At 39.5% G+C, this 72,089-nt stretch overlaps 1 protein-coding gene and 1 pseudogene across 1 annotated transcript; both read right to left on the bottom strand.

The window, feature by feature from the left end:
* Positions 1-16,888: 16,888 nt before the first annotated feature.
* On the bottom strand, positions 16,889-17,596 carry LOC149172964 (uncharacterized). Its single transcript, XM_089426520.1, has one exon. The coding sequence runs from the start codon at positions 17,594-17,596 to the stop codon at positions 16,889-16,891; it is 708 nt and encodes a 235-aa protein (XP_089282646.1).
* A 137-nt stretch (positions 17,597-17,733) lies between these two features.
* LOC149172963 (putative disease resistance protein RGA3) lies at positions 17,734-48,548 on the bottom strand (annotated as a pseudogene).
* Positions 48,549-72,089: the final 23,541 nt, after the last annotated feature.

The following is a 72,089-nucleotide window of genomic DNA, read 5'->3' as shown; positions in this document are numbered from 1 at the left end:
AGCAGATTCCCAAGAGAAGTCTACTAGGGAGTTAGAGCACTCAGAGAAATAGTCACAGAATGGGGGTAGTAAAGGTAAGGATTCAGAAAAGGATACGATCGGATCTACATAGAAAGAAGTTGAGCAAACCTCAGCTAAAAAACAGGCTGAAATTCACTCCACCTCCACCTAGTCAACAAAACCCCCGGTGATTGATTTAGAGAAAGAATGGGAGAATTTTAATAAAAAGCTCCATACAGAGGGACAAGCACCTGAGCTACAGACTCCACAAAAAAAAAGCAACTTAATAAATTACAATAGAGAAAACTGTAAGTACTCAAGAGGTAGAGAACATTCTTGCCACTCCTACCTCTGAAATTGTTTTGAGAATTGAGGAGATTCCTCCTTTAGATGTGTTCTATAGCCCAACCCACAAAGCTATCGTCAAAAGGAAAAGAAAGAAGAGGAAGTTGAATGCTGCAGTTTCTACTACTCCCAATAATGAATCGATGGATATTTTCTGGAAAGATTCACCCATCAACCCATCTGAGAACCTTACTAGATTGTCACAGTTTGCAGGAGCCTATGCTACAACAACTATTGATAAAGCAACAAAGGTAAAAATGTTGCTCGGAGAAAAGGAAAATAATTTTTTTTGTTGGAACAAGAGTTAGAGCAAGAAAAATCTAACCAACAAGCAGAATTGCAAAGAGCCAAGATCCAACAAGAATTCAAGCAGATGCAAATAGCACATCAAGCCATCTTAGCAGAAAAGGAAGCGCAAATACAATCAATAATAGATAAGTATATGTTATGCTCTTAACCTGCGAGAAGATACAAAAATACCAAATATGCGAAGAAATATACCCATAACATAGAACAATGAGAAATAACATCATGTATTTTATTATTCAGAAAGGAAAGCAATGTTCACTTGCCTCTTCGAGGTGGAAACCTCCAATAGAGCTGGGCTCGATTACAAAATAAGACACGTTGCTCCTCAAGGGGAGTCTCTATCCTTTATATAGGATTCATACATGCAATACCATGGGTTAGTACTATGGTTCTTATTAATACCATCTATCTAATACCATGGCCCATTTGCAACTAACTGTGGTCCCTTCTTTAAATTCGGGTCAACCACTTACAATTATTAATATGGACTTTATTGACTCTTTAACTAACTATAACTATGAATCGACCCTATTACATAAATAAGCGGGTTAGGGTTGGACCCTAACATGCCCTCCCCCATAAAAATAGCAGTGTCCCCAAGGTTGAAGCTACGGAAACTGCTGAAGAAAAGTGGTTGGTTCCCAGGTCACATCTTTTGAAGAGGTGTCTTCCCACTTGACGAGGACTTCCTTGATTGTGCGGCCACGTAGGTGCCATTCTCGTGTGTCAAAAACCTGTTCAGGTTGGAACTAGATTGAACCTTCTTCATCCAATTCCAGTAGACTGGTTTGAATTCTACAATGGTTCCCAACCACTTTCTTGAGGCATGATACATGGAAGACGGGATAGATTTTTGCAGTGGGTGGCAAGGCTAGCTTGTAGGCTACTTCTCTGATGCGCTGAAGTATTTGATACGCTCTGTAGAATTTTGGAGATAATTTCTAACAACCCTTGTCTTTGAGTGATGTTTGATTATATGGTTGCAGCCTCAAGAATACCTAATCCCCTTCTTGAAGTTTGCGCTCTGAACAATGTTGGTCTGCCTGTTGCTTCATGTGATTTTGAGCTTGATGGAGATTCTCTTTGAGGTAGGCCAACATGGTGACACGGTTCTGTAGGAGTTGATCCACTGCTTGTACCTTTGAGCATCCCTGGATATAAGAAGTAGGTGAAGGAGGGAGTTGACCATAAACGGCTTCATATGGAGTCATTTTGGTGGTGGCATGATAGTTAGTATTATACCACCATTTGGATAGAGGTAACCACTGTACCCATAGATGTTGCTTTTCTGAAGTGAAACACCTGAGGTAGGTCTCCAGACATTTGTTGACTGCTTCAGTTTGACCATCAGTTTGGGGATGATAGGAAGTACTGAGTTGTAGTTGGGTACCTTGTAGCCTGAAGATTTCCTGCCAAAAGTTACTAGTGAAGATCGGGTCATGATCAGACACAATGGAAGTGGGCATGCCATGCAATTTGAAGATTTGGTCCATGAAAGATTGAGCCACCAAAGCTAGTGTAAAAGGGTGGGGTAGGGCACAAAAATGAGCATACTTAGAAAGTCTGTCCAAAACCACCATGATGACTGACTTGTTGCCTGACTTCAGAAGACCAGTAATGAAATCCATAGAAACCTCCATCTAGATTGAGGCAGGGATGGGAAATGGCTGTAATGTGCCTGGGGATTTGGCTGTTTCTCCTTTGTGGTGCTGACACACATCACACTCAACTACAAAAGTAAGAATTCCCTTTTTCATGCTTGTCCAAAAGAATGAATGTCAAGTACGAGCATAAGTCTTCTGAAAGCGTGAATGGCCTGCAGTGGGAGATGAGTGCGACTCTACTAAGAGTAGCCCATTGTGGAATTTGGATCTGCCTGGAATTTATTAATGAGTTGGGAGAGCGAAGGATGTGAAAGCCATTCCTTGAGAGCCTCTTCAATCCACTCTGGAATGGGAAGAGAGATTGCTAGCAGGGTGCTTTCCTCCTCAAATTGGCATGATAAAGCATCCGCTATGACATTTTCGTGCCCTTTCTTGTAAATTATCTCATAATCATATCCCAACATTTTGGCTAGCCATTTATTTTGTTGTGGAAAGGATAGGCATTGCTCCAAAAAATATTTAAGGCTTTGATGGTCTGTGTGGATTTGGAAACGCCGCCCCAATAAGTATGGTCACTAGGTATCCATTGCATGTAAGATGGCCATCATCTCCTTCTCATAGGTAGATTGTCCCAAATTTGTCCCACTTAGTTGTTGGCTAGTGAAGGCCAAGGGTCAACCTTCTTGCATTAAGATAGCCCCAATACCCATACCTGAAGCATCACATTCAATCACAAAAGGTTTGGTGAAGTCGAGTAGTGCCAATACGGGAGTGGAACACATGGCATGTTTGAGAGCTATAAATGCCTGTTGCACTTCATCATTCCATAGGAATGAATTTTTCTTGAGAAGGTGAGTGAGGGGTCTATCAATGCGACCATAATTGCGGACAAATTTGCGATAGTAGCTGTTGAGACCCAAAAATCCTCTCAAACTCTTCAAGGTCTTTGGTTGAGGCCAATCCTGTATTGCCTAGATATTCTTTGGATCCACCCTGACACCTTCACGCCCCACAATGTGGCCCAAATACTCAACTTCTTCCATGCCAAAAGAGCACTTGGACAATTTTGAAAAATAATTTATGCTTCCGGAGCAGTTGCAAGAGTAGACCTACATGCTGAAGATGTTTTTCCCAGGTGAGGATGTAGATGAGGATGTCATCAAAGAAAGCAAGGACAACTTTTTGGAGATATGGTTTGAGCAGGTGATTCATGAGGCTCCGAAAAGTGGATGGGAAATTACAGAGCCCAAATGGCATGACCAAGAATTCATAATGGCCTTCATGAGTTCAGAAAGCAGTATTTGGAATGTATACTCTTTCATGCGAATTTGGTGATAGCCTGAGTGAAGGTCGAGCTTAGTAAATAATTGAGCCCCATTTAGTTCATCCAGCAAATCATCAACAACCGGGATGGGAAATTTATCTTTGACCGTCAGCTTGTTGAGGGCCCTGAAGTTTGGACACATATACCATTCCCCATCTTTCTTGAGCACCATGACCACAGGCGATGAATAAGGACTAATGCTAGGACGAATGACACCGACTTCCAGGAGTTCCTTGATGATTTTTTCAATTTCATTCTTTTGGGCGAAAGGATATCTATATGGGTGCACATTTGGTGGTTGTGCCCCTGGGACCAAAGTAATGCTATGATCATGTTCCCCTCTTGAGGGTGGAAGCTCATGAGGCTTGTCAAAGACCTACAAATGGTTGTTTAAGACTTGTTGCGTCTCCGGATGAATATGAAGAGAATTGGGTTCAAAGGCCTGGATGGCATTAAATTGGGCTATAACTCCATGGTGGCCCTTTTTTAACAATTTTTCCATCCTATGCGAGCTGATGATAGGAGCACCTACCTAGAGTCCGCGGAGGGTATGTGTGTGGTTATTCTGCTTAAAGCTCATATATAACTCCTGGAAATCCATTGTGATTGGGTCAAGTGTGCAGAGCCATTCAACACCCAAGACAATGTCACACCCACCCATGTTGATGGCAAACATGTGGGTCTTTAGGTGATAATCCCCCATTTGAAGTTTGACATTTTCACAGCGGCCTTCACATTTCATTGTCCCCCCATCAGCAATCTAGACTTGGAAATAAACTGATTGAGCGACTCTTTGATGGATAAAGTTACGCGTATTGCCACTATCAATCAAGACTACTACAGGGTGATGCTTAATAAAACCTCTGATTTTGAGAGTTTGGGGAGAAGAAATTCCTGCCAAAGCATGAAGCAAGATAACTGGTTCTTCAGGTGTAGCTAGGAGCTCATTGTCTGGCTGGTTGTCCTCATCTTCCTCCTCTAGTCCCTCAAATGGTGGGGCTTCCTCAGATGAACTGTGATTAGTAGCATCAATTTGAAAGAATTTGGGTTCCTTGCATTTATGCCCCGGGGAGTATTTCTCATCACAGTAGTAACACAATCCTTGCTTTCTTCTTTCCGCCATTTCTACTGGTGACACCTTTTGAACCTTAAGTGTTTGGGTAGTGCTCGGAGCCTGGGTGGGGCGTCACTTGGCTATGAAATTTGGATGAGTCGACTGGGCCGCTAACGCACGTTCTAGTTCACGAGTTGCCTTGCAAGATTCCAGCCATGAGACTGGGTGTTGCAGTCGGACGTGGGCTTGTATGGTGTCTTTGAGACCACTAATAAAACATTCAAAGTGGAATTCATCTGCTAGACCTCCTGTGTGGAATAATGCTTCAAAGGCTTTAATATATTCTTGCATTGTGCCTGTCTGTCGAAGCTTAGTAAGACGACCCAAAAAGTTAGATTCATAGTCAAAGAGATCATAAAGGGCTTTTGAGAATATCTGCCAAGTCATTGGCCTTGCATAGCAGCGTTGATGCCATTGCCAAGATTGCCATCTTTCTTGGTCCAAGTACACGCTTCCCACACTTAGCTTAGTCACATCATTTCTGATGTGATTCAATGTGAAATATTGCTCCATTTGTGCTAGCCATATGACCGATGAGAGCCATAAAATTTATACATGTCCAGCATGGGTGGTCAAGGCTGGGACTGTTGGTGGTTTCCATAGAAGTGAAGAGAATGGTTAGACTCGCCCTCAAGGTTTTCATTAAAATAATATGCCTCCAATTGTTCCCTCGACTTGCCCTTTGTGATTGTGTCATTTAAGGTCTGGATCTTCTTCGTTAATGCCTCCAACTTTTGTTCAAGGGTGTCTATCTTCTAATTGGCCATAGCTTGAGCTCTGGTTTGTACCATGCATAGATCTGGTGCACTTTTTGTTACTGTGGAATTTTTTTTTGAGACCACCGAAAATTTTGATGCTGACAAGTGAATGGTACCACCTTGCTCAGCTTGTCGACCTGATTCTTATGGGCTAAGTCTCTTATAAGCATCCCAGGAGGGTCTTAGAATTTTTTATTTTTCTTTTTCTTTTTTTACTCCGAAAGGAGTTTTACTCCTCACTTAGGAATACTGCAGTAGTCGATTCCCAGAAAAGTTAATTCTGCCCAATGTCCTACGAGAATCACGCCCAGGTATAGGAGCCACACAAATAGTCAGATCTATCGACGAAACCCTCAATTGCAGAGTATGAGTAGGAATGTGGTAGTGATCGAACCCCTGTTGCTAGATCTAAATGGCGGATCTAATTGTTGTGACTGCTACAGAACCTAACTGCTAGATCTCAATGGCGGATCTGATAGATCTGAATGGTGGAACTGATTGTTGTGGCTGCGATAGAACCCAACCTGCTAGATCTGATCTAACAAAGATGATGCGTGATCTAGAGAGAGACAAGGGAACTATGGTCTTAAGGAGTGTCAAGTGCTACAGATCGCATTATACATAAGGGTCCGACAATAGTACTCAACCCAATCTTTTAGGGCACTAACCAAGGAGGATCAACTGTACCCTTAGCCGTAAAACCTAACTACTCTATCGTACGCGCGAGTAATCTCCCTGAGTGCTATTCTCGGTGTACTGTAGCAAGATGGCCAACGATTTATCTATGGCAAGGTTTCAAGAGAGCCTAGGGGGCTTCCGATATACCCAGAGGGTACTTGGAAGAAATTCCATGCACGGTTCTGTCTAATGTGCAACTACTCGAAGGGGTACCCACAGGGGTTACAAGGGAGTCCAACAAGTGTGACCACCTCTTGTATTTCCTGCGTGCATGCCTCCCCAAATCCGCAAGTTTATGTGCTCAATGACAGATCCCGTGGTTTAAAGATGCCGGAACACGTCTCTAGCCAAAAAAAAAACTGTTAAAAATGGAGATTCCACCGGCCCTAGAAAGTGCTCTGATACCACTTGTTATGCTCTTGACCTGCGAGAAGATACCAGAATACCAAATATGCGAACAAATATACCCAGAACATAGAACAATGAGAAATAATAGCATGTATTTTATTATTCAGAAAGGAAAGCAATATTCACTTGCCTCTTTGAGGGGGCAACCTCCAATAGAGCTGGGCTCGATTACAAAATAAGACACGATGCTCCTCAAGGGGAGTCTCTATCCTTTATATAGGATTCATACATGCAATACCATGGGTTAGTACCATGGTTCTTATTAATACCATCTATCTAATACCATGGCCCATTTGCAACTAACTGTGGTCCCTTCTTTAAATGCGGGTCAACCACTTACAATTATTAATATGGGCTTTATTGACTCTTTAACTAACTATAACTATGACTCGACCCTATTACATAAATAAGGGGGTTAGGGTTGGACCCTAACAGTATAAGGACGGTTCAAAAATTGTTCAGTTTATAATTGAAGCGCTCAACCTTAACTCCTAGCTAATGCACCAAAAATAACTTCTATTCCATAAGGTCTCACAGTTGAGTCCTTATTGCGAGACTAGTGATAAGTTAACGAGTCAAGTTGTTGACATGAGACTTGAATACGATGAAGTCTTGAAAAGAGTTTCCGAATTCATCACTTGGAAGAATTCAGAGGATGGGAGGAAGGCTGATTCTCCTAAACTAGAGGAGTCACATAAATTAATTCTATTTGCAGACTAGGATTCTCAGCTTAGACAAGCGGAAAAGACAATAACGGTCGCAAAAACAGCAACAAACAGTGTTTATTGAAAACATCAATGAGAATTTACCAAGCGCCAATCTAGTGGCAGAGTCTGTACCAGGTTTCATCCCAAATGTCAAACATCTCGAACAACAGTGGAGGTAGGCAACAGAGGAAAAAGAGGAAGCAATTAGGCAAATGACCAGGTTAAACTGGGAAGCATATTGGCAATATTTAGTTAAACCTTACAGCTAGTGGATGATTTTGCGATGTCTAACCACTTCCACGTAAAAAATGGTGCCAGCACTGACCGATGCCGTGTTCATTGGGCAGTTGAAATATGCAATCAACCGACAGACACAGCTCAAACTAATGACGGACATCTATGATCTCAAAGATCAAATGCAAAGGAGTTAGTCACCATATTTTATTTCTATTTTAGTTTTGTTTCGCATAATTTGAGGAAGGTTGTTTAAACCTCCTGAACTATTTTTGTAATAATCCATTCTTAGGATTTATAATTTAGTATTTAGACCCCTCTCATGCATTTAGAGAGGGTTCCAGAAATTTTATCAGAAACAATCTTCAAAACATGCACTTTTATCCCTTTGAGGAAGTTCTGGTGAAATGAATGGAACATGATTTATTTTCATTTTATCTATCATATTCTACTGAAATTGCACTTTTTTACTCCTAGATGGTGTTGGATTGATTGGAAGTAGGTTGATATTGACGAAACCCATGAGTAGAACTTATTACAAATGGTACTTTTATCTTGTGATTTTGTTTTATTTATGTATTAAGCAATAATTTTTCTTCAAATTGTTTATCTATGAAAGTTTAAATCTTGGTTAGCATTATTGCACTTTTGTATGGTGATGACCTAAATTTTATGCTGAATACATGAAAAAAATTTTATGCGATATATATTTCACAATCGTTTCAGCTAACTATTTATTTGAAACAATTATTGTTAAAACAATTTCACTTCCTATTGTAGTTGAATGATCTTGATTACCAATTGCTCTAGGACATTATTGTAGATCACATATTTCAATTTTATTCCCAGGTATAGTTATAGCTAGATAGTGTTTAAATTAGGATATATGCATGTGATTATTAGTTTAGATTAGATTACTTTTAGCTTAAACATTCCTCCGAACTATCAAATATCACCCCATCAACACTATCATAATTTATATTGGAAATTGATCCCATTATCCCCAGTTGGAGCCACTACACCAAACAGAAAAGGAACTACCAACCAAGCACCGAACTGCATGGTTTTACCACATGTTGTAAGAAACGATTTTCAAGGCTTCAACACGAGGGAATTTCAAGATGTACACAAATCATTCTTCTTTGAAATACCTGGTCATTAAGCCTGTGTTGGGGGGCAAGATCTGCGGATGGTTCCTACTATTCCAAGAGTATGACTTTGAAGTAATTGTGAAGCTAGGGAGATTAAATGCAGGGCTTGACCATTTTCGCAGATCGAAACAGGAGAGGAGCCCAATAATCTGGAGGAAGGGCTTCCCGATGTGCAGCGCTTCACGGTGCGCATAGCGGATAATCATTTTACAGATATTATTCACTTTTTGGCTACAGGGATGGCACCGGAAGGGTATACAAGTCAACAAAACAAAGAACTAGTAGTGCGCACGACAAACTTTCCAGTTATTGAGAGACATCTATATAAGATGGGTGTAGATAAAATATTGCGAAGATATGTGCCAGATTTTGAGAAAGATAGCCTTCTCGCTGAAGCTCATGGAGGGGATGCAGGAGGACATTATGCAGGAAAGGCAACTGTGCAAAATATTTTGCACGTCGGTCTATAGTGACCAATGCTGCACACGGATTCCAAAGCATATTGTAAGGCATGCGATGCATGTCAGAGAACTGGCATACCATCCTAAAGAGATGAATTTCCATGACAACCTCAAGTATCTTTGCAGCCATTTGAAAAATGGGCGATTGATATTGTTGGGCCAATTCAACCCCCAAGGAAGAAAACTAGTGCGCGCTATATCATCACTGCGACAGAATATCTAACTAGATGGGTAGAAGCACAACCGGTTAAGGATTTTATAGGAACTACAACAACAAAGTTTTTGTTTGAGTATGTCTTAGCAAGATTTGGTTTCCCAAAAGTATTGATGAGTGATTTTCTGAATGACACGATCAACGGCTTGACTGAATAATTTCAGGTCTACCATCAGAAGAGTACACCATATCACCCACAGGCTAATGGAAATTTGAAGGTTCAACAAGATTTTGGAGAACACGTTGACAAAGATTTGCAATGCGCAACAAAATGATTGGGATGTGCACATACCTGTAGTGCTATGGGCTTATTGGACTACTTTCAAGAAGCTGATGGGACAAACGTCATTCCGGTTGGTCTACAAGGTAGAAGCTGTAATGCCAATGGAGTATATCATGCCTAGACTACACATAGCAGCTCTCACAAGTATGGAAGATCGTCAAGCCCTGGAGGAACGACTCATGCAGTTGATGGATCTTAAAGAGGACCACTTCTTGGTAGGATTCCATCAGCAAGTATAGAAGGAACGTGAAAAAACATGGCACGATTGCCACATCAAGATTCGCACGTTCAAGGTAAATGATCTTGTCTTTTTATATAATAGTAAATTTACTAAGTTTCCGGGAAAATTTCAGATACATTGGTTGGGACCATATATCATCAAAGAAATTATAGATGGATGCATAATTCAGCTCGCGAAGCTGAATGGAGAACCTTTTCTGGGAAGAGTGAATGGGAGCCGATTGAAGCTATATACAGGGGATCCTGCACAATGACTATATGGTGACATGACAATCTTAGTGCTCCAGGTAGTTGCAAGGGAGTGCAGGACTGTAAACTACACTACCAGGTTTGGAGGACTACGCAGCAGACAGGCTGTGTGGAAAATGGTGAAGTTGCAACATATGACGCTGCACTATGAAGGAAGGGTCGTGAAGCACAATCGAAAAGTGACCGTTGGAGTCACTGTTCATGAATTGACAAAGGGGAGCGGGCTGACAGCATTTAAGGAAAAAATCTTTAAATATCTGTCACCAAAACAACATTAATTGTCAAAATTTGGGGTGAATTGGATTCAAATTCAAAACCCCCTATAAATTATGCATGCCAGTCCAACATAGTACACTTTGCACCCTTAGAGTTTTTGTTGAGATTTGTCGTATGTCGCTTATGAACCAATCATATTGGGAGGATGTAATCACGAGCCCTACGTTTGCTAAGTTGTTTGAGTTGAATCAAAAGTTCATTCTCGAAAAAATTCTTTGACCAAGCCCTACAGAAACCGTGAGTACTAGTGGTGATGTTGCCTATGAGGGAGCTGCCCCAGAAGTGGGGAGTATGGAAGCTCTGACTGATGTGCTTACGGTGCCCAGGGCACCTAGGTCGAAGCCTACCCTTGCAAGAGAAACCTAAGCAATTAAACTGAACAAGGATAAGCAGAAAAGTATAGTACCGGTGCGCGAATCCCCAGGAAGCATTCTGCAGCGCAGAAAGAAAAGAAGGACAAGCAGCCTGAGAAGGTAGTTGACCTAGAGGCGAAAGAAGACCAGGGTATAGAGGACATAGATGATGAGGGAGTGGAGCCCATCATGAAGCTACCCAACTATATCCCTCCGCACAAAGGGAAGGTGAAGGTCACAAAGGATCCATATTCAGAGAAGTTTTCCATTCCTATGCCCCTGCTGCCTGAGCAGGTTCCCTTTGAAGGTCCACGACCTATGCGGATCCCACTGCTAAAGATGGAGGATTAGGACCTAGTAGATCATGCTAGGTTTCCACACTTAGCAACAGACAAATACATGAAGCTCATCTACTATGCGGAGTCAGGAGTCAATGCATTAGAGACAGTGGAATGGATACCTGGTATGGAGAATTCAAGGTTACTGAATCTATTGTGGTTGCCACATTATCACCGTACCCATATCAACACAATTTGTGTGTTCCAGCTGCTCACCTTGGTGCACGATGGGTGCTTATGGATAGGAGGGCATATCCCCATCACTGACATGCTCATTCATAAGATCACGCACCTGCCATATGAAGGATTGAATCTGACCAAGGAGTTTGGTGGAAAGACGGGGAAAAGGGACCTAACAGAAAGAATGAAGAAAGAATTCGACCTTGTGAATAAAGTGCGAGGATATTTGATCCTATCAATAGTAGACCTAGCAGTACAAATGTCCATGCAAAGCTTAGGAGGGAAAGTGATGAGAAACTGCCGTGCGGATGAATTTCCGGTGCCTGTAGTATCCTTGGCTGCTCAGTGCATGAAGGAATTCCTCGCAAATTTCCGCGAGGCCCAGGATGAAACCAAGTTGTTTCATTATGCTTGGTTGCTGTTGTCTATTGTGTTGGTTGTGTGGGAATTGCCAGAGGATAGCCAGTTTCCTCCACTTGAAGAAGGATTACTAGAAACAACACAATTTGCATCTCTATGGGCTATAGAGACAAAGATCTTTTGCATCCTAATGGAATCAAGCCTCCACATGGCCATTAACTAGTGCCCAAGTTTGTACCCAACCTTGTACAAGTAGCTGTCAGCCTATGTTGCATTCAAAGTTGACTTCCACAGAGTTTACATTCAAGCGCGGAAGGATACACAACAGAAATGGCATGACTCGCCATATTTGGTGACAAAGACAGATGTGTAGGAGGTAATCGCGCGATGGTCAACAGAGTGGCACGCCCCCTCAAAATTAGATGTTGGAACAAGTAAGGGCATGGGAAGTTTGGCAATGTAGAAGAGAAAGGAAGAAGCTAAGCAGGTTGCACAAAACCTGGCCGCGTAGAGGAAGAAGGAAGTTGCAGAGAAGGCTCGAATGGAGAAAGAGCACGCTGGCAAGGAGCAGGCAGAGCAAGAGCAGCATGAGTCACAAAGAAGTGGCAAGTCACCTTCACTAGAGACGGAGGAGGAAGAACTTTCAAAGCAAGGCGATGGAGGAGATGAGGGGCAGAGCACCCCCTTCATTTTGAAAAAGCGTGGAAAGGGGCATCTGGAAGGTCCCCGGAAAAAGAAAAAAGCAGATAAGTCACAGGGTGATCAATTGGTCTTGATGGAGGGCGATCTCGATGAGATCAAGGATAAAATAAGGGACACTACAACTAAAGTGTTGCAATAGTTTGAGCAACAATATATGTAGACGTTGGGGAGCGTCCAAAAGGATCTGTGCAAGCTGCAGATCCAAGCAAGCAGGGTACAAGTGGGCACTCGTCAAGGGAGCGCAAAACGAGCGAGCCTGACACATGGGACGACTCAAGTAGCCGAGTTGGTAAGAACCCTCGACCTTAGAACTATTGCATTATCAGAAGGGTCCCTTCACGCGAAGTCAGCTGATGATCGCATCATCCTAAGCACAATCAAAAACATCAGGCTGAACATAATAGCGCTCCCCAACGAGATCCTCGACGTGTTGCATGTAAGAGCCATAGAGGAATTGAGAGCTCGGTAGTAGCGCACTCTCAATTTCAATCAGTGAATACAAAGTGAACAACGAGCATATGTTCGCTGAGAAGACGAAGGCCTTAAAAGAAAAGGAGACGTTGCAAGCACAGAGTTCCCAACTGGATTCCGCAGTCGCAGAAGCATGCAGGACAATGCTTGAGCTTCATATCCCTGAGGATGCATAGCCATAAGTGGAGATGAGAAAAATAGTCGATGGTGTGTGCGAAGCCAAGGCAAAGGTTAACCAAGTTTAATTTGAACTCAATATGAAGATCACATAGCTGCAGTTAAAGTTGCAGCCCACGACTCTGCTTGAGGTCTGAGAGTAGCCCAGAGCCGCCATAAAAGAAGGAATGGCCACCCTGGATGCCACAGTTGCTGAATATTCGACATTATTCGAGCAAGCCATAGAATTAGTGACAAACTTGTAGGAGGATCCAAACCTCCAGACACTAAATACAGATATTAGGGAGCTGCAGTGGCAGTATGATGAAGTTAGGGCAATGACGTGATCCATTACACCAACGCATCATCTAGCCAAACTATAAGAGGGGAAGCAACTCCTCGCACAGGTAGAGGCGACACAGAAGGAGGCCTTGCTAAAGTCTAGCCTACAACCATGGTTGGAAGAATATTAACAGATCACGACAACCATCAAGGATAAGCTGAAGGGCTTGCAGCCGATGCAACAAACAATGAGGCTAGTCGCAGAAGGCCCAGCTATAGAGAATTTAGTCGACGAGGTCAAGTAGGTAGCCATGGAGAGTGTTGCCGAGGTTGCAATAGTTCAGGTGGAGTTGGGGGATATTCACAACATGATCATAGTGCTAGCCGAGTGACTCAAGGGAAAGTCGCGATCTTTGTGTTGGGGGCCTGTTGGGATGGGGTCCCCTGGGTTAGTTTTGGGGTTAAAATAACCCAAGTTTTGATGTATTTTTTGTAAATGATGTAAATTCTCCATGATTTGGGGATGAAAAGTGCATAGATGATTAGGAGTCAAAGGGGTTTTAGCTCCTTGTTTATTTAAAGGTTGAGTCGGCTTTGAGATCCACCCATGGTCCGAGGACCATGGGATTGTATAAATAGGTGTGTCTTAGAGAGTCTAAGGCATGTTATAAGATAATCTTAGATATAATGGGTCAGTGAGAAGAAAGTGATAACACAAAGAAGTGGGTCAGATAGGAGAGAAAGGCTCAGCAGCTGAGTGTGCAGATGCCTAGGTAGAGTCCACAACTGAGTGTGAAGAGGCCCAGGTAGAGTCCACATCTGAGTGCGCGGACCCCTATAGCTGAGTGCACATGGTAGTTTTGAGTTTGTATTCTGAACTGTAAATCAATAAAGAGATGTTTCTGAAGAAATCTTATGTATTACTGTTTACTTTCGCTTATGACATAAGTTGTTGATGAATAATATGTTTATGGAATATTGATCTAATGATGAGCAATCCTCTTCAATAAGACTAAGTAATTGTACACAATGCATGTTAAGTACTTTCGCGAAGACTCAGATGAATTCTGTTATGTTTAATGATAACCTAAGTAGATATGCACAAACACTAATTTAGGGTTGTTTTCTAGTGAGCGTAAGTGGATAAACTGATTTTTAAGGGTCTACAAAGACCAATAATAGACCTTCGCAAAGGTCTAAAGTTTGTTTAAATAGAGTTGCAGTACCGAGCCCTAAGGGCTTATAGATCTGTATGAAGGCAGATCTAAGTTGATAAAAGACATCACACTGATCTCTGGATGCAGAAACTTGGTTTCAGCACCTCCCCATATTGCTTTGGGTGAGACTGCAGCCTGCACTTCACAGGTTGTTGCTGAAAGGGCTAGTAGTGTAAGGTTTTGTTGGTTGGCGCAACTAACTCTGAACCTGGGTCAGGACCCCCTAAGCCAACAAGGTGTCCATTTTCTCATTAACATTTTTTGTACCCCTTTATATTTTTTCATTAATTTGAGCTCCATTTTTTACACATACCAATATAAAAACTCTTTTCCTCCTATTATATGCTCAATATATTATGTCATTTTTTCCTCAATATTTATCCCCGAATATGAATGCACGTGGTATGGTATTTCTCCCCTGGTGAAGCCATTTTGTGTAGATTCCATCTTCCAAACCCTACCCATAATGAATTTAGCATCCAAATCATCCTATAAGATGAGGTGAATCCACCCCTTGGCTAAAAACTACACAAACAAGGGGTTTTAAGCACCAACCTCACCTTTAATTTCCCCGAGGTTGTGGGAAAAGTAGAGATCAACTTTCTTCATGATTCGACCCACCACTGAGGTCAAACTAAGGCCATATTCCTTTTGTAAAGCAATATTTGTGATTAGAGACCAAACCATCTATAATTCCTCATTTTGTTTCATACAATGTTCCTTTTTTCATTTTCCATGAACTTTACTCTATCCTTTTCTATCAAGGCCTCCAACAGAGGCATAAAATGAAACTTTACCTAGATTTTAAGCATTAAGACCCTCATTAAGCAACGTCTCATCATTTTCTTATATCAAAACAATGCTCATTGTTGGGATGTTCGAAGGAATGTGGGGTGGGAGAAGTGTATGATTCACCTTGGGGAAGAGAAGGACTTCATTGTAACCATGAACCTCTAATACACCAGGGAAAGTAATAGAACAACGGGGAACAAACCCCAAATCATAGGGTTCTTTGAACTGTGACTAAGAAACCAACGACATAGAATAATCAACGCTTCATGAAAGCAACAAAATCCCTTGGGAGCCCTCAACAATGACATTACCACTGAGCCCCTATCCAATTGAAAATCAACAACAGAAAATGGTAAATTACCACTAGGTGTAAGGGACATTGTGATACATGGGGCTAAGAAACCTAATGAAGTTGAGAAATCTGATTGAAACTAGCTAAGAGCCCTCCCATCCTGAGTCTCGTGACTAGAAGACACCAGTTGGGCCCAAATGACCTAAAAATATGAGGTGTCCACCACACAATCCATAGAAACCTTGTCCCCCATAGATGGGGGAAACTCCTTCCCACGTTTGAATAAATTTTGGACAATGACCTCCAACACAAACCGCTCAAAGCCCCAACAAAACCCTCGAAAACCTAGTAGGAAAAAGAAGGCCAAAAGTGCTAAAAAACAAGGCGAATAATTGTAGGTTACACATAAAAAGTTGATAAGACGCAATCATTATCCGATAGAAACTCCACATCACTCTAGGGCGTGTGCACAAACAATAAAACTAAAACTTTGAGGAAACTACCATTGTTATTGCCCTCTTGCGCCCACTCCCTCTTTCATTTGTCACATGAATGTACTCTTTTATTTTCTAAAATTATTATTTATGCTAGTAACAAAAATATTTATTTAAATTTTTCATAGATATTCATTACTTTACATTTAAGTAAATTAAATTTACTTAAACAAAAAAAGTCTAACATTTTATTTTAATAATAACAAGTTCACTTAATTTTATTCTAAGTTTTATGAAAAACTCAAATATTGAATATAGATATTCCTAAATATCAAAGCATATTTGTTTTACATTTTTTTAAAATAATAATAAAAATTTTAATCACTAATTATTATCTTGCAAACATTAAAACTTCAATTTAAATTACAATTAAAAAAAACTTATTTTCGATATTACAATTAAAATCAATATTTAAATCATTATAAAAAGTAAGAAGTATTTTTAAAAATGGTTTCACAATGTTAATTTTATAAGTTTTCCCCAAAACTATATGTCAGGAAGATAAAAAATCACAAACATGATAAAAAAAATAAATTAAATTACATTTAAAATTAAAAAATTCCACATCTCCCTTAAACGATTTTAAATGAAAGCCCTTTAAACTCACTGCAAACGCCTTTATATGACAATGATATTTCTATAAAAATGTGAAGACGTTAAATACCTTGAAATTGTAAAGGATTTAACAACGACAGGAACTTAGCAGGCATTTATATACACCCACGCTGTGTATAGAGACCCACAATAATTTATTATATGAAGTCTTCACTCTTCCTTGTCTCTTGGAAATGGAAAATGGTTTCAAAATAAAGTATGTTTAATGTTTGTCTTTGTACAATAGGCTCCTTTAAAAAAAGCAATATTTATGACTAAGTAATCTTATCTCTAACTATCATTCATATCCTCCACGTTTCACACCACTTCCACTGTGATCTTAATTCCGCGGTCCAAATCATCGACCTGCATGTGTACTCGAAGCCCTCCAAATCATCGACCTGCATCTGTACTTCTACTTCTTTAAGATTTCTCAGTTTCATTATTAAACACTGCAAGATTCTCAAACACTTCAATTTCGGCATTGCATCCTCTTGGAACGAGGGAATGCTTCTCCATAACATAAAATCTTCTATGAGCAGCTCTTCCAGTTTGGTAAATGCCCCTGCTTCCCCAAACTCATTTGGAAATTCATTGAAGTCTGGATTCCAATTCCAGTGCAAGTGTAGCTTTTTTAGATTGGCAATATTTTCTGACCCTCTAAAATCTGCACTGGAGTTATTTGCTGGCCCAGATAATGATAGCTCCATGAGATTCTGAAGCTGAAAACTCCACCTAGGAACCACGCAATCTGTAAGATGAACTATTTCAAGGCGTTGCATGACCTCCATGTCCTTTGGAAGACGAAGGGTTGTACCACTAGTAGATTGAACAGAGAGGGTCCGCATCTTTGTCATGCCCCGAAAAGTCCCCTCGTCCTCAAGTGTAACATCATCACTATTTGATGTAAAGACATTATTAAATATAAAGAATATTGATAGGTGTCTGAGATGGGTCAATCCTTTGAGATCCCTCAATTGATTGGCACGGGCACTGGCACTGCGTGACATTCGAAAAGTGAAAGTGAGATCATTCAATGTTTGTAGATAGAGGAGCTTAGATATACCCACAAGGCAATATTTAAAATTCCCCACTAAATTCAAATGTACAATATGTTTTTGCTTCTCTATCGCTTGATGCAGCTTTTCTACAAAGTATCATTAAGATCCAGAAACTGGAGCTGCAGGAGACCACTCAAGGATTTGGGCAATTTGCTAATATTTGTCCCAGATAAGTTCAGATACTTTAAAAGCTTTAAATTCCCAACAGAATTGGGCGATGCTGTGATGGAAGTTCTACTTAAATCTAACACACACAGATATCTCATATTGTCAAAAAAAACTAGGGGAGATTGATGTAAGAGGGCCATTATCATATAGCAATAGACTTTGGAGCTGTGGACACTAGATGCCCCTTTTTATTGTAGATATCTCATTTTTCATCAATGAAATTCTACGCAATCCTCGGCACTCTTCGGCTGGCATGCTTTCCAATTGTCCTCTGGGTTTTATCAAACATTTACTTTTCTCGTCAACAGCTAAATCATGCAGCAAGTTGTGCATTTTGTAACTGTTTACTCGCCCATTCCAATCAACCTCTGAAACTTCGATCAGGGATCGATCAATAAGTTCTTCCATGTAGGAGCAACCTACATCATATGCTTCTTGTAATTGTACAAAAACAAATCCCTGAGCAATCAGACTCTACTTCAGTATTCTTAGGATAAACAGAGCAGTAAAGAAAACAAGGCTTTAGATGATGAGGAAAAGCCTCGTGGCTGAACTTCAATGACGGCATAACGCGGTCACTCATGCCACGTGTTTTATTTAGATGAAGAAGGGTATCTTCCCATTTATTAGGAATATCACTTGCCAAATGTGCCATATGAGCTCCTATTGTTTTTATGGCAAGGGGCAGTCCGCCGCATTTTTTTACAATTTCGCAGGCTATCCTCTCCCCTGCCTTGGGACATTGGTGTGGATCATCTGGGAAAGCATGGACGCAGAATAAGCGCCAACTGTCTTCTTCTGATAAACTACTTTTGTGGAGAATTTTATCTTCAGCCCACAAGTACTTTGCGACATTTTCATGGTGGGTTGTCACCACAACCTTATCTTTGGTTCTAGATGGCAAATCAATGTCCTGCCAAGAATATTTGTCCCACACGTCATCAACAACAAATAAACAACTTTTTTAATCTAAAAATCTGTCAATCTTCTCTCTAAGCTCCTCCTTGCTTAGGTTTGTCAACATCTTATCATTTAGCTAGTTGGCCCCTTTCTTATAATTTTTCCGGTTGGCCAAACTTTAATCGTTTCCTTCGAAGTGCTTGGCTCTCTCATTTCGCTCAAATTGCTTCACCATATCACGGAGAAGTTCTGTAACTGAGAAACTCTAACCAAACCTGACAGTCGAAGCGTTTATGGACCACTTCGCTGTTGAAAACATGTTGGAGCAGAAGAGTTTTGCCCTGCCCTCCCGTGCCCACAACGACAATGACTCGAGGGTTGTCTTCCTTCAATATCCATTCAGTAATCACTTAAATATCGCCGTCCATGCCCACAATCTGTGATTCTTGAGGATGAGCATATGTTCTTTGCGGCATTTCTATAAAACTATTTGCATGCCTTACCTGACCATGAGCATTCACATCTAAAGCAGAAGCAAGCAATTTGTAACGAATAAAATATATAAATAATATAAATATAATATAAATGATAATAATCATAAATAATAATTAGTTAAGCAGTAATTAGGTTGAAGAGGCATGTCTAAATGAGACATGACTTTTCATGAAGGGACACTTCCCTGATATATAAGCAAGCCTCTCGTTCTTATTTGTAAATCATTCTTATTCTTATTCATATATTTTAATATAATATTTATATCCTCAATGGATAATTTCATATTCCAAGTTTTCTTGAGTAATTAATTTGTAGAAGGAACTTTGTTCGCTTCATTTGGTATCAGAGCAGTTTGGTCCTCTAGGTTGCTTAACCGGTGCACAGAGCTTGTTCTTCAATCCAAGTCCTTGGCTATCGAAATTCGTCAACCTTGCTGCCATACAATTGATGCATTTTGCTCAGAATTTGGGAGTTTCTCCTTTTCTCCGTTTTTCTATGCCTTTGGCCATAAAAAAAAAAACCAAAAAAAAGAAAAATATAAGTAAATAAAATAAAAGAAGAAGAAGAAGAAAAAAAAGTAAAAGAAAAAACAAAACGGATACAAAATCTCATACCAAGTATATTTAAAACTTTTTACGTGGAGAAGCCCGTGGTTTTAAAAACAACCCATGGTAATAGCCCATGGTATTTTAAAAGTTAAAGAAAAAACAGGGATACAAAAGCTCTTACGTGAAAGGTAAATATTACTTTTTACTTAAAAAGTATTGTGAACATCGTGACCGTGTCATATGAAAAGACGTGACCTTTATATTTATTAAGTGTGGTGACATCATAAAAGTTTATATTAAGTGTGACTTTTATATTAAGTGGGGTGACATTAAAAGTTATCAAGGGAGTAATTAAGTATATAAAAAAGGGACCAATTTATTATTTAAAAAAGGAAGTGAAACTATTATTATTATAAGATAATAAAGTTATTTTGAAAAGGGGTTTTAATATAAAGAAATACATACATATATAGGGCAACAATATAAAGGAGTATATTTTTAATAAAAGGGTATTCAAGTTTTAACAATCCACATTAAAGGAGAATATTTGAAAAATATATATAGAAGAAATAAGTGATATTTTATAATAAAAATAGCTCCAGTTGACATATTGTTTACGTAAAAACATCAAGGCAAAAATGGAGACTAGTAATGAAAGGTTTCCTGAAACCTATAGTACATGTGTTTACACACTATTTCAAATCAAAGGATCACTCGCAGGAAGAGACATCATAATCTCTATCTGTCCTGCTGAAAGAAGTAATTATGTTAGTCCTAAATGTGCTAACCAATTGGTGATTCCTGAATCAAATATAGTTGAAACAAATATTTTTGGCAAACAATATGACATAAGCAATCTACACTTAAGTATTGGAGATTACACTTTTACCTCACAATTCACTGTGAAAACCTTATATTCTAATGATAGTGACATTGTTTTGGGATCACCATGGATGGAAACTCTAGGTTCCTTTATTCTAAATACAAAAGAAATGTTTTTGACATTTTCTTACAAAAAGAAGAAAATAACGCTCCAAGATTTTACACTGGAACCAAACTTAGTAACGCCAGAAGATATCTCAAATATTTCAAGAGTGATTTCTCAAGAAGGTAAAAAAGTATTACAAAATATGCAAAACGAAATTAATAAAATCACTGTTGATAAAAATGAAGAAGTTTCCCGACTTAAAAACCATAGTGAAAAATTGCTGACACAAATTAAGAAACTTAAAAAGGATAAGAAGTCATTAGAAAACTAGGTACAACAACTTATCAAGAAGGAAACATCAAATGTAGGAATTCAAGTTGATGACAAAACAACAAATACCGATCCACTGAATATGACAACTCAAGAAGACAAGGCAGTTGAAGAAACGACACACGTAGATGTTGCAGTTCAGACAATGAACATCCCAAGTGAATGTTCCATAACCATCTCAACGACATCTTTGCCATAAGAAAATATAAAAAATGGCACATGCCCAGTAAGGAGAAATCAAACCAAAAAAGTTCCATATTGGCATCCGAATCATGAGAACAGACGAATCAACCATGCTACGTATCAATACCATTCAGACCAGAAACAACAAATTGATGTTCCATATAATAGTGATGTAACCTCAATCTAGTCTTATGCTAACAAGTCGTTACAAAATTCCAGTGACCACAATACTATATAGAAGATTAATCTGGGATGGTATGATCCCTTTCAGTGCGACAATTTTGTTTGTCACTTAGAAGATCATATCAGCTTATATTGACGAGGATGACTATTCCGAGAGAGAAAGACTTTCGAAGCAGAAAAAGAGATCAAGCCTTTTTCATCGACAAGCTTTGAGGACAAAGCTATTTGAGGAAGGACGCAATGTAACGAATAAAATATATAAATAATATAAATATAATGTAAATGATAATAATCATAAATAGTAGTTAGTTAAGTAGTAATTAGGTTGAAGAGGCATGTCTAAATGAGACATGACTCTTCATGAAGAGACACTTGCCTGATATATAAGCAAGCCTCTCGTTCTTATTTGTAAATCATTCTTATTCTTATTCATATATTTTAATATAATATTTATATCCTCAAAGGATAATTTCATATTCCAAGTCTTCTGGAGTAATTAATTTGTAGAAGGAACTTTGTTCACTTCACAATTTGAGATTTTCAGTATTGACCAAATGGATCTGCTTGAGTCGTTCTTTTAATTCCCTAATTTTGTGGCCCATATTTCGCCGTAATTTCAGTTTGGCAAAGATGTTATCAGCTGCTCCACATTCCTCTAGTAGGTACTCAGCATCAGCAACAAAATCCTCAAGACTCTTAAGCCAATTGGCCACTAAACTGGAGTTCTTTTTCTCTCCGGCATCCATCAAAAGACATTTAATGGAAAGAAGTTGCTCACTAAAAAATTCAAAATCCTTTCTGAAATTAACAATCAGTGATAAATGTTGGGAGAGTTTGTCTACGACCATAGGAATAAATTTGCCTATAAGCACGCTAACAACAACTTCTTATGCCATGCTTCCTTTGACCCTCGTAGAATAATTATTGCACGATATTAGTGTCCTCTCTGATTTTGTAGCAACTCCAAGTAAAAAAAGGAATGAAGAGATTATTAGTTGGTACAACTAGCTAGAAAAAGAGGCCAATCATTCCATCGCAACAGGAATAATATTTGGAAGGATATTCCATGTTACGCCACGCTAGCAAGAGAAGCAAGTAGAGTGAGAATGAAAGGCTATTCCCTGCCACACCACATTAGAAGAAGAGGCAAATAATTTCAAAAGCTTATTCCATGCTCCACCAATGTAGAAAATGAGGTTAATCTTTCCATCTGAGCAAAATTAAGAATGAAAAGTTTTACCATGTTCAACCACATTAACAAAAGAGAGACACATCAAGTTAGCAAAAAGGAAAATGATTCCTATAATTTATAAATTCAAATAAAATAAATTTTAATATAATTAAATATTTATCAACATAAATATTATAACTTAATGACACTAAATATTATAAAATAATATATTATAAAACTTCAAAGTGATGGCAATGAACGAATTAAAGTCTCATTTTCAAAGCATCTGAATTGATTATTGATTAAGAAAGTGAAAAAACTGTTGGAATATTAATTCCTACTTGTCTCAGTTGTGACTTTCTATGTAAAGAGTTTGTTCCTATTCTATAGGAGTGGTTTCCCTAGTTTGGTGTGTGGTTGAGATATTCTCTCAACCAACACATTGTATGTCCAAGATAGTTTTCCTATCTTGAGACAATACTCCTGTATATATGTAATTGCATATCTGATTAATGAAATATAGATTCCTTTGTAGAATTTTATCATGGTATCAAAGCCTTGAGGCCCTGGACCCTCCTGGCTAAGGGAAATAGGAAATAGGGAGTATATACCTTTGTTATTTCTTTTTGTCCATATAAGCCAAACGAACCTGGCGCAGACGAGGCCTAGTGCTAGAGGGGGCTGAGAGAAAGCATGGATCTCTGTTAGACAAGGCCAAGAGCGCTGAAACAGTGGAGGGACTGTCATGTTGTGGATTGAAGACCCGTGTGGAAGACTCATACGTATTGTTGAGTTCATGTTGAAGCGAGTGTGGTAAGGGTTGCTGATCTGCTGGTGCGTGGATAGATTAGGATTGGTTGGTGCGATTGAAGAGCAGCTGGAGCACATGAGTTGGTGGATGCGTGCTCAAATCCTGAAGAGGTAGAATTATGGCCGATCAAAACCTTTAAAATTGCACTCCAATACAAGAAGTCCTATGATCCGGACTGCTCCAAGGCGAGAATCTGCGCGCACAAGATGGACAGTAAAACTCAGATCTGCCTATGGCAGACGAGGGTTCCAAATACGGGTTTCCAAGGGGCGTTCTGATCCTTTCAGTTCCTTACAGTCATTCTGGTCCTCAATTGTAGAATTTCAGATTTCTCACCAACCCTATAGATAGGAGGTCCGTGAAAGATGCATTGAAACTTCGAGTTGCTGTGAGTCACGGTGGTATCGATTCGAATAGCAACCACGAAACAGATCGACACCGGTGCGATCAAGAAATTGACGGGAGCATGTTGTGTCGATGCAGAGCATGCTGCAATTCTTCTACCATACGATCTTTGTTCACCATATTGAGGCTCTGGGCGTGCTCGACCATATCATTGAGGATGTTGGCATTGGCCATGAGGGAGTGAATTTCGTCGACGACCTACAAATAATATCGCAAATTGGCAGTGGGAGGTGCCCAAAAGGGACATCAATTCCTTGGCGGATGAAAAGTGTTCCTCCAGGTGGGCTTGTAAGTGGCGAATCTTGAGGGAGAAGCGGGAATCAAACTTGGACAGAATGCCCAGCATGTCGTGTGTAGTGTTGAGTTTGTCCATGCTAAACACTATTTGCTTGTCCATCCATTTCTGACAGCGGCTTTCTCAGACTCTGGTCTGACACTGACATTCCATTTATTTCACCTCCGTCCAACTTAGACACTGACTTGGCATTTCACTTATGTTTTTTCTCTGTGACGGCAATCTTGCTAACATGATGGAAGAATACGAGGGATTCACGTGGCTGTGGGTTTTCCTATTCTCGACCATGGAGGGTTATGATGTCTGGGTCGTCTGTATCAAAGGAGGCAATGTTGATCAGAGGAGGATTTGATGTGAGTTCATGAATAAGGCAACAACTGCAGGATTAGGAGAGCATTCATTTTTTTTCAAAGTAATTGAGAATGGTGGTAGAAAGGAAGCCTCATTCTCTTCGGCAATAATGGTTGTCTAGATTAATGGACTTTCTGTTCTTCATATTAATGTTTGCACCTCTGATATTCATTACAACATGTTTGCTGGTTTGTAAAAAGTTGGATTCTATCAAACGCATAAAGACGGTTGCTGGGGAAAATCTAAAACTTATACTATCCCCCAAATTAGTATTTGCTTGGTAAAATGAATTTTTTTTCTTGATTTTTTTTGGGTTTTATAACTGAGACATGTTGAGCTTGATCAAATTAACATGTAAATGCTATTTTGTTAGAATTGATCACTCTAACAATGGAAAATTGAAGTTGGAAAGATTCAAGAGGAAGACACCAAGATTGGATATGTTTTTTCTAGAAGAAATTGGTGAAGTGTGACAGTAGCAGTGGATATTAGTTGGGTGAAGCAACAGAAGATGGACAAACAAGATAAAATATTGTGTTTTTAAATAAGTCATACTCATTGTATATGTCACATATGTTAGTAAGAAAGTCTAGGATGTTTGTAGTGGTCGTTGTAAAGTATGTACCTAGTAACTCCAAGAGATGGAGTGTGAAATGTAAGCCTTGTAAGGCATGTCTATCCCCATACAGTTCGTGGTAATCTAAAAACCACTTTGTATTTGTAGTGTCGATTTTTGGTAAGCCAGAAACCACATGTAAGAGTGAAGTGGGACAAATATTCCTGTTGGCATGGTTTAGGGTTAGCCGAGAGAACCCTTGGCTTGGTTAAGTCAGGTCTTTGGTGAGCCTTAGTAGCTGGAGTACCCTAGTGGCAGGTTTGTAGCCCATAGTGGCTGGAGTGCCCTAGTGGCAGGTTTGTGGCCCAAAGTGGTTGGAGTGCCTTAGTGGCAGATTTGTGGCCTAGAGTGGTTGTGGTGAGCCTTCGTGGCTTTGTTGAGCCTTTGTGGCTGAGTTGAGCCTTGATGGCTTAGAGCCCTTCAAGTCATGGTTGAGGGTGATCCGATAAAACCCAGAGCATGGTTATGGGTAATCCAAGAAAACCCATGATGATATTGGAGGGGGATTTACAGGTACAGGTACAGGTACTAGGCACATTGTAACTTGTAAAGAATATTATTTTTGTCTTTAAAAGTGTCTGAATACCCTCCAAGACCAAGTCAGCCTGGAAGCTGGAAAGTCAACCTAAATGAAGAGCCACGTCCACCCTTGAAGAAGCCTTTATATAGAGGAGAGCTCATCCTTCATTTGGAACACTCACTCATCACTCATTCTTGTGAAGAAGAGGAAGGAGAAGGAAACGAAGAAAAGGAAGGACAAAGAATATTTGTTTTTGGGCTATTTCTCTCTCTCATGTGCTAAAGAGTACTACAGTTTTTGCATTGACCTAGGGTATCCATCTACAAGTTTGATCTTGGAGAAAAGGAGGCAAAGAGGTCAAGCGATGGTCACCAAGGGTCTCTCTCATTAGTGGAAATTTTAGCCTAAAAGTGCCCATGAAATTTTTATGTAATTTCCATGTCATAAAATGTAAAACAATCAAAATCCTTTAAATTTAAAAATAGGTGCATGCAAATATTTTGAAGGGAAAGGAAGAAAAACTACTTTTTTAAATTGTATTTTTGGCTTATCTCCTTATGGCTTTACTCAAATTTCAAGTGTAGGCACTCGTTGGATGCGGAATTAAAATCAACATCTAATTAGTACCCATTATGCATACTTTTGATTATACCCAAATTGATAAAAATGGAACATACATTAAAAAAGCATGTTCAACATGACTTTTCATGTATCTTCAATTTTTATCATTGTGGGTCTTCTCAAAAGTATGCATAATGGGTACTCGTTAGATGTGGAATTTAATTATGTATCCAACGAGTGTCTACACTTGAAATTTGAGTAAACCAATAAGGAGATAAACCAAAAATATAATTAAAAAAAAATTGTTTTCTTATTTTCCCTCGAAAATTCATATCTCTTATTTTATCATTTTAACTATTATTTTATTATTTTTCCTTAGGAGGCCACTTTTAGGCTGAAATTTGCTCTAATACAAGCTTCAGGAGTGAGGGAAAGGCAAACTAAGGCTAGAAGAGGGCTCTGGAAGAAGATCAAAGTTCCCACATGGCAACAACAGTTGCAGGAGGTCTAAAATTTCATATCTACAATGGGAGGCCAAGAATCTTGCAACAGGAGGTCGAGGAAGTGTTACTGGAAGAGATTTGACTAGGTCTGGCTAGATTGAAGTTGGAACATCATCTCAAGAGCTTGGTCTTAGTCTATGTCTTGGTCTTGGTCTTGGAGGGTATTGGTCTCAGTCGTAAGGTCATGGAATTTGTCAATTGAAGAATCTATAAGGAAGATAAGAGATTTAATGGTTTTTCTCTCAGGAGGAGAGGTGTTAGCCCTAGCTTGTAGCCTATATATTGTGTCACTATTCTTATTATTTTTAGTAGTTGTTTGATGCTTCACACATATAATAATAAAGAATAATGTTAACAAGTAAAAAGGAAACACAAACAATTATCAATTTAAAGAGAATTAATCATAATCATTGCCCTATTGAATTCTCAACATGGGATCAGAGCTAGGTTGACTAAGGGCATCATGAAGATCTCCTCTACGTTGAATAAGTTCATCAAGAAGTGTTCAAAGATAGCAAGCTAATTCAATAAAGGAATCATGGAACAATGGAGTCTCTTATTCTCTTCAAAGGAGGAAGTAATCAAGGAAAAAGATGAAGGTCTCTTCTTGGCATTCATTGGCACATTCCAAGATGAAAACATTTGGGTAATTGATAGTGGTGCATCTAGGCACATCATAGGTCATAAAAAACAATTTAATACCCTATCAAAAGGAAAATACTCTTATTCAGTGGAAAACGGAGACAACAAGAGCTATTCCATAGAGCTGGAGAATGGAAGAAATTTTCACCTCAACAACATTCTCTTTCTTCCAAGTTTGCATAAGAAATTAATTTTCATTTAAAATTTAGAATATAAGGGAGCTAGAGTAACCTTCATTGATGGAAAGGTTGTTTTATGGAGTAAAGACTCAAGTATAGAAAATGCTAGAGCCATTGGTATTCGAGAAGGAAGACTTTACAGGCTGATATCTCTTATAGTTCAAGCCTTGGTTCACATTGAAATCATCCCATATGAACTATGGCATAAGAATATTTGGTCATCTTCATTTCAAGATCCTCCCATATCTAAACACCATATTATATGGAATATCTAAGTTGAATGAACACCATGACAAAGTATGTAAGAGGTTTGCATTGGGGAAGAATACCAAGAGACCATTTGGAAGCAATGCTTCACGGTCAAAAGAAATCTTGGATCTCATTCACTTCGATGTGTGTGGCCCTATGAATCCAAAATCACTTGGAGGCCATCTATATATGTCACATTCACAAATGACCATTCAAGAAAACTTGGGTTTACTTAATGAAAACCAAGGACAAAGTATTCACAAAATTTCAAGAATTCAAAGCTAAAGTAGAGAACCTTACAGAAAGAATAATCAAGATATTGAGATCTGATAATGGAGGAGAATATGCATCCAAGGAGATTATAGCATTCTATAAGGAATCTGGGATTAAAAGGAAGTTGATAGTCCCATATAATCTCAAGAAAAATGGGGTTGCAGAACGAATTTAAAACCGAGCCATTGAAGAAAGTGTAAAGGCGATGTTACTTGATCAAGATCTACCAAAGTTCCTATGGGGAGAAGCTACCATGATAGTTGTATATATTCAAAATCGAAGTCCCCACAGGTATCTAGACAACAAGACTCCCGATGAAGTATTCACTTGGAAGAAACCGACTGTGGATCATCTATGTATCTTTGGGTGTCCCATATATATTCATATACCAAAGGACAAAAGAAAAAAGTTGGATCCATCAGGAATGAGAGGAACATTTGTTGGTTACAACAATTCCTCTAAGGCATATATAATATACATAAAGGAAGGACACCATATACAAGTAAGTAGAGATGTCATATTTAATGAGAGTATTGCTTTCAAGAAATTGAAGGAACTTCCCATGGACGTAAAACTTCCAGTATTTGAAGAAAAAGTTAACATGGGCCAAGATGAAAATCATCATGAAGATGAGGGTCCTAGTGAACCCATTCAACCTATGGTCCTCCCCAAATCAAGAAAGAGACCAAATTGGTTGAAATATACACTACTTGATGTAGAAGGTCATGGGGCAGTGAAAGGCTCATTTAGAGAAAGAAAGAAACCAAAGAGATATTATGGGTATGTTGAATACATGACAAAGCTAAGAGAAGTTGAACCATCCACTTTTGAATATTTTGTCAATCATTAGGAATGGAATGATGCCATGAATGAAAAGTATCAATCCATAATGAAGAATGGAGTTTGGGGCATCATATCAAGGCCCAAAAACAAACCTGTGGTAACTTCCAAATGGATCTACAAGATCAAACATGCGGCAGACAAAAGTATTGATAAATATAAGGCAAAATTTGTGGCTAGGGGTTTCTCTCGACAGGAATGCATCAACTATGAAGAGACATTTTCTCTGACAATAAGGTATACATCGATATGTTCATTGATCTCCCTGGAAACATGGATGGGATGGAACATCCATCAAATGGATGTCAAGATTGTGTTTCTGAATGGGACAATAGATGAGGAAGTATATATAGAGAAACCCTTGGGATTTGAAGTTAAAGACATGAAGGCATATGTTTGTAGATTGAAGAAAGAATTATATGGCCTCATGCAAGAACTAAGGGCATGGTATGCTAGAATGGATACATACCTACAAAGAATAGGCTTTACAAAAAGTTTTTTTGATCTGAACTTATATATCAAGTTTGTAGATGGAGAACCTGAAATCTTTCTTCTGTATGTAAATCATCTTCTCTTGACAAGTGTAGAAGGTCGAATTGAAGAATGCAAGAAGCAATTAGTAGCATAATTCGATATGAAGGATCTGGGGCTGATGAATTACTATTGGGACTACAAGTTTGGCAAGGAACTAATGATATTTATCTAGGTCAAGGGAAGTATGTGATCAAGATGTTGAGGAGGTTTTATATGATGGACATCAAACCTATGACCACTCTGACGATCACTAACTTAAAGAGACTAAGGAACACTAAATCGAGCCCGGTGGATCCTTCCCAATATAGACAACTGAAAGGCTCACTGATGTACTTGGTGAATACTCGACCAGACATATGTTTTGCAGTAAACATTCTCAATCAATTCCACATGGAGCCTAAACATGATCGTTGGATAGTAGCAAAGCATATACTGAGATATCTACGAGGAATTGTCCACTACTTCCTGAAATATGATAGGAGGAATGATGTCCACTTGGTTAGATATAAAGATTCCAATTAGGGAGGCAGTGAGTAGGGTGGAAGGAGCGCTACAAGAGGATGTTTCAGTTTGGGATCCTCCATGATCTCATGGATGAGTAGAAATCAAGACACAATTGCTTTAAGTAGTGTTGATATTGAATATGTTACAACCTGTGAAGTACGCAGAGAAGCAGTTTGGTTAAGGAATCTACTATCCAACCTATTCGAAGGACCGACAGACCCTACAGTGATACATTTTGACAGCACCAGTTGTACACATTTGTCTGAAGACCCTACATTTCATGGAAATACAAATCATATAAACAACAAGTATCACTACATTAGGGATATAGTAAAAAATGGCATGTTGCAGCTACATTACATCTCCACTGATGAACAGGTAGCTGACATATTGAAAAAATTTCTTCCTAACAAGAAGCTTTTGTACTTGAGAGACAATCTATGTTTGATTGATATATCCTCCCTAGTTGAGAGGGAGAGATAAGCACATCATTCTTGTCTTCACTTGGGAAGACAAAATGGAGGATTGGATAACCATCTAGCATTTGATACTCTTTGAGTATATGGTTAGGCATCTAAGAGAAGAGTAGTCATGGATCAATATTCTTTGAGGACTAGCTATCCAAGATAAGAATAGTCCAAATAAGGTCACATTCGGTGAAAACTCGAGTGGAGTATGTACCTTGAGAGACAATGATGATGGTGTCTATAAATCATTGGTCTCGCTATCATTGTGCTCTGATCTTGTGGAGAAATAGAGTTGTTAGTCAAGGCCTTTATATGTGACAATGTTGGTTGATATGATGCTAGAAAAATGGGTTACTAATCCAACTCTTCTTATGAGATCTCTTTAGATTGATAATGTTCATGTACCTCTTATGAATAACTCCCTAGTTAAGAGGGAGTGTTGAAAAATGTGTAACTAGGTTTGGTCTTCATAAGTATGAAATTTATTTTTGATTCTTGTAAATTATAAAATGAAAATAAATTTTATTATTATTATTATTTTGGAGCATGGGTTTCATGCTCAAGTTATTTTATATTATAGGTAAAGCACCCATTGGGTGCTTTTGGGGTTTATCCTAGGTTAAGAAGTCAAAAGAATCATTGTCATAAGTTTAAGACCCCACTAGGAACATTGTAACTTGTAAAGAAAATTATTTTTGTCTTTAAAAGTGTCAGAATACCCTCCAAGACCAAGTCAGCCTGGCAGCTGGAAAGTCGTCCTAAATGAAGAGCCACATTCACCCTTGAAGAAGCCTATATATAGAGGAGAACATGTCCTCCATTTGGAACACTCACTCATCACTCATTCTAGTGAAGAAGAGGAAGGAGAAGGCAGCAAAGAAGAGGAAGAATGAAGAAGACTTGTCTTTGGGCTATTTCTGTCTCTCACATGCTAAAGAGGACTAGGGTTTTGTGCTAACCTAGGGCATCCATCTATAGGTTCGATCTTGGAGAAAAGGAGGAAAAGAGGTCAAGCGAGGCTCACTAAGGGTATCTCTCAAGCTCTAGGAGTGAGGGAAATGAAAGAGAAGGCTAGAGGACTCTAGAAGAAGATCAAAGTTCCTACATGTGGCAACAACAGTTGTAGGAGGTCCAAAATTTTAGATCTGTAGTCGGAGGCCGAGAATCTTGTAGCAGGAGGCCGATGAAGTGCTATTGGAAGAGATTTGTTTGGGTTTTGGGCTATATAAAAGTTGGCACATAATCTCGAGAGCTTATTCTTGGTCTTGGGGGGTATTAGTCTTAGTCGTAAGGTCATGGAATTCGTCAATTGAAGAATCTATAGGGAAGAGAAGAGATTTAATGGTTTTCCTCTCAAGAGGAGAGATTTTTCCCTGACTTGCATCCTATATACTGTGTCACTATTCTTATTGTTTTTGGTAGCTATTTGATGCTTCGTGCATATAATAATAAGGAACAAAGATAATAAGTAAAAAGGAAACACAAGCATTTATCAACTTAAAGAGAATTAATCATAATCACTGCCCTATTGAATTCTCAACAGTGTTTACGAGTGATTTAATCTATATGGTTACACTAACAGTTATTAATTATCACAACCACAACAGTAAATGTGGTTAATATACACTGACCTCATTTTCGTCCTTTTAAAATTAATGGCTCAAGCACAATCATTCATTTTATAAACCCACTTATTGACATTTTTCCATTTGTTGTATGATAATTTTTATGTTAATTTCAAAATTATATTGGGTAACTGTGAAAAGGTAAACATGTATTCACATGAAGCCATTTCTTATGTGATAGTTTGCATGGTAATTTCATAATTCTATTAGGAAAATGTGAAAATTTAACATGTATTCACATGATGCTATTTGTTATTTAATAATTTTTCATGGCAATTTCATAATTGTATTAGGTAAATGTGAAAAAGTAAACATAAATTTAGAGATACAAGTTGCTTAATATTTGAAATTCGATCCATTGATGTTGAGGAGATGATGAGGATATGTCGACATCTTTCATTTATGACCATAAGATAAAGATTTGGATTAAAAGAGTGTTAATTTGGCAACTCAGTGACAAATTCCAATCATGAGACTAGACTCCTCTTTCCGAGAGGACCAATTTTATCTTTGAGTACTGGATTTGGTCAAGGGGAACTATATTTTTGAAGTGAATCCCACATATTCACAAACAACCAGGTTGGCCCTAACAAGAAATCAGAAACCCTTGGAAACCTATAAATACAAGTGACCTCAACCTCATTTGGACATGATCATCAAGCATCCCGTTCTTCTCTTCTTTGGATTGGTCCACACAAATCTGAAGTGGGTTTGTGGAATTTGTTTTGTAGAGGTCCGAAATTACAAGGTTCAAAGTTAGCATGTCACATGTTTGATTAGGGTTTTTGGTTTCCAGTCACATCTTTTACACAGGGAATTTTTGGTAATAACCAAAAGCATGCAAGCTCATCCATGTACTTGAAGCATCTCAGCCGCATGCATAACTCTCCCTCCATGCAATTAGGATCTAGGGTTTCAATTTCATAATTGTATTAGGTAAATGTGAAAAAGTAAACATAAATTTAGAGATACAAGATACTTAATATTTCAAATTCCATCCATTGATGTTGAGGAGATGATGAGAATATGTGGACATCTTTCGTTTATGACCATAAGATAAAGATTTGGATTAAAAGAGTGTTAATTTGGCAACTTAGTGACAAATTCCCATCACGAGACTAGACTCCTCTTTCTAAGAGGACCAATTTTGATCTTTGAAGTACTGGATTTGGACAAGGGGAAGTGTATTTTTGAAGTGAAGTCCACATATGCACAAACAGCCAGGTCAGCCCTAACAAGAAATTAGACACCCTTGGAAACCTATAAATACAAGTGACCTAAGCCTCATTTGGACATGACCATCAAGCATCTTGTTCTTCTCTTCTTTGGATTGGTCCACACAGGTCTAAAGTGGGTTTGTGGAATTTGGTTCGTAGAGGTCCAAAATTACAAGGTTCAAAGTTGGCATGTCACATGTGTGATTAGGGTTTTTGGTTTCCAGTAGCATGGTTGACACAAGGAATTTTTGGTAATGACCACAAGCACGCAAGCTCATCCATGTGCTTGAAGCATCTCAACCGCATGCAGAACTCTCCTTCCATGAGGTTGGGATCTAGGGTTTCAATTTGACAATTGACTACAAATAGACTCGAATCAATATTGTTGCTAGGATCTTATTTTGATATTATTTGGTTGATATTTTTGGATATTTTTATATGGGCTCATTGTACTCTTTGCTAGAAATTTTATGACAATCTAATAGAAGAAGAATTTCAAAAGGTTTTTCCCCTTGTTGACCAAATCTAGTGTCTCTTGTTAATGTGTTGATTGTATCCTATTATCATTGCATTTACTATTCTATATTTAGTTACTATTTATTGATGAAAAGAATTAATTTCTATTGAAAGGTTGCTAATTGAAGAATTGAATTCAGCTAAAGTAATTGAAACAACATAGTGATAGTGGAAAAAATTAACATGGTATTAGAGATAAGGTGAAAGATAAGGAAAAAGGAGACAAGAGCTAGAGAAATCATCTTTGAAAAAATGAATAATTATATCTAATCAAGTCAATATTTCTTCCTCTTTCTTCAGGGAAAATGAGAAGCTAGGTGACCAATATAACTTTGTTGCATGGAAGATCAGGTCGAAAATCATATCGGAAGACAATGATGTCTTGGAATACATTCAAGGAAAGGTACCTGAGCCTTCGGAGAATGCTTTTGCTACTTCCAAGAATGAATATAAGAAAGGTGAGTTAAAAGTAAAGAAAATTATAATTGATGGTTTACAAGATCATTTACTTGATTATGTTGGAAATTTGAATAAGTCTAAGGATATGTATGATAAATTGGTTGACATGTATGAAGTCAAAAATTTCAATGAGATCATCTCCTTCAAGTATCAACTTAAATATATGAAATGAATAAAGGAGAGTATGTGAAATCCTACATTATGAGGATATCTCATCTTCGGGATCAATTGCAGAGAGTTGGGGAAACTATGCCAAACAGGGACTTAGCGGTGTTAACCCTTAGAGGTATCTCTCCTACTTGGTAAACCTTCACTACCACTATAAGCAATAATAATTTCTTCCCATCATTTCATGAGATTGTTGGAAAGGTCACTCAAGAAGAATCAAGAATGATCTCAAGAGGCAGGTTATAAAAGGTTGAAGAAGGAGAGCTCACTGCTTTCATCGCTCATAAGAAGAAAGGAAAAGGAGGTCCATTAAGTTCAAGAAAGCCTCGTCCTCAAAATTGTCACAAGAAAGGTCATTATGCTCGAGCTTTCCCTGAAAGGAACAATGGTCCACACTAAAACATTAGAAGCAACAATAGTAGGTTTATAATAAAATAAGAAGATATGATCGAAGAAATGGTCGTAATGGAAGCAATGATAGAAGAAGAAGAGATGTTCCAAGTGATCGTGAAGAAGAACGTCGTCTTCAATAGAAGTCAAGAAATACTAAGTATGAAAGTAATGTTGCAAATCAATTTGGATATATTCTTATTTATGCACTTTCTATTTCCTCTCCTCTGAATACTTGTGATAACTGGTTGTTTGATAGTGGGGAATATCATCATTTCTCTAGGTATAAGGAGTTTCTCTCTAACTTGGTAGAGATGAAGTCAAATTTGAAAATTATTCTAGGAGACAACTCCACTCATCTCGTCAAAGGCTTTGGATTTGTTAAATTTAATTTGAATTATGGTGAATATATTTTGCTTTAGGATGCAATTTATTTTCCAACGTTGAAGAAGAATTTGGTATCTATATCTTCTTTGGAAGACAAAGGGATGAGGGTTGCCTTCATCATGGGTGGGAAAAGCACCTACTTGGCTGGTGCGATTCCCTATGAGAGATGCATTTACATTGGGATCTAGATTTGAAGGACTCTATAAAGACACTAGAAGACCTCTTTTCACATTGGCCCATGATAATAATCATCAAAGCGAGTTATGACACCGAATATTGGCCCATCTACACTATGAAACCCTTCCAAAATTGAAGAAATTGGTCTATGGAATTCCCGATGTTCAAGCCCAACATGATGGAGTATGCCCTGGATGTGCTAGTAGAAATAAGATAGGGGGACCATTCCCCTGTAGCAAGAACAAGATAAATGGCATACTACAACCCATTCATTCTAGCATATGTGATCTTATTCCCATACACTCTACTAGTGTCCATCTCTATTATATAACCTTCATCGATGATTTCTCAAGAAAAGCTTCGATATATTAATTGAAGCATAAGGATGAAGCCTTTGAAATGATAATGGGGTTCAAATATTTGGTCGAAAAAAAAAAATGGAATGGCTGAAATAAAGAACAAGTATATTGTAGAAGCTACACATGCCATGATCCATGATCAAAAGCTACAAATGTTTCTTTAGGGAGAAGTTATTAATGCAACTGTATATAGTCAAAATAGGGTGCCTTATCAAGCATTGAACAACAAAAATCCTGAAGAAGTATTCATAGGCGTCAATATTGATGTTGATTGTTATGAATTAAAAATTATCCTCTTCAAGGGGGAGACCTCCTTTACATTACATAAATGAAAAATTCTTGGATGATACAAATGATAAGACATCCTTGGTATATATAGGGGTCTAAGGGGTCAGAATATAATCAAAGCCTATATATCAATAATAATGTAAGCCCACAACAATAACAATAGTGGAGTTCTATGGGCCATAACAATAACAACATGGGGGATACATGGACACACCAATAATAATAGGGGGCTACACTAACAGAATGTTAGCACTTTGTAGTTTTCCTAGGCTGGGAAAGCAAACTACAAAGGTAACCACAAACCACTTTTAAAGCTGGGATCTAGCCCTTCCAGCTTCAGAGAGGGCTCTCTCTATATGATTTAATTTCTGCTTTCAATATTTTAGGCTAGATATTGAAGTTCAAGATGAGATTTTCAAAATTTTGGTTGAAAGATGTTGAGAATGTCCATTAGGCACGTAGTCATGAACTTTTTGGTAATCAATTACAAATTGACAGAGTAGTGTAACAAGGCAGGGTAGGAAAACTCTTGGATTTTCAGATATTTATGGTGTGGATGAGATGAAAAAGTAGAGGATCAATTAAATATAAAGCATATTTAAATGAATTCTATATTTAATCTCATGAGGAAAACATTAGGGCTATTTAAAACAAGTCATATCTAAGTACACTTAAGTGAATTCAACTCTTAATCTTCTTGCAACAGTCAAGATGGAAATTGATATGGAAACTGAGAAAAGAGAACAATTTAACATGAGAGAACACATCACCATTTGTTTGACACAAGAACCTTGGAACAAAATTGTTTCTGTATTTTTGAAAATTGATTACTTTGAGTACAATCCACAACCTATATCAAGGTAGAGTTGTTTCCTTCATACATAATCCAACCCTTTCTAAGTCTTATTACCAAATATTTATAGACTTCCTATTGAACTAACTTTGTATTCTAAAAAGGAATTGAATACAAAATAATATCTAACAAAGATATAGATATCTCTTAAACAAAACTAGAAAATAGGAATTTTGGTCAAATTCGGTTGTTCTCTTGAATCTTTGAAGGAAATTTATTGCTGACTGTGGTTATATTTCTGGAAAAAAATTGAATAATAAACTAAAGATAAAAACAATCATTGGAAAATTGCAGGAAATTTGGAACTGCTGGAAAATATTCAACCTTCAAATCTGAAAATTGGTTCATTAATGTTGATCCTCTATCTTGGAATCTGGAATGGTTGAATTTGTTTTCACAAAACCTGTTAGCTACCCTTTGAGACTTGATTAACTCTCTGTACTATCTTATAGGAGAAATTCCACATCATTGCAATGCTCTGATACTCCTCAGTCCCTTAGTGCTTAGCTCCATTGGAATTTTCTTTCTCATATGACTGAGCCAATGACCATCAACTTAATGCCATATGAGAGCCCCCTTTGTATCGTAATTTTTGCAAAGTGTTGATTTCATCTTGGCTCCTTCTTCTTAGCCCTCACCGCATTTCTCATCATAGGACTAAGAGTTGTGACTTGTCGATTAGCCTTAAGGTGCTAGGGTATTTTGTTGGGCCATTCTTCCTTTTTTAACCACTCTGCACCCTTGGTTATTTGAACTCTCACGATCATGTGCCAACCTAATATCAAAAGCCCCCTTTATTGCAAATTTTCCAAACTCCAATTGTTCTAAAGTTTCGACATCTTCAACCTCCGATATGACGTCATCTCTCCAAGTGGCGACTCCTTAGAGGTGACATGTGTCACCCAGTTTTGTCCCATTGGACTACTCAATAAGAGTGAATATGCTTGCCACGTGTCCTGTCGTACTGCCACATCACGCTGATGTAACATTCCATTGTATCTTATCGGAGCTAATCATATGCTTCCATGTGTCTTAATGGAGCCAATCATATGCTACCATTGTATCTTATTAGAGCCAATCATATGCTTCCATATGTCCTGCTAGAGGAGAGAAAAGAGGGCCCGTAAACCTTTGGTTTTGCAACAAAATCCTTCGTTAATATTTATCGGCATTCCTCGGCGCTTTTTAATATTATCGACACTTTATCGATATCACAACTTTTTAAAGGTTCCTCACTTTAAGAAGTTTTGATACTCCAATATTTCGATGTTTCGATGTGTCGGTGCTCTGATGTGTTGATGCGCTAATATGATGACCTTCGATATTCAGATCTCCGATTTGCTAGACCTTCGACATTCCGATCTCCGATATTTAAATATCGTGATGTGTTGATGCACTGATATGTTGACCTCTAAGATTCCGATCTCTGATTTGTTGGACCTTTGACATTCTGATCTCTGATATTCCGATATCGTGATGTTTCGATACATCGATATGCTGACCTTCGATATTCCAATCTTTGATATGTTGATATTCCTTCCTTCCTAAGGCTTCAAATCCATTAACTTCAATAGACCATATCTTTTGATCCAGGAGTCCACTTTTGGACTTCCCCATATTGTTGTAAAGCTTGTTCAGAGCACTTTCGAATGGAGAGGGTTTGATGTAGATTTTGAGTCCTTCTGCTGCTTGGAAGATGACTACAATCTTCTATGTTCATTAACTCTTTGGAAATATGAAATCACACCCACCATGATGATCCTTTACATGAAGCTTGCAGCTACCATAGGAATCCTTCTGAGCCATGCATTTGTTGCAGCACACATTATTTCCAGTCTGGTTGACATCAGTGCCAACATTCATGCATAATACTATCACAACCACCATCAAGAGTCTTCATCGGATCGTGATGTTGCATATCTGAGATTGGTGGGATTTTCACGTGTGGTATTTGATCCAGGCAGATGAGTGCTTGTAGGACTGAGCCAGTGGAGATCATGTAGACTCAGAGGGAGTCTAGCCTTAGAGGGAGCAGCCCTATGGAGGTTTTGGATCTTCAGGTTCAGTTGTGACGAGGCCAAGACACTACCGATATTTTTAGATTCATTCTACAGGGTATGCTACAGTGATGGATGCCAAATGAACTAGTGTTGCTTGAGATGATGATGGTTACTTCATAGTCTTGGAAGTACCTCCCTCGCTAAGAGGGAGTGTTGATTTTTTTTGTATCTTGGAAGGTACTCTAAGCCCTAGGGTTTAGGGATTGAAGGAAAAAGTGCCACAAGTAGGCATGTGTGCTTGGAACCCAAGCATGGGGTTTTACACCCATCGGGATTTGGGCCAAAACCATGAATAATTTGAGCATGAGAAAATTTTAGGTGATAGAGCTTGGCATTCTGATTCCAAAACTTTGAAAAACACCCAAAAAGGAGCTCTAGAACTTGAGATATGAATTTTTGAAGTTGGCAATTAATTATGGATAGTCAAGTCATGTAGGCTTGGTCCAAGAGACATGTCTCTTCAAGGAATTCGTTGGAGCCCTTATATTTGGTATAAATACAAGGTGAGGGAGCATTAATTTGATCATCCATTGTGTAACACTCATACACAAGAGAAGGACTCAGTGGAGAGAAAGATCCATGTTTTGGGCCATAGCCAAGAAGAAGGACAACGAGGTCAATTGAAGGATTGTTTTGGGTTATTTCAGGAGGACCGAAGTGTCGGTTGGAGGGTCAAGGCACTATTCTTGGAGGTCGAGGAAGGGAAGTTTGTTTTTAGGACCAAGGAAGGGTGTAGACCCATGAGAAGTGCTGCCACAGTAAGGAGACGACTTGTTCTAGCAAGATGGAGGCCCTAAAAGCCACTACATGCTTGTTATAGGCAATACAAGAGGGTTGTAAGGCCTACTTGAGAATTGATGCAGTGAACAGGGCAGCATGGAGTTGGAGGCTTGCTGGAGAAGGGAATTTGTAGCAAAATGAGGATTGTTGCAGCGTTTTGTGAGGGTTGTTAGGACTGTGTATTGTGCCCTAACCAGACCCAGAACTACAACAGTCAAAGAGAACCTCAAACAATGACTTGAGATGTGTTTTTGAGGTGTTGTATCTATGTTTGAAGGATAAATTTGGATCAGTCTACATTGCAGGTTGTTGGGAGCCATTTTTTGGAGTTTCCTTGGGCATGAAGGAACTCAAACTATGAGCAGATCACGCTATGGAGTCATTAGGGGAATTTCAAGGTCTAACATGGGCCTCCAAAGAAAAATGTACAACCGAAATAAACTTTATAAGAACCAATTGGATTCAAGATGATAATGTCAACCATGGGGGGTGATTCACCATTTTTGGAGTAAAAAAGTAAAAACATTAAAAAATAATAAAATAATAAAACTACTTTTTCAGCTCGTATTTTCAATTTATCTCCCAAAATTTTTATCTCCCTAAATGGTCTGCTGGAGGATAGCGAGATAGTGTCCAACTTAGATCCCAGTGAGCAACACCTCGATGGACAAAGGTAATTGCAAGAGAGGCAATTTTCGAGCTTAAGGGTCGATGAACCAAAGGAGCAGTTTTTGGAGCTTGAGACTTGTGTGTGTAGAGGGACTTCTACAACAGATGATGGCCAATCCTCCTAGCCTGTGTTCATTATGGGAGATGGACATCTTGCAGTGCTAGGTGGTAGCCCTCTATGCCTTATGTTGGTCTTCATCAGTGCAGCGCATGAAGACCATAGTGGGCTGAATTCCCTGAGTATTTGAGGAGAAGCAGTGGGTAGTTGAGAGTTGTTCACAAGTGGAGCTGTGAACAACTCAATAGGAGTCTTGATGTGTTGATGCATTTATGGACAAACAATCAACTAGTGAGCAAATTGTATAGTCGAGATTCAGTGGACAAATCTACTTAGAGCATTGATAGAGGTAGGAGCTATAGATCGAGAGCTAAAGGAATGGGTAGGTATAGGGTATGACTGAGAAGAGTTAAGAGAGCGCGCTACATTAGCCAAATGGTCAAAGTATCTTGTTGAGGGCATATTGGTCATTGATGTACAAACACTAAGCCCCAACTTGTATATTGTACTGGTGGATGTATGAGGGCCATTATCCCTGGTACGAGAGCCCTAGACTATTCTTATATGTTGTTTAATATAACGAAGTTGGGTTCAAAAATGTAAAAGGTTGTCTATATTCTATGCATGTGTTATTTACTGTTGTTTATATTCCACTCTGCAAAGTATTATCATTGAGATTCTTGGTTTGGTAGCGTTTGATATTTTAAGATTCTATCATAGACCCAAGATCATGGAAATTCAACACAAAGGAGGAAGTTCCAACAAGGAGAAGAGTTGGGAAAAAAAGAAGAAATCCTGACCATGTGAAAAGTGTGAAGATATCTGAGATACAAAGATCTCATAAGTGGAAGGACATTAACAGGTAATTGGTCATTGAAGTTGTAGCAAGTAGCAACAAAATTTAGGGAACTATGGGAAAGGACCGGCAGCAAAGAGGTCGCATAAAGAAAGCGATATTTAGGTTGAGGTTGGAAAGGAGAGGAGGATAGGAGATGTCCCCAAAGAGGGGTCAAAGAGAGCAATAAAAGTTTTCAAGGGTTGATAAGAATGCCAAATAAAATGGCATGGAGAGAAGAATGGGTCCAGAGGAATTTGACATAGAAATGGTTGATTTAAAGGATTGAGTTAACATAATGCTACAATTGCTAGAAGAGAGGGTAGAAGACTACAAAGAAGGTTGGGTGTTAAGGAAGAAGAAGGTGAAATGGCCTTTGTTTCAAAAAAGGGTGAAGTATAGATTAAGTGCTTCATTAGAGGAGAATGAACTTAGGAGAACTTAGTGTGAAGGAGAGGTTGTTCACTTTTGTGAACTAGAAAAAGGATCAATCCTAGGAGAGGAAGATGATGGTAATGAGATGATGATTTGCTTAGCTCAGCACAAGGAAAATATGTCAATGAAATCATATGAGGAGGAAGAATTTAATGCATTAAAAACTAATTGTTTGTATGAGTTTTTATTTGCAGGTACCAAATACAATGAAGTTGAATAAAAGAAAGAAATTATGGAAGATGCAGAAAGTTAGGAGGAGCAGAGTTATGTTGGTGAAAAACAACAAGAGGTAGAAAATTTATAAGATGGATAACCTCAAGGAACTGCCACAAAATATGAAGATTCAGAAATGTCTCGTGAAGATGATGTGGAAGAAGGCCATGGAGTTCAGGATGAGAAACTCTCTAAGTTTGTGAGAGGAGGAGTAAAGTCAGAGGTATAATTGATTAGTTGTGTCTTCTCTTATTGAATGTTTATTGGTTTAGAATATATTTTGACATGGATTGGAGACCAATGGAAATTCGCAAGAGAGAGGAAACCACATGTTTTGCAAATTTTTGGGGTAGATAAGTGTGAAGCTAGTGGAAGAGGGGTTGATAAGAAGAATTCATCTCAACACATTTTGGCTAGTCAAAGGGAGGCAAAAAGAAACCAAGAATGAGGAAACAACCAATAACTTTCCATTTAGGAGTGTTATACAATATTTTTCACACTCCCAGTCTCATATCCTAAGTGTCGCACTTTGTGTCGCCAATGTCGCAAGTGTCGCAAAGTGACGAAAGTTGTCAAAAACAATGTATTCACCATGAAACATGTTCAGAAGCATCCCTAAAGGGATAAGAATACTTTCCTTAAATAAATTCTGAAGAACTTGTACAAAATCTTGTTTTTCAAGTCCAACGCTACTTTTAGCAAACAAACCCCCGTTGGTAACCTTTTGTCTAACTAGTGACTAGCGCTAGTAGTGCGCCTTTTGATAGGAAAATTTGCACTAGCTCTCTTCAAACAATTTTTCCTAAATTGGAGGAGAAGCTTCTCCTACTAGAAGTCTTGAGAACGACAAGATTTTTGGAGCTGAATGAGGATTAGAGCGAGACCTCCCATTCCTAGTTCTTGATCCTACTTCCATGGATCTTCCCCTTGAAGTGTGGAACCTCTCCCTCTTTTTATATATCCTCAGCTTCCTCTCCTTCCCTATAAATCAAACCCCTAACATCTACTTTTTCTTAGCTGCTAGTTGGCTATTGCTTGGTTTCCTTCTTATGTTGAAACTATGCCTAAATGCTGCCCATTTTGCTAAGGAGAAAGGAGTGCTTGAAGATCTTGGCTAAGACTTGGAAACTTATCTAAGGGGGCTTCCAACATCAAGGCTTAAGTGGTTGTATGATTCCCTTACTTTCTATTAATAATACATTATGTGTTTTATTTCCATAAGTGTGTAAATCATTACTCATTTAGTGTTATACTCCTTGATTTGTCACATAGCTTATGTTAGAATGAATTATTCAATGTATGCATTTGTTGTCTTTGTTTGATATTCCTTGCAGGTATTCATCCACAACGACGTAGAGAGGATTGAACTTGGAAGCAAGAATATCAAGGATGACATCAACGGGTGTTAGCATCATAGTGAGATAGGTCATCTTCCCTCCTTTGTATTTCCTGATATAAACTAGGAAATTCTACACATATTTGTCTACTTTGCTGCTAGATCCTCCCATAGGACTAGAGGGATCATTTCTATCTGCAAAAAGGATTGACTACACAAAAAATGGGTGACTCCGTTGGGGAGCTTATATCCCTTCAAACCTCCTTTTTAAGTTTAGTCTTTGTGATTAGTTTGGCCAACCTCCTAGTGATCTATAATTTAGATTCATTTCGGGTCTTCATTCCGAGTAGTACATTCTTTAGAGTGTCAAGTATAGATCTCTCTTTGGATTTATCCTAAGTTTCCTAAGTCTGTCTCACTTGGTGCACTTTTTATCAGAAACAATTGCGTTGTCAGCACTGATTTTTCTCATTACAGTCACGTTGAAGACCCTGTCAGCCTATCAGCACGGGTTTTGACCATAAAAATAGAGTTGATTCACCTTATCAGCGCATATTTTGACCATAAAAGTAGCGTTGATAAAAAAACTGAGATTTTTTTAGGGTTTTTATCAGAAATGTCTAGTGTGTCTTGATCTCTGAAGTGTTCTCCTATTCTGTGTGCATAGAATTTTCCATTATTTTTGTTGATTTCTTATGGGTTTGCAAAATCCCATCCCATTATTTGAAGTAGTGAAAGTGAATTTTGGTTGAGTCTTTACTTATTGGGTTCATTGAATTTACTGTTTGTTGCTTGTGTGTGTGGGAGGAATACTAATTTGTTGTTGATTAAAGCATTATTAGTTCTTTTAAGAACCATAAAAAAAATCACATTTTCATTTTCTTATCTTTCATCTCAGAGTTTACTTTTCGAATTGCATTATATTACATTGCATTGAAAAGTCATTTTTGGGATTATCATTGAGCATAGATTACATTGATTAGTGTTGAAAGCTGATAAATGCATTTTCATCCATTGAGAAGAAAAGTGAAAAAAATCATTTTACTTTTGGTAGGTGCATTACAATAGTGAAAGCGAAAATTTTAGTTAGGACGCTTTGTGTGTTGCATACTTGATTGTTGTATCAATGTTTGTTCTTTTTCCCTACACTAGATAGCTTTCATCGAAATCAAAAGAAACTTTTTTTCTCATATTAGTTGCATCATAGGTGTGTTTAGGTGACATCGATATTTGAGCTTTAACCTTAGGAGCATTTGGAAAATTAAAGAAAACATTTAGAGGTCTAGGCTAGAGACATGTTCCGACATTGTTAAACGTAGGAGTTCTTGTTATTTTCCAGCGTTGTATCCTGGGGGTGAAATCTCATTCCACGTACGGAAGTGTATAGGACCGTTCTCTAGTACTTTTGGGTTTATCGGAGGTGATCCACGCATGGTAAGTATATGCGAACGCTCTCGTCGAACGGTTACACATTAGGCAACACTACTACGGACTACACTCCCATTACCATCACATATATTTTGGTAGTCTCCAGTAGGTTGCTATCCATCCATAAGTAACCGAGTCTATCACCTTGTATACTGTGATACACCGAACACAACATTCAAGGAGATTGGTTGTCGTATGTTAAGTCCTTGGTTTGCCAAGGTGTATATTGCAATTCACAGTTTCTTAGTAAACCTTTATGCCTAGTTACCCCTTTTTATTTATTTTTGTTAAGTTCTAAAATCAATTAATTGACCATGGAACATCCTTCTTGTGGAAATACCCCTTAGTATATCTTCAATTGAGACTAATGGAAATAGTGCTCGAGTTCACCAACCAAGGAAACCCCTCTGACGGGAATCCTGGTCCTTTTCCTTCTTTTGGAAATGTTGGTGCTCATTATATGGAAAATTTGTCCCTTCCTGGGTTTACCATTGGTTTGTTAATTTGGCTATTTTCGACCCCTATGGTTTCGAATGTCCAAACTTCTCATCAACTGGGCTCTCCTCCACCTGAGAAGTATCAACCTCTGGTTGAGCCTAAAGTTGACTCTTTACCTTCTTCCATGTTCGGTCTTCTTCCTCTTTGTCTGGTGAAAGCCTGCTAGCTAGTAACTAGGTGGATAAGAAGAAGAAGAAAAGGAAGATTAAGAAGAAGAAAAATAAGCAAAGGGCCAACCAAGCAACCATTTCTACAAATGCAACTGATGTTGAAAAATATTCCAATCAACCCTATAAAGTGAAATTCCCTCGCAAGGATTGTAAGGGTGATCCTTCTTCGAGAATGTTTTGGTATTCCCAAGATATTAGAAGTGTGGTCAAGAGGTTCACATCGACCTTTGTCATCAGCCTCTAGAGATCATGTTTGTGATAAACCTTCAACTAGTGACAATAAAGCCCATGGGAAAAATGTAAAAGTAAAATACCCTGTAGGTTATGTGAAGGGCATCATCCTATTCACCTTTTTCCTTATATATATGAAGCCTCTAATGTGTTGGATAACCTTATCGCTTCTCAACCTCGTCTTTCAACTAGATATCAGAATCTTTACCTTGATCCTCCACTAGTTGATCAAGTGATTGACCAGAAATCATCTTCAGTCAATCCCAGTCTCTCTTATAGTGAATCCCATGAGTCTATTTCTGAACAACCATTGGTCGAAAAAATGGTTGACCTGATTCCGCTTTCAGTTGATCGTATCTATCTTGTAGAGAGTAAAGTTCCTACCACTCAAGTTCTTCTACTTTCTTCAGGTTCCAAAGAATTAGGGGGAAATCCTCCTATTCCCACGGTACAAGGGGGTGATCCTCCTATTCCCATGGTACAAGAGGGGATCCTCTTATTTCTGTAATGCAAGGGGGAAATCCTCCCATTCCGATGGAACCCTCTCCAAGTAGTTTAGTCGCTTTCTTTGATTGGATTCGACTGGTAGGATATCGCCTTCCTTCCTATGTGCCCTTCAGATCACGGTACAGACTTATAATATACTCGTACCTGACACAATCATAGATGAAGGCACATCTATTATTATTTTTTCCTCAACTACTTGGCAAGCTAGGTTCTCTGCAGCTTGTACCCGTTACCCAAAATTTGTTAGCTTTTAACAAAGGAACCAGTCAACCCTTAGGGAACCTTCCGAAGTTGCTGATTACTTTCGGAGAAAAAATCATCTGTCTTGACGTGATGGTTGTGGAAGGCCATTTGGATTTTAATTTACTCGTCAGTCGCGACTATGTTTTTCATGGAAGCTCTTGTCTCTTCTCTCTTTCACATCATATGTTTCCCACACGAAGGAAGAATTGTGGCCATTGATCAAATTTTGTTTGTTGGTCCTAATTTGACTCTCGATCAACCATATTCCCTAAATGGTCCTTGTATGCAAGTGGCATAAACCTCACCATAGGTTAGTTATGTGGCCACTTGTTTCGTGCCCACGTCTACTGATGATATAGTCAGTGATATAGTGTGTCATGTACTAGGGGCATTAGAAACTAGTCTTTCCATTAGATCCTTGACAAGTATCCCTTCCAGAGCATCATTCTCCCATATGATGGGAACCTCTTGGAAGCTATGACCTCTTATAGGTCGTAATCAAGGTACCATGAGGATAGTTCTTTTACTATGTCAACCTTGTTAAAAAATGAAATAGGTCCCTATGAGCATGGTTATTTTCTTGTGTCAAGCTCGTTAAAAAATGAAACAAGGTGTCATGAACATGGTTCTTTTCTTGTGTCAAGCTCGTTAAAAAATGAAACAAGGTGTCATGAGCATAATTCCTTACTTGTGTCAAGCTTGTTAAAAAATGAAACAAGGTGTCATGAGCATGGTTCTTTTCCTGTTTCAAGCTTGTGTAATAATTAAACTAATCTCAAGCATAGTTTCTCTCTGTTTCAAGCTTGTGTAAAAATGAAACCAAATCCAAGCATAGTTTTTCTTTGTTTCAATCTTGCGTAAAAATGAAACCAATCTCAAGCATAGTTTGTCTTCGTTTCAAGCTTGTGTAAAAATGAAACCAAATGCAAGCATAGTTTTTTCCCATGTTTCAAGCTTGTGAAAAAATGAAACCATCTTTAAGTATACTCAAGAATAGTTTCCCATGTTTCAATCTTGTGTAAAAATGAAACCATTCCCACTTTACCTCTTGTGATTCCAATTTTTATCAGCCTGTTTTTGCCATATGAGCCTCGGTTTTTTCATTCCATCGTCACCATCTCTTTGGCCAACCATACGCTTTCACTTGGTTGTTTTAGCCTTGCATGAGGAACATCTACGATGAGTGGTCTTATTAGCCAACCTCTTGACCTTTACATGTTTTGAGGAGTTCCATCATGACCAAAACCACTTGCTATCCTTTTATTCCACTCATTCCTTCAGGAGGATTCCTCTTTAAGATCTTTTCAAAATCTCAAAATAAGAAAAGATTGTCAAGCACTTGTCTTTCTAAACTTGTAAAAGTAAATAAAAATACGTCCACTCAGTATAAGTTTAACCATTTTCCAGACTGAGATAGACTAACTACGAAAAAGGAATACGTAGGTCACACGTGGCTAAGAGGTTCTCTTGAATATTGTTTTCTACCTTTTCGAATTCGAGAGACTAAGAGGTTCTCTTGAATATTGTTTTCTACCTTTTCGAATTCGAGAGACTATATTGTTTTCATAGTTTTCAAACTCTCTAAACATGAAAAAGACGTCGAGTTACCCTTCCGTCGAACTCGTAAAACTAAAATGATGAAGGACTTGTCACCATGATGAGACCAAGCTACTCCTTCCTAGGGCTCGTTAAAAATACTTGGATGGATTCATATGAAGGATGAACTTATATGAAAAGCATATGGTATCCTCTTCAAGCTTGGGATTAAAAATAAAGAGGTACTCGCTAGAAATAGTGGGGGAAAATGGAAGTAAACATATATCTTGTATTTTGTATAAAGGTAGCATGTCGCTCTTGAACATGACACTTATCTGTATCTCATGTCGAGTTTGGGTTATCCTCACTTCGTCACTTATCTTAATAGGTTTGGGAAATCCATTTTCCTCTCATCTAATTATATCCTATTATCACCATGACCTCTGATCCTATGTTGAGTCAAATGCTGCCAAATTCCGAAGTCGTGTCATCAATATGTTCAAGAGAAGTCCCCATCTGCAATTCAAACCACATATACCCAGTTTGAATTTTATGCGACGATCCTGAATCACTCTTGATAACTCTACAAAATCCTATGTTTCGTGTCGATGATGTGGGAAACATTATGGCCCTCCTTCGATGGATCCCTGTCGACTCTAGCTCATTATCCAGGAAAATGATCTAGAAACTCCCTTTTAGTACCTTCGAGCTTACATACCTCAATGCCAGGTTCTTCACATTCGACGATAGGTTTACATCACTCGCCTTCAATTGAATGATCCTGTGAGTGTTCCACTTCAGCTTCATTGTTCACACTCGTAGATTGTGTTTTTTTACCTTGAGAGTCATTGTCATCATTGGTGGTTTCTCTCGCGCTTGTTAACGGTTTACATCATTGACTGGTAATCATGTGGTTTCCACCATGTTCAACTTCAACCCATTTATTCACATGGTTAGATTCATTCTTTGGTTAGATGATCCAGGTGGATGTTGGTGGCCACCCACCAACCCATTTGGACCCCCACAACTGTCTCTTTCAGTCTTTTCAGTTTCCTAAATTGTAGCACAGTTTACTATTTTTAGCAGTTTTTCGGGTCCTGAACTTCCGGAGTCGTTTTGAGGCCCTAAACGACGTTTTTTTGGGATTCTGGGGCAACATGGGTCCGCGGACCGATGTTGCCTCCCAAAGTGGTAGTACTCGGATAGATCTTTCTAACGAGCTATCGTACGCATCAAACAGAGATCGTATGCCAAAGTTACGACCCCGAGAAATTGATGCACCAATTTACCCAAACGGGGCCCACAATTTGGCGTTTCATCTTCTAGGGTTAGGTTTCGGGATGTGAAAGGTTTTCCATTGTTTCTCAACAATAAATAGGCCTTCGAGCCTCATTGTAATAGAGTTCAGAACAGTTCAGAGGCATGTAGCCATCACATCTCTTCTCAGAGATAAGCTACCATCGCCCTAGCTGGTTTATTTCCACTTCTGGTTGTAAGCATATTTCAGTATTTTCCATTAATGAAATGAAGTATTATTTCCGCTGCATCTTTGTGTGTATGGTTATCTTTGTGTTTATGGTTATTTCATCTATGTATTTATGGTTATCTCTGTAATCTATTGTGTTCCTATTTAAATCTGGATCAGTGGTATCAGAGCGGTCTGCTTTTTCTCTGTTTTTCTTTGCATGTCCCCAACGAGGTCGGGATATAAGGAGTTAGGGCTTGAACTGGTCGAACCTTTGCAAGACCAGCCTCGCAAATCCCGACGGCCTCCTATGGCGGATGAGAAGAAAGATGAGGGGGCAGGAGATCCTATCAAAATATTGCTCGAAGAAGCGCTCGAGCGGCAAAGGAACGCGATGATGGATAGCTTTGCGCAAATCCTTCAGCGGCTACCCAGAGGCGACGCATCGGCTTCCAATAGCGACTCTGGAAATTCCACACCATTTAAGGTACAAGTTAATTTTGAAATCCCCATCTTCGAGGGTCAAATAGACGCAGATGCCATAGATAAATGGTTAAATCTGCTAGATGGGTATTTTTCTGTTCATGAATTTTCAAGTCGGGAAAAGATTGTTTTCGCTCTTCTCAAAGCAGCCCCCCACATTAAGGACTGGTGGGAAACCTACTGTGAGCAGAAGGATGAAAGTACAGGCTCACTATTTTCAGCTGCACCCACTTGGAATGACTTCCGGGATGCCATCAAGGAGCAGTACTACCCTGTCGGAAGCTATGAGGACAAATACATCAAATGGACCACACTACGGCAGGGACGAGACCAAGATGTGCCGAAGTTCACAAAAATTTTTCATACCCTTCGCACACAGTTGGGTATCAAAGATTCTGAGTTTCATCTGGTACTCAAATATCGCGGTTGCCTACATAGATACATTCAGGAAGATATGGGGTTCTTGAACATCTCCTCACTCGGCACGGCATACCAATATGTTGTCAAAATCGAGCAAAAGTTCAAATAGAAGAAGCGAGACTTTGGATCTGCAAATCCGAAGCCCAAAGGACAAAGCCAAGGCGGGGTGACCCAAGACAACCTGTCGAAGCCGCAAGAAAAGAACAACACCACGAAGTTGAAGAAGGACACAGGAAAGTGGTGTGAGTTCCACAAGAGTCCCACTCATAACACAAGTGAGTGTCGGACCAAGCAGTCACTGGTGGCTGAGTTGAAGGCTTCCGAATCAGATGCATGTTCCAACCCTGAGCCAGAACCCGACAAGGGGAATGGCAAAGGGAAGCAGATCATTGATGCGGATCCCAGTGCCACTGTTGCCACCGCGAAGATCAAGAAAAATGAGCCCGAAGATCCAGAGGAGGGGGAGCGTATTTTCCACTCACAGATGTGGGTGAAGGGTTCACCGCTGCGATTCATTGTCGACAGTGGTAGCCAAAAGAACCTGGTTTCAGTAGAGGTCGTGAAGCGGTTGGGCCTACCGACTACACCGCACCCGCAGCCGTACAGTATCGGGTGGCTTCACGAAGGACGAGATCTGAAAGTTCGCCAGCAGTGCCACCTTCCCTACAGCATCAAGCCCTTCACCGACGAGGTATTATGTGATGTTACACCTCTGGATGTTTGTGATGTATTATTAGGCTAGCCATACTTGTGGAGGCGACATGCTGTGTATGAGTCCACGCCTCGTGCTGTGATTATTTCTTTGAATAATTCATTATACAGGATACCGGAGGTAGCCCCACCTACCGCCACATCTTTGATCACTACCAAGAAAGGCAGCAAGCTCATATCACAGACCAGGAAATTCATCTGTCTGGTTCACTCCCAAAATAAAGGGAAGATCGTTGCTACATCTATGACCCCTGCAAAGGGTTCCTCCACGCAGCAGCAGCAACAAAAGGATACGGTCATAACAGAACACAGGAACAACTTCTCCTCACCCACGGGGGTACCACATAAGTTTCAGGTGGGCAACAAAGTCTGGTTGCATATGCAGAGAGAACGCCTTACCAGAACCCATCAGAAACTCAGACCACTCCGACATGGTCCTTACACCGGTACCAAGGCTATGGAAAACAATGCTTTGGAGCACATCATTCCTCCATTCCTTCGCCTGCACCAAATGTTCAATGTGGACCATTGCTTCCTAAGGGGGGAGGAATGATCCAGGTGGATGTTGGTGGCCACCCACCAACCCATTTGGACCCCCACAACTGTCTCTTTCAGTCTTTTCAGTTTCCTAAATTGTAACACAGTTTACTATTTTTAGCAGTTTTTCGGGTCCTGAACTTCCGGAGTCGTTTTGAGGCCCTAAACGACGTTTTTTTGGGATTGTGGGGCAACATGGGTCCATGGACTGATGTTGCCTCCCAAAGTGGTAGTACTCGGATAGATCTTTCTAACGAGCTATCGTACGCGTCAAACGGAGATTGTATGCCAAAGTTACGACCCCGGGAAATTGATGCACTAATTTACCCAAACGGGGCCCACAATTTGGCGTTTCATCTTCTAGGGTTAGGTTTCGGGATGTGAAACGTTTTCCATTGTTTCTCAACAATAAATAGGCCTTCGAGCCTCATTGTAATAGAGTTCAGAACAGTTCAGAGGCATGTAGCCATCACATCTCTTCTCAGAGATAAGCTACCATCGCCCTAGCTGGTTTATTTCCACTTCTGGTTGTAAGCATATTTCAGTATTTTCCATTAATGAAATGAAGTATTATTTCCGCTGCATCTTTGTGTGTATGGTTATCTCTATGTTTATGGTTATTGCATCTATGTATTTATGGTTATCTCTGTAATCTATTGCATTCTTGTTTAAATCTGGATCAGTGGTATCAGAGCGGTCTGCTTTTTCTCTGTTTTTCTTTGCATGTCCCCAACGAGGTCGGGATATAAGGAGTTAGGGCTTGAACTGGTCGAACCTTTGCAAGACCAGCCTCGCAAATCCCGACGGCCTCCTATGGCGGATGAGAAGAAAGACGAGGGGGCAGGAGATCCTATCAAAATCTCGCTCGAAGAAGCGCTCGAGCGGCAAAGGAACGCGATGATGGATAGCTTTGCGCAGATCCTTCAGCGGCTACCCAGAGGCGACGCATCGGCTTCCAACAACGACTCTGGAAATGCCACACCATTTAAGGTACAAGTTAATATTGAAATCCCCATCTTCGAGGGTCAAATAGACGCAGATGCCATAGATAAATGGTTAAATCTGCTAGATGAGTATTTTTCTGTTCATGAATTTTCAAGTCGGGAAAAGATTGTTTTCGCTCTTCTCAAAGCAGCCCCCCACGTCAAGGACTGGTGGGAAACCTACTGCGAGCAGAAGGATGAAAGTACAGGCTCACTATTTTCAGCCGCACCCACTTGGAATGACTTCCGGGATGCCATCAAGGAGCAGTACTACCCTGTCGGAAGCTATGAGGACAAATACATCAAATGGACCACACTACGGCAGGGACGAGACCAAGATGTGCCGGAGTTCACAAACATTTTTCATACCCTTCGCACACAGTTGGGTATCAAAGATTCTGAGTTTCATCTGGTACTCAAATACCGCAGTTGCCTACATAGATACATTCAGGAAGAGATGGGGTTCTTGAACATCTCCTCACTCGGCACGGCATACCGATATGCTGTCAAAATCGAGCAAAAGTTCAAACAGAAGAAGCGAGACTTTGGATCTGCAAATCCGAAGCCCAAAGGAAAAAGCCAAGGCGGGGTGACCCAAGACAACCCGTCGAAGCCACAAGAAAAGAACAACACCATGAAGTCGAAGAAGGACACAGGAAAGTGGTGTGAGTTCCACAAGAGTCCCACTCATAACATAAGTGAGTGTCGGACCAAGCAGTCACTGGTGGCTGAGTTGAAGGCTTCCGAATCAGATGCATGTTCCGACCCTGAGCCAGAACCTGACAAGGGGAATGGCAAAGGGAAGCAGATCATTGATGCAGATCCCAGTGCCATTGTTGCCACCGCGAAGATCAAGAAAAATGAGCCAGAATATCGAGAGGAGGGGGAGCGTCTTTTCCACTCACAAATGTGGGTGAAGGGTTCACCGCTGCGATTCATTGTCGACAGTGGTAGCCAAAAGAACCTGGTTTCAGCAGAGGTCGTGAAGCGGTTGGGCCTACCGACTACACCACACCCGCAGCCGTACAGTATCGGGTGGCTTCACGAAGGACGAGATCTGAAAGTTCGCCAGCAGTGCCGCCTTCCCTACAGCATCAAGCCCTTCACCGACGAGGTATTATGTGATGTTACACCTCTGGATGTTTGTGATGTATTATTAGGCCAGCCATACTTGTGGAGGCGACATGCTGTGTATGAGTCCAGGCCTCGTGCTGTCATTATTTCTTTGAATAATTCATTATACAGGATACCGGAGGTATCCCCACCTACTGCCACATCTTTGATCACTACCAAGAAAGGCAACAAGCTCATATCACAGACCAGGAAATTCATCTGTCTGGTTCACTCCCAAAATAAGGGGAAGATCATTGCTACATCCATGACCCCTGCAAAGGGTTCCTCCATGCAGCAGCAGCAACAAAGGGATACGGTCATAACAGAACACAGGAACAACTTCTCCTCACCCATGGGGGTACCACATAAGTTTCAGGTGGGCAACAAAGTCTGGTTGCATATGCAGAGAGAACGCCTTACTAGAACCCATCAGAAACTCAGATCACTCCGACATGGTCCTTACACCGGTACCAAGGCTACGGGAAACAATGCTTTGGAGCACATCATTCCTCCATTCCTTCGCCTGCACCAAATGTTCAATGTGGACCATCGTCGACCATGCTTCCCACCATCACTGGACACATCAGAGATTGCAGGACAAGATCAGCAGATGGAGGAACTCAACGCAATGGGGACCATTGCTTCCTAAGGGGGGAGGAATGATCCAGGTGGATGTTGGTGGCCACCCACCAACCCATTTGGACCCCCACAACTGTCTCTTTCAGTCTTTTCAGTTTCCTAAATTGTAGCACAGTTTACTATTTTTAGCAGTTTTTCGGGTCCTGAACTTCCGGAGCCGTTTTGAGGCCCTAAACGACGTTTTTTTGGGATTCTGGGGAAACATGGATCCATGGACCGATGTTGCCTCCCAAAGTGGTAGTACTCGGATAGATCTTTCTAACGAGCTATCGTACGCGCCAAACGGAGATCGTATGCCAAAGTTACGACCTCGGGAAATTGATGCACCAATTTACCCAAACGGGGCCCACAATTTGGCGTTTCATCTTCTAGGGTTAGGTTTCGGGATGTGAAAGGTTTTCCATTGTTTCTCAACAATAAATAGGCCTTCGAACCTCATTGTAATATAGTTCAGAACAGTTCAGAGGCATGTAGCCATCACATCTCTTCTCAGAGATAAGCTACCATCGCCCTAGCTGGTTTATTTCCACTTCTGGTTGTAAGCATATTTCAGTATTTTCCATTAATGAAATGACGTATTATTTCCGCTGCATCTTTGTGTGTATGGTTATCTCTGTGATTTGTTGCGTTCTTGTTTAAATCGGGATCATTAGATCGAGACAAAGATGAAGACCCTAGGTTTCATCTGATAAATCCAGGTTTCATGGAGTTATTAAGTATTCATGATTGTACACATCATCCCTTCTATTCGGATGGTTGCGCCCATGCCGTGTATTCATACACATGATCCCTTCTATTGTGATGGTTGCAGCCATGCCATGGACTCATACACGTGATCCCTTCTATTCAGATGGTCGTGTCCATGCTGCGGATCCATTCACATGATCTTTTCTAGTCATATGGTTGTGTCCATGTCATGGATCTATGTATTGTTAGATGCTTTTACTTCGAACATACTTACATCAGAGATGTCAGATGATCCATATTTAAACAGGAACGCAACAAATTACAGAGATAACCATATACACAAAGATGCAGCGGAAATAATACTTCATTTCATTAATGAAAAATACTGAAATATGCTTACAACCAGAAATGAAAATAGACCAGCTAGGGCGATGGTAGCTTATCTCTGAGAAGAGATGTGATGGCTACATGCCTCTCAACTGTGTTACAATGAGGCTCGAAGGCCTATTTATTGTTGAGAAACAATGGAAAACCCTTAACATTCCAAAACCTAACCCTAGGAGATGAAACGCCAAACTGTGGGCCCCGTTTGGGGTAAATTGGTACATCAACTTCCCGGGGTCGTAACTTTGGCATATGATCTCCGTTTGACGCATACAATAGCTCGTTAGAAAGATCTATCCGAGCACTATCATTGTTGTAACGGGCAACATCGGTCCATTTCATGGACCCATGTTGCCCCCAGATTCCCCAAAAAATGTCGTTTAGGGCCTCAAAACGGCTCGGAAGTTCAGGACCCGAAAAACTGCTAAAAATAGTAAGTTGTGCTACAATTAAGGAAACTGAAAATGCTGAGAAAGACAATGGTGGGGGTCCAGGTGGACTTGGCAGGTGGCCACCAATATCCACCTGGATCATTCCTCCCCCCTTAGGAAGCAATGGTCCCCATTGCGTTGAGCTCCTCCATGAGATGAGGAAACTTTTGCTGAACTTGTTCCCTGGTGAGCCACTTGCCCTGCTGAAGGAGTTGGCCTTCTTTGACAACTCGATACAGTTGGATATTCTGTTGGCGAGTGTTCTTGATCTGTGTGTCCATGATCCGATCAGTTGCAGCTTGTTCCATGCAATCTGGATTCAATTCTGTGGGTTTGAGCTGTTCTGCAATGTCGGATGTGTCTAGCAATGGTGGAAAGTATGGCCGAAGGCGGTCCACATTGAACAGTGGGTGCAGGCCAAGGAATGGGGGAATGCTGAGCTCAAATGCATTGTCTCCCATAGCCTTAGTAATGGCGTAAGGACCATATCGGAGTGGTCTCAATTTCCGATAGGCTCCAGTAAGGCGTTCCTTTTGCAAATGCAACCAGACTTTGTCGCCCACCTGAAACTTGTGTGGCACCCGATGTTGATCATGTCGTTGCTTGTACTTGGCATTTGATTTCTCAAGAATGTCATGGACCTGCTGGCGAATATGTTGGATGCGCTCAATGAAGCTGGTGGCCTTATCTGTTTCGGACTGGACATGTGCTGAATTCATGTGAGTAGCTGCAAGTGGCATGGCCACATCAATGGGGCATAGTGGCTGGAATCCCAAACCCACCTGAAAAGGGCTATGGCCAGTGGAGCTGTGAAGAGCTCGGTTGTAGCTGTTCTGAACATAGGGGAGGCTCTCGTCCCATGTGCATGGATGCTTTGAGTTATACATGCGCAGAATGTGCACAATCATCCTATTGACAACCTCTGTCTGGCCATCAGTTTGAGGATGGAAGGCTGTGGACTTCGTGAGTTTGGTGTCCAGCATTGACTAGAGACTGGACCAAAATGTACTGAGAAACCGACTGTCCCGATCTGAGATGATAGACTGTGGGATCCCAAAGTGCACCCACTCTCGTTCAAAGAAGAGTTTAGCAGTGGCTTCCGCTGTGATATTCTTCTTGTAGGCCACCATAATGGCCATCTTCGAGAACCTGTCGACGACCACAAAAACACAGTCATTTCCATGCTTAGTGGAAGGAAGGCCTGACATGTAATCCATGGAGATGGATTCCCAAGGTTGACTAGGGGTAGGCAACGGGGTATAGAGGCCGTGCTTCTTAATGGTCGGTTTGGCAATGGCACAGGCAGTACATGATCGGATGTACTTCCCAACATCCTGTCGAAGATTCGGTCAATAGAAATAATTTTGCAGTACTGCCACTGTTTTCTCGACCCCGAAATGCCCAGCAGCCCGACTGTAGTGTGCTTCCCAAATCATCTTGGCACGCTCGCTTGAAGGAACACAAAGGTGACCGAGGTGGCATAATAGGGCATCCTGGAGGTGAAAATCTGCAACATGCCGACCCTCCAAGAGTGTCTGGTATGTGTGGCCGAATTCTGGGTCACTTTTGTAGAGAAGTGGCCAATCAGAAGTCTCGTGCCCACAAGAGTTGAGCACGGTGGTTAACGCCATGATCGGTGGTCAACTGAGGCAATCTGCAACATTATTGGTGCTGCCCTTCTTATACTTGATATTCAAGTGGAACTGTTGCAGGTATGTAGACCACTTCTGATGGCGATCATTCTGCAATTTCCCTTGGGTCTGTATGAACTGTAGGGGTCGGTGGTCTGTGTGGATGACCGTTTACTTCCCCAAGATGTAATACTTCCATTGTCGGCAGGCCTGTACAATGGAATACATCTCTTTATCATAAGTGGGGTACTTCCGGACTGTTTCTGAAAGTCTTTCACTGTGATATGCCACTGGATGTCCATGTTGAGTAAGGACTGCCCCAATAGCATAGTCAGAGGCATCTGTCTCGACTTCAAATGGTTGTTGTAAATCTGGTAACGCGAGCACTGGTGTCGTGCAGAGGCAATCCTTCAACTCCATGAATGCCTTCTGTTGAGATTCAAACCAAAAGAATTTTGCTTTCGCCCCTCCCTTGGTGACTTGACTCAAGGGCCAAGAAATATGAGAAAACCCCAACACAAACCTGCGGTAGAAGTTGGCAAGACCTAGAAAGCTGCGGAGCTCTGTTAGAGTGGTTGGAGAGGGCCAATCCCGAATGACTTGGACCTTGGCTGGATCGACATGCACCCCCTGTTCATCAATGATGTATCCCAGATACTGTACCTGGGTCATGCCAAAAGTGCATTTCTCCAAATTGGCACATAGCTTGTGTTGCCATAGTGTTTGGAGAACCTGTCGGATGTGGTGGAGGTGCTCTTCCCAACTCTGGCTAAAGATCAGAATGTCATCCAAGTATACTACTACAAAGGAGTTGGTGAATGGCCGCAAGATGTCATCCACTAGCCTCATAAAGGTTGCAGGAGCATTCGTCAATCCGAAAGGCATGACCAACCATTCGAAGAGGCCCTCCTTGGATTTGAAGGCAGTCTTCCACACATCAGAGGGTTCGATTGGTACCTGGTGATATCCTGACTTCAGATCGATCTTGTTGAAATATTTCGCCCCCTTTAGTTGGTCTAGGAGGTCATCAATCCGCGGGATCAGGTACCTATTACGGACAGTGATCTTGTTCAGCGCCCGATAGTCAATACAGAGTCTCCACATCCCATCCTTCTTCTGTACCAACACGATCGGGCTCCCACAGGGCGATGAACTCGGACGGATGTGACCTTTCTGCAGGAGTTCCTGAATCTGCCTCTTGATTTCATTGTTCTCCAGAACGGAGCGCCGATAAATTGGTCCATTGGGTAGCGGCGCACCTGCGGTTAGATCGATGGAGTGCTTGACTTGACAGTGCAGAGGAACCCCTGCCGGGGAGGTGAAGATGTCTTCGTACTCCTCCACAATCTTGTCCATCTGTAGTTGTCGTGCAGAGGGACCCCGCCTGGAGGCCGCAGCCACTGTCTTCTTCTTTACTTGAGGGCGTATCATCAGGAAAACAAATTTCCTGGTTTTGGAAATGATCTTACTGCATTGTTTTGCAGTAATCAAAGAGATGGCGGCAGGTGGTGCTACCTCTGGTATCCTGAACAACTTATTTCCCAATGTAATAATAACAGCACGGGGCCTTGATTCATACACAACATGTCGCTTCCACAAGTATGGTTCTCCTAGTAATACATCACAAACTTCAAGGGGAGGAATGTCACACAATACCTCATCCGTGAAGGGCTTGATGTTGTATGGAAGGCGACACTGCTGGCTCACGCGAAGATCTCGTCCTTGGTGAAGCCACCCAATGGTGTATGGTTGTGGATGTGTTGTGGTCGATAAGCCCAACCGCTTCACGACCTCTACCGAAATGAGGTTCTTTTGACTCCCGCTATCAACAATGAACTGTATCGGGGAGCCCTTTACCCACATCTGGGAGTGGAAGAGATGCTCCTCCTCCTCTGCATCTTCGGGTTCATTTTTCTGGATCTTTGCAGTAGCAACAGTGGCGCTGGGATCCACATCAATGATCTGCTTCCCTTTTTCATACCCCTTATCGGGTTCTGACTCAGAGTCGGAACATGCATCCGATTCTGAAACCTTTAGCTCAGCCACCAGTGACTGCTTGGCCCGACACTCACTTGTGTTGTGAGTGGAGCTCTTATGGAACTCGCACCATTTTCCAGTGTCCTTTCTCGGCTTCGCGGCGCTGTTCTTTGCTTGCAGCTTCGGCTGGTTGTCTTGGGCTATCCCACCTTGGCTTTGTCCTTTGTTCTGTGGTTTAGGGGCACCTTTCCCCTGCTTTGGATTCGTAGATCCAAAGTCTCGCTTCTTTTGTTTAAACTTCTGTTCGACCTTGACGGCATATCGGTATGCTGCGCCGAGCGAGGGGATGTTTAGGAATTGTATTTCTTCCTGGATGTACTTGTGCAGGCAGCCACGGTATTTGAGTATCAAATGTTGCTCCGAATCCTTGATACCCAACTTTGTGCGAAGGGTATAGAAAAGATTGGTGAACTCCGGCACGTCTTGGTCCCTTCCCTGCCGCAGCGTGGTCCACTTTATGTATTCATCCTCATAGCTTCCGACAGGGTAGTACTGCTCCTTGATGGCATCCCGGAACGAATCCCAGGTGGGTGTGGCTGAAAATAGTGAGCCAGTCCTTTCATCCTTCTGCTCGCAGTAGGTTTCCCACCATTCCTTGACGTGGGGGGCTGCTTTGAGAAGAGCAAAAACAATCTTTTCCTGACTCGAAAATTCATGAACAGAAAAATAACCCTCTAGCAGATTTAACCATTTATCTACGGCATCTGCGTCTATCTGACCCTTGAATATGGGGATTTCAAAATTAACTTGTACCTTAAAGGGTGTGGCGTTTCCAGAGTAGCTGCTGGAAGCCAATGCGTCGCTTCTGGGTAGCCGCTGAAGGATCTGGGCAAAGTTGTCCATCATCGCGTTCCGTTGTCGCTCGAGGGCTTCTTCGAGCAAGATTTTGATGGGATCTCTTGCCCCCTCGTCTTTCTTCTCGTCCGCCATGGGAGGCCGTCGGGATTTGCGAGGCTGGTCTTGCAAAGGTTCAACCAGTTCAAGCCCTAACTCCTTATATCCCGACGCTGTTGGGGACATGCAAAGAAAAACAGAGAAAAAGCAGACCGCTCTGATACCACTGATCCAGATTTAAACAGGAACGCAAAAAATTACAGAGATAACCATATACACAAAGATGAAGCGGAAATAATACTTCATTTCATTAATGGAAAATACTGAAATATGCTTACAATCAGAAATGGAAATAGACCAGCTAGGGCGATGGTAGCTTATCTCTGAGAAGAGATGTGATGGCTACATGCCTCTCAACTGTGTTACAATGAGGCTCGAAGGCCTATTTATTGTTGAGAAACAATGGAAAACCCTTAACATTCCAAAACCTAACCCTAGGAGATGAAACGCCAAACTGTGGGGCCCCGTTTGGGGTAAATTGGTACATCAACTTCCTGGGGTCGTAACTTTGGCATATGATCTTCGTTTGATGCATACAATAGCTCGTTAGAAATATCTATCCGAGCACTATCATTGTTGGAACGGGCAACATATGGACCCATGTTGCCCCCAGATTCCCCAAAAAACGTTGTTTAGGGCCTCAAAACGGATCCGGAAGTTCAGGACCCGAAAAACTGCTAAAAATAGTAAGTTGTGCTACAATTAAGGAAACTGAAAATGCTGAGAAAGACAATGGTGGGGGTCCAGGTGGACTTGGCAGGTGGCCACCAATATCCACCTGGATCATCAGATATATTGTATTATGTTTGATTTGCAGATTTCCTAACGATGGTTCTCCAACGTCCTTGCCTTGATTTGTACATAATTTCAGCCATCACTTTCCATTATGACTTCATTCTTTAGGGGGCATCTATTATACATCTATTATACAGAATTTTGTCGCACTCCCAATCTCATATCCTAAGTGTTTCACTTTGTGTCGTCAATGTTGCAAGTGTCGCAAAGTGATGAAAGATGTCAAAAACAATGTATTCACCATAAAACATGTTCAAAAGCATCCCTAAAGGAAAAATAAGACTTGCCTTGAAGACATTATAAAGAACTTGTACAAAACCTTGATTTTCAAGTCCATCACTACTTTTAGCAGACAAACATGTGTTGGTAACCTTTTTCCTAACTAGTGACTAGCGCTAACAGCACGCCTTTTGATAGGAAAATATGCACTAACCCTCTTCAAGCAGATTTTCGTATAATGGAGGAGAAGCTTCTCCTACTAGAAGTCTCGAGAATGGCGAGTTGGTTGCAATTGAATGAGGATTAGAGTGAGACCTCCCATTCCTGGTTCTTGATCCTACTTTGATGGATATTCCCCTTGAAATGTGGAACCTCTCCCTCCTTTTATAGATCCTCAACTTCCTCTCCTTCCCTATAAATCAAATGCCTACCATCTACTTTTGGTTAGCTGTTGGTTGTCTATTGCTTGGTTTCCTTCCTATGTTGAAACTATGCCTAAATGCTACCCATTTTGCTAAGGAGAATTGCTTGAAGGTCTTGGCTAGGACTTGGAAACTCACCTAAAGGAGGCTTCCAACATCAAGGATTAAGTTGTTGTATACTTCCCTTACTTTATATTAATAATACATTCTGTGTTTTCTTTCCATAAGTGTGTAAATCATTACTCATTTAGTTTGATACTCTTTGATCTGTCACATAGTTTATGTTAAAATGAATTATGCTATGTATGCATTTGTCATCTTTGTTTGATCTTCCTTGCAAGTATTCATCCACAATGACATAGAGAGGATTGAACTTGGAAGCGAGAAGATCGAGGATGACATCAGCAGATGTTAGCATCAGAGTGAGGTAGCTCATCTACCCTCCTTTGTATTTTCTGATATAAATTAGGAAAGTTTACATGTATTTGTCTAGTTTGTTTCTATATCCTTCCATAGGACTAGAGGGATCGTTTCTGTCCACAAAAAGGATTGCCCGCACAGTAAGGAGGATGAGAAATCATTGTCACATGCAATCAAGAAAAGGCAACAGTTGATTTATGAGGATAGTTATGAAGAAGGGTATATAGGAGTGCCTCAAGGAAGAGATGACTAAAGCATTTCCTTGAACATCAATGAGACGGTTTATACGAAGCAAGAAATTGTTCTATGGAACAAGAATAAAGGTTTCAAGCATAACCAAAGAGTTGCACGAGATGAGAAAAGGGTTCAAGGAGAATCCCATATGCATGATAACACTGCAAACTATAAAATTTCCAAGAAAAGTCAGAGAGAAGAAATTGTTTATTGTGTGTGTAGGTGTAACCGGAATTGAGAATTCTATAAATGGAAACAAATAGCCTTCCATAAAACTAGGGGAAGGATGGGCATGAAAACCACATACCCTAGATATTCATGAAAGAAAGTGGGAGAGAACTCTTACAATTCTCACTAAGTATATTATTCATATCTTGAGAGATGAGTGGAAGAGGATGCTTCAAGGGGATAAAAGATATAATGAGAGAAACGCATGGGTTGACCAATATAACTTATGGTTTGGTGAAAAGAAGAATGCTATATAGATTGATAATCATTAAAGGAGTATACTAAAGACAATAAAGACACAAGAAAGAGAAAAGGTCAAAGACAACTAAAATAAATATGAAAGAATTGAAGACATGAGGAAAGCTATCTAGCATAAACATTACTCATATTGTATAATTTTGAGATGGCTAATGGAAAATTACATTAAAGTAAGTATGGAGCCTATTGAAGAGGAGATGACAATTGAGGACCATGACAAGATTGTTGCAAATGATCGTTGGTACGTAATCATGAGAAATACAAATCACTTGCTACTTTGTCATTTTAATAGAGCCAAAGAACAAAGTATGCTTGGCAAGTTTTATGGACTGAAGAGAACAAATAGAGGTACCTAATTTTGGTTGAATGTGTTTAGGGGACAATGTCTTCAGAAACATGGAACTTGGAATGAAGGAGTAAGAGTTTTTACAACTCTTACACAGAACGTTGTTGAGGTAAAAGAGAGTTGCAGAGAATGTAAGGTTGCAACATGTAACATATTGTCATCAAGTCCGAGAAGAGGTGAAGACCAAAGAATTGTTTGGAAAGGTAAAAAAAATTGAAATGCAATTGGAGATCACTAGAATGCCATGAGCAGTTGGCAAGATACAAAGGCTCAAGGACAAATTCTTATGGTGATAGGACAACGTATAAAGGATTGGTTTCATGCTTACATACCAAGTAAGGAGGTGACTTCTTTTGAAGATGAAAGAGTTCCAGTTAAGATAGTGAACGTGTGGATGATGGAAGTAGAAGAGGAGTTATATATTATAGATTTTGCAAATCAGCAAGTCAAGAAGATGGGGATGTTGCACAAGACCACCTAAGTTGGAGGCAATAGAGGATAAGAGTGGTGGAAGCACAAGATAAAGCAACAAACAAAGAAGGCATGGAGCATGACTTCAAATACTTTAAAATATTAAAGGAACCTTGGTATAAATGTATGTTGTCTTGTGAGGAAGTAAAGTACCCAATCCAAAGAAGCAACAACCAAAGGTGAGGAAAGAAAAATTAAGAACAAAGATTCTCAAGTGGAGATGAACTAACCACAATAAAGGGCAAATTATTAATGAAGAAAGCGCAAAGAGAAAATAAGGCATAGGATCCTAGAAGACTAAGGTAGCAATACATCCCAACATGTGGACAAGAACAAAATTTCCAATAAGACCTAGGAGTGAAAAATGAATTTGAGATATGTGACTAGGAGGTCAGACTCTTTTTCACGCGAGGAGTATGATGCAAAAGCATCAATTCTTGGAAATTCATTTTCTTTAGATTTAAAGGATGACCATGTAAATTCCAAAGGGGTAGTACATTTCTCCATATTTGTAAATTTTAATGTTGAAACAAGTGTCCTGATTTGAGATTAATCTAAGCCCTATAGGTCATTGGTTTGGTTGATGAGTTGGGCAATCGGGCCTTTGCAAATGTAACCCATGTAACCAGTCACAGTCAAGTTGTTAGGGAGTTGGAATAGGGACAGATGTACTCACTTCAGTATGTCTATGTATCCCAGTTTGTTGAGGCAGATTTTGGAGCTGACAAAGTGTGGCCATTCCGTAGGATTTGTTGGGAAAGTGACCTCTCTCTGTTTTTCAAGAAAATGTCCCATTGTATGTATATATCTAGATGTTCTGTAAATTAGTAGCTTTCTAGTCCCGGGGAATAAATAGAGTTGAAGAGGGAGCTGAGAAAGGGTTCGAGATTCTGAGAAAAGAGTAGAGCTTGTAATAAGCCTTGGAGGCTCAAGCAGTGAGCCGATAGGTTCCCTTGTAAAAATGCTATTTTATGTTTAATGGAATCCAGTTGTGTAGCCTACGTTGTGTACTGTATTGAGACCCATACGTGATGGACGCATACTCTGTGACTTTGGGTATGTTTAAATCCTGGCTTTTATTTAAATAGTAGAATGATTATCTTGTTGAGAGTTAGCCATAGGAGTGAGACTTCAGGGAGAGCAGAATCTCAAGAATCAGAACTAATGGAGCTCAAGGAACAGAGCCCAAATAGAGAAGGAGAACTGGGGCAACAAACCATTGTAATTCTTGGTGAATACTATGGTTCTGTGTCATAGAAATTAGATATCAACCCTTGTGTTTTTGTTTCCTTTGTTTATATATGTATTGGGGGGTTTGTCAGAAAGGAGTGAATGAATTAGCAAGGAGGGTGCGATGGCCTACAAGAAACTGTGTAATTCCAAAGCAATGATGTTTTTTGTCCTCGTGCTTTAATAAAAATAAAAATGAAAGAAGGTTTTCCCTTTGTGTGTCCCTGCATAATTATAAACCACTATGCATATGAACACAGTTTGAATGTAGATATCTATGCACACCCAGATAAAGGACCAAAAACCAACGAAGGCTCAAACATTGAAAAGGATTTGTGTAATCGAAAAATATAGAATACTGACAGATCGAAAAGTTGTATTGTAGACCTCAAGGTAAATTCATCTTCAACTATAAATGATTTTAGCATTTTGCATAATCAAAAAAACTAAGCCAAAAAAGAAAATGCACAATGAAAATCATAAAGCAACAAGAATACCATGAAAAATGAATACTAGGTCTCATAAAACCACTTACTCGAATCCAAGTGGATCAAAACATAGACTTAAATTTCATTTAAGAAATATCTTTATAATATCCATTTATTGGGAAGATGAACTATAGTGAATAGATAATTAAAAACATGTCAATAAAATTTTGATGATGTGAATTTTATCAAAAAATTTCTTAGTTTTATAATATAAATCACAAAAGACTAAATTCAATTATTACCTATTCATATACTTCATACCTTTTTGCAATAAAAACGTAACTAACATACTCCTGAAGGAAGAGAAAAAAAACTGACAATTTTTTTTTTTCTCTTTTTTTTTTAATTTACAAGACTGTAATATTGTTATTCACTTTTTTACTTTTTAAAAAATTATATAAGCTTCAAGAATAAAAACTGAAATAGCAATTTTAGTTTTTCAGAATATTGTGTTGTTTGTGAATATTGAAATTTAACGTTCTCAAGACATGATTATATTTTTCTTAAGGATTGACATGTAAACCTATCCAAGAAAACCAATCCTCTGTTGTTTTGTCTTTCCCTACAAGATCTGCTATTGATTACAGAGGAATTGAAAGAGCCTGCAAAAGTTCCAAATTTTATAGAGATCCATCCACTGTTGATACCGCTTGTTCTAGCTCAATTTCTTGTAAACATATTTCTTTATTTGAGTTTTCCCAGCCAATTACTTTCAATTCCCTAGAAGTTACATGTCCTGAATGTAAAGCTGCTGTAAATTTATGTACCCTTGTTGAATCTGTCATCCATGAGAATCACCATCCAAGAACTGGAGAAGCTCCTCCTTTCACATCAATTAATCCATGCCCGAACCCAAAATGTTCAGATATCCCTTTTCCTCATGATCCAGAATCTGACCATGTTCTAATGATGCATGAGATTATTACTCTAGAAGGAGAAGATCCCAGATTGACAGAAATGTTCAGTATAATGAGGCTAGCCAAGCCCAAATATGGACTAGGCTATCTTGAGCAAGCAAAAGGCTTGATTCCTTCGTGTAGGTTTGGTCCTGTTCCAGATCACTGTAAGAAGCTTGCAGTCATGGAAATGCACAAGTTATTTACTCCGATGAATGGCTACCTGAAATCAGAAATAAGTTCTAAATTGATGAAAGCCATTTTGAACTGGGACTTATTTACCAATCCAAAAGCAGAATATTTTGGCCTTAGTCATACTATTGAGGAGAAGATTAAGTTATTTGAAGATTGGAAACATTATATGGAAATTAAAAACTCTTGGATTTCCTTTTATGAATGGAGGAAAAATGTTTCCCCTAAAGTTGTGTTGACATGATCATCTTCTTCATCATCTACCAAACACGCCTGGACAGCCTTAGATGGCAATAGAATAGAGACTCCATCTACTTCTCCTCCTTACAGAGGAATTATCATTGGAGAAAATCAAAATGCAACAAAAACAATTCCTTTGGTTCAAAAGGATGAAAGTGCTTTAGGCATAGATGGGAGAATCCAGAAGGCTAGTGAACAAATCAACTGGACTAATACAACAATAAAGGGTCTTGAGATAAATACAACAAAGGCTATAGAAATAAAGCAACAGTTTGATATTGTTCAAGTCTCACTGAATGAGGTTAACTAAAACCTCAATGATGTACAATATACTTCATTTGTTGTTAGATCTTATGCCAAACAATCTTTAAATAAAATAGAGGAAGTGGAAGAAAAAATAGTAGATCACATATATACTGCTAAAAATCTGATATCCGGTTTAACTGAAAAGGTTGAAAAGATAAGTCTATCAAAAATAGATAAACCAGTTCCCACCTCTTTTCTCTACAAAAGAAATATAAAGATTCAAGATCCTGTTAAACCAATCAATAGGTTCCCGGCATTATTTCCTAAAGAAGTAGCCACATCTTCAGCATAAAAACTAGAAGATACAGAAAAAGTCACCATTGCTTCCTTATTCAAGGAAGAAGAAGACGAAAAGAAAGAATTTGAGTCTCAGATCTTTCCCATATATGAACCTCTTGAAAGTAGGTTCAATAAATATCCTACACTTGATCTTGAAGGCAAAGGCAAGCTTCCTGAAGCTCATACATTTTTCCCTGAATGACATAGAGAATGGAATATTGATAATCTGAGTGTTGGTCAGATTAGACAATTAATTGATATGATTTTCACATAATATAAGCTCATGTGTCTTATAGGAAAAAGTGAAATAGAAGCATGAAAGACTATTATTCAGTGTTTTACAGGAACACTGCTTAGGTGCTGGGAGACTGAATCATCTCCAGCACTACTGATAAAAATGGAAGCAGAACTGCTTAAGGACAAAGCATGAGATGTGATTCACAATTCAAATGGCTCAAATATAAGCAACATGATTGGAGCTTTAACCTCCATGATCTTAGAACACTAGTGTGGCAGTGAAACGGAAATTGCAGACAAGCATGAAGTTATCCTCATGAATCTCAAATGCCACAAGATGTCACAATACGAAGACTTTCACCGAGATTAGATGCAAAGAATCTATGAAGTGAAGATTCAAAAAATTTGTTATGGAAACAGGTATATCTTGTTGCTCTTCCATCCAAATTTGTTGATCATATTAGGTCGCAAGAAGTTTTCCAGTTACCATTTGAATCATATACTTGGGGTGAGATTTATTCTCACATTACAAAAACATTAGTGAGATTATGCACAAGTTCCAAAGTAAACAAATATTTGGAAAAAATTTCAAAGCTCCCAGACAAGAAGTCCATTTGCAGCAAATATGGACTCATAGTCGATGACCCTTTGGTCAAGAGAAGAAAAGCAAAGAAACGAGCTAAAAAGGAGTATAAACAAAATGCTAAAGGCTATAAAGACATAAGAAAGCATTCCCAGAGATCTAAAGGTCACTCCTCCAAAGCCAGAAAGGGCTACTACAGATATGTCCCCATGACACATTATTATAGACCCTCTGACATTCATTTGCATACATCCAAACAAGAAAAATGGAACAATCTCACTTGTTGGTTGTGTGGAAAAATTGGACACACTTCCTCAAGATGCATGGAAGGAGAAGAATCTAAGAAAACCAGAGGGAAGAAGTCCCAAGCCTCTTTTCAGAGAGGTAAAAATATCAAGCAAGAGGGACAGATACAATGCATGAAGTGTGGTGCCCGCACTCACAGGACAGAACATTGCCCAAATGTGGTAAGTAAAGACCAAATTTAGCAACAACAACTTGAAGAATCATCTTTTGATTCTTTTAGTTCTTTGTCTCGAGAAGAATTACAAGCACACATGCAAGATTGTTCAGATTCTAAAATGACATCCTATTCTTATCCTGAACCGGAAGAATGTGCTTGTCAGATGTATTATGATTCTGATTCAGAATCATGTAGTGATTCCAGCTCTGAAGAAATGTCCTTCAGACCACAGAAGCTGAAAATCTTAATGGCCGCTACAGAAGAAGATAAGATAAAAATTCTTTCTCAGATTCGAGCAATGGAAGATGGAGAAATGAAGAGTCAACTTACAGAGGCATTCATGGGCCAGCTCAAATCCAGTTCTTCCAGAAATACAGGTAAAAAGCCATTGTTTGTTGATGCTTCTTTTGAAAGGAATACCAGATCCTTCCAATGACATCAAGAGAAGCTAGACAAGGTGCGTTCACTCACCTTGGGAGAAGTAAGTAGAGAAATCCATAATATTAAATCTGAAATCTCTGCTTTGAAATCTCAAATTGCTGAAATAAAGAAAGGTAAGCAAGTTGTAGAAGAAAATTCTCATTCATGGGACACAGCAGAATATGCCAAAAATCTTAATCCAAATCTTGAAATTGTTGAAGGAAAGAAAGACCCTGTCCTTGGATTTCAAGAAATGAGAATTCTCTCTATCTCCTACCAGCAACATCATGTAAAAGTGAACATCTGCATAAAGGGAGAAATGTTTGAACTCACAAGACTCCTAGACTCAGGAGCTGATGTGAACATTTTAAATAAGAAAGTGATACCAGCAAAATATTGGGTTTCTGCAAAAAGAAGCATTGTAGGATTGGGTAATAAAAATCTCAAATATGAAGTTGCTAAGGCTTTTATCTGTTTTTAACATCACTACATCAATTTGAAATTTGCAGTAGCAGACGTCCCAGTTGACTATATTCTAGGAAATATATTCCTAGCAGCTGTTGAACTACATGGGTCAACTAGGTTAAAAGAAAACAACGCTGGTTATTTTATTTATATTCCTGCTTCGAAAGGAATAACAAAAAGGATTCAGTTGCCTTATATCTCAAATCCTGGAGACTCTAAAATGGTCTAGGCTGTCCAGACAAAGAAAAAGCCAAACTATCAGATCTGAAAGATCTGAAGTCTACACTTAAGGTAGAAGAATAGGTGAAGGATCCTCAGGTCAAAAGGAAAATTGGGGAACTAAAGAAACAAATTGAAGATGAATGCTGCTCAAAAGAACCAAATGCATTCTGGCACCGAAAGCAGCATACTATTGAACTCCGATACAAAGAAGGATATACAGGTAAACCCTGTAATAGTAAAGCTATTCCTATGAGCAAGGAATATAGAGATCTCTATAAAAAAGAGATCAAACAACTCTTAGACAAAAATCTCATCAGAGAATCTGATAGTCCCTGGAACTGTTATGGATTCTATGTCAACAAAAGAGTAGAACAAATCAGGGGTATTCCAAGGCTAGTAATAAATTTTAAACCTTTAAATTCTGTTCTTGCAGATGACGCCTATCCTATTCCTCACAAAGGAGAACTAATAAGTAGGATAGCTAGAGCTAAAATATTTTCAAAATTTGATTTGAAAGTAGGATTCTGGCAAGTTGCCATTTCAGAAAAATATAAGTTCAAAACTGCTTTCAGCATTCCAGGAGGCCACTATGAGTGGAACGTCATGCCTTTTGGTTTAAAGAATGCTCCATTAAAATTCCTGAAGGTAATGGATAAAATTTTTAAGCCATATTTTGATTGGCTTATAGTCTACATTGATGATGTTCTAATTTTCTCCAAGAACATCCAAGACCATTTTAAGCATGTTCATATGTTTAAATAGATAGCAAAACACAATGGTCTAGTTCTAAGTAAGAAAAAGATAGAAGTATTTCAGACTACTAACAAATTTCTCAGCCATACCATATTCAATGGCAAAATATCTCTGTAGAAGCATGCGCTTGAGTTTGCTGACAAATTCCCAGATGTTATGACAGACACAAATCAGCTTTAGAGATTCTTGGGATGTTTGAATTATGTCAGTAACGTTTACAAATATTGTGCCGCAGACATAAGTGTGTTAAATCAAAGACTCAGAAAGAAGCCCCCTCAGTGGACAGAAGAACACACCAAGGCTATTCAGAACATCAAAGCCAAGGTAAATTCTCTTCCCATTTTATATGTCTCTGATGACAGTGCATTCAAGATTGTTGAGATAGATGCCAGTAATATAGGATAGGGAGGTATCCTAAAATAGAGAAAAGATGACACTGAGCAAGTAGTCCAATTTGCATCTGGTACTTGGAATCCTGCTGAATAGAATTATTCTACGATTGAGAAAGAAGTAAAAGCTGCATGGAACTGTATCAACAAATTTGATATTCATTTAATAAACAAATAGTTTCTACTTCGAACTGATGCTTCAGCCTTGGAGAAAGTCGTAACTAAGGTCATCAAGAAGCCAGGAGAGGACAAATTTGCCAGATGGGAAGCACTCTTTTCCAACTTCAACTTTCAAGTCGAACATATAAAGGGCACAAAGAACTTTCTCCTAGATTTTCTCAGCAGGGAGTTTATCCAGCCACAAGAACATATCATGGTTACAGTCACAAAATGGGACCAAAATCAGAAACAAGAAGTTTTACGCACCATACCAAACAATCAGGACTGGGAAGAATATGGCCTATGCCTACTCAGACTTCTGCATTATGGCCACGGGGAGATCCAAAGCTAATATTTCCAGACACTGTATATGATTTATCAGCATATAAATAGTTGTGGTGGGATTTCTGAATGTAGATGACAAAGAAGAAACCCATTATACTAAGTTAAAATTTAGTAAAACGGGGATAATGCAAAGGAATCAACAGTGCGACTAGCTACAAAAATTGTGGGCCAACTACGGTGTTAACAAAATAGCAATGGACCCACTCTATCATGAAGGATACTGCAGATTCCACTGTGATATTTGTTTTGAACATAAAATCCCAGACTGCTTCCACATACATTACAAAACTGTCAAAGAAATGACAGTAGGAGAATGGTCTCCTTTTCATGATGAGAATAAAACTTTAAAAGAATACATGTCCCGCCATTATGAATGGCTTGTATTAACTAAGGTGAAACATCAAATCATTTTAGTGAAACCTATGATTGTTCAGAGGATTTTCACCAAAGCATGGGATGAATTATTGTACAAAAAGCATAGATTCCCTGACATTACTGTATTCTGATGGTTCTCATGGGCTTAACCGATAAAAGTATCCATTATTGTAATAATGTCGTCTAATTGTGGCCAGTTTTTCTCGTGGGCTTTACTGGGCAAAAGAATCCACTTTGTAAACATTATGGACAACATATTTTCCGTAGAATTTTGAATAGTATTTACTTTTCCGAACCAAGAATCTTTGTGCAGATGTCACTTCGGTGTTACCCGAAAGCAATGATTCTGTCCCTTTGTTTGATGCCCTACAGTAATGTTTGTCCCCTCTCATTTGTTATAAATTGAGAGTAACGCTCATTGTTGAGGCATTCGCATTCAAAAAGTCTTAGAGTCTTAGAGTCTTAGAGATCTGAGAAGCCTGCGTATCAATGTGCTCG

This window comes from Pinus tabuliformis, chromosome 4_2, assembly GCF_031772625.1.
Source record: "Pinus tabuliformis cultivar Carrire ecotype Pingquan chromosome 4_2, CPIR1, whole genome shotgun sequence".
Taxonomy (NCBI): domain Eukaryota; kingdom Viridiplantae; phylum Streptophyta; class Pinopsida; order Pinales; family Pinaceae; genus Pinus; species Pinus tabuliformis.
The sequence above is the reverse complement of the archived record's forward strand: the minus strand, read 5'-3'. Positions and strand labels throughout refer to the sequence as shown.

Bases quoted from the DNA above. Each gene is read 5' to 3' on its own strand.
- LOC149172964 (XM_089426520.1), bottom strand. From the start codon at position 17,596: ATGTCACGCAGTGCCAGTGCCCGTGCCAATCAATTGAGGGATCTCAAA.